Consider the following 72,089-nt stretch of genomic DNA (forward strand, 5'->3'; position numbering starts at 1 on the left):
GCAAATAGGGCAACTTGTACCATGAAGTTCACCCAACGATGCAGGTTCTTGGGCATGGCTTTTGCATTGTGTTCCAAGGTGATTATTTTACAGTTGACCAGCAGGAAATGGAGAAAAAGCAAGCTAGTTGTACTATGTTTTTAAAAACATGAATAGAAGCTTCATACCTGAATTCTGTTCACATCCCTTAGCTGAAACCTAGTTACATGAGCACACATAGCTACAAAGAAAGCTAAGAAATCTTTAGCTCTGTGGCCATGTTCCTACCTGAAACTTCTATTACTACAGAAGAAGCAAAGAACAGATATCAAGGACACGAATGTCAGCCTCTGCCAAAGTCTGGCACTTTGATGGCCCCAAAATCAGAGTGTACTACTAATTTTTTTATACACAGAACACTTTCACCCCTATTCTAGAAAGAGAATCTCTAAGTATTATTTGTTTACTGCATTAGCTCAAAGTCCAGGATTGCTAAGTGATGCAAAATCCAATCTCTGGGTGATATGTGTGCTTTCAATTAGGACTGAATGTGGATCTTTTGATCCAGTGATCTAAAAACTAAAAAAGAAAAAAAAAAGTTTTCTCCTCTTCCAGGACCAGTATACCAAGATGGGATAGGAATCAAATAACTGCAATACAAACCCCTATTCAGAAAATGAAAGAATTGGAAATGCATGAGGATTGCTGATCTCTAGCAATTTTCAGATTCCACTGGAAGACATTAGAAAAACTCCCTACCCTGACAGTAAAAAAGTAAGTTTAGTTACTCTGTCTTTCAATCCCTGAATCTGCTGTCAGGGAGGGATTCCCCCCACCCTCTGTTTTCTGTGGTCATATTGCAAGTGGGTAGTAGGGCTATGTCCTCATTAGGAGGTTAAGCATCTTTCACACCTGCTTCCTGAGGGTACAGGTTTAGGGATCCAGATTTTGCTTTAGAGATTAAAAAAAAAATGTTATAGGCTTTTGTTAGCCAGGTTTGCAAGTTATTTTTAGCAATAAATTTCCCTCAAAAAGTCGGTATGCATCTTGTGTTTCCAGGTAACCACAGCAAAGCATATCATCTGGGCTTAGGGTGATTGAAATCTCTGGTCTGCCCTTCATGCTCTGTCCATACCTGCCACTCACCCCCAAATTAAAGTTGTCTGAAAGAAAACCTTCAGTTGGAAGACAGCTCTCTCAGTCTGAATTTTGTCGGTGAAAATTTTTACCAGGAGCAAGTTCCCATTATCTGTCTGGTAAATCTTAAAGGGCATGCTTGAGAAAGGCTAGGCTACAGCTTGTTTTTCTCTTTGCCACCTCTTTAGAGCCAGAATCACCTCTTATAATTAGCACGCATTCATGACTGACTGCCTTACAACTTTGGTAAGAGGTGAGAAGCAGCTGGTTCACACTGACAGGAGTTTTTCCAGTTATTTCCACTTGAATTGTAGGCTCTGTCAGCATATGGTTGGTGTGCAAGTGTTGCAAGTGACAGTTTTACTGAAACTTTTTGCACCATAAAACAAGTATGCCTAAGTTTTCACTCTGTGATGTCTATTCTTTTGTCACCAACCACCCAGCCACCAAACTAATACCACATATTTTCATTTTTGTTGCAATAATGCCCAGATTCTAGGATTCAAATTCTCTATCAATAAAGCTTTAATGCAAGAAGCAGAAACCATTTTAGTTGTTTTAGAAAAAAGGGGATTGAATCCACTTAGTTAGCTGAGACTCAAGGAAATTAACAAATTAACAAATTGTTAGATTGACTAGCAAAATAGATTTGGAGCAGAACTGACCTTTTGGAGAAGTTCTTCACTCTGATAAAATCAGGAAGAAATTTTAAGGTTGTCCCTGGAGATAGTGAGTCCAAGAACACACCCCTGTATCTGTAATCCAAAAATCAGAAAAACAAAACCAAGACGTTACCACTGGTACTGTCAACTGCTCTTCATCCATGGAGGTGGAATGATGATGTGGAAAAACCATGCTTCCACAGTGTTGCTTTGCCAGAAGAAACTGTCAAACCTGCAGAAAGTTGGTCTTCACTCACTTCTGCCTTCCAAATCTCCTGCTAATGCATTTATTTGGTGAAATTTAATTCACATATAGAACTCAAGAAGCAAGGGAGTCTAGAAAATTATTTACCCTTCAGCCTCTGTGGTTCACTGATACTCCCTGGAAAACTGGAGGGATAGATGCTGACTGAAAATTAATTACAATATTGAAAGTCTGATTGTAACTGCAGCCAAGGAGAGGATATAATCAAGGGAAAGAGGGCAGGATAAAAAAAAGTGTGGAGGACAGAAACAATCCAGATTTAAGGGATGAACAGAGGAAGAAAAACTCCCAGAGGAGGCTGGAACAGAGAGGTAGAAAGAAAACCAGGCGAGTGTGCTGTTGGTATCTATGAGAAGGGAGCATTAAAAGAAAAAGGTGACAACAGAGTTGAAGACTGCTAAAAATTGAATAAGAAAGGATCAGGAATGGTAGCTGGATTAAGTAAAAAGGCATAAACTCGGTGATGGTATTTCATTGAGTGACAGGAGCAGAAGACAGATTCAGTGAGCTGAAGAATCAGGAGTCAGGGAGTATAGACAACTGTAGCAGGAACTTTGGACATAAGACTATAGGATAGATGTAGATATTAGCTCGAAGTAGATTTGGGGGAAAGAAGAGAAATACTGTTTTTCTTGCTCTTTTTAAAGTAAGAGAGATTGAGAATATTTAAATATTCAGTAGAAAGGGTAAGAGGGAATTGAGAAGTTGAAATATAGAAGGAAAGGCAAAAACTAACAGAAGATGGTTCTTGAAGGCAGGAAGAGATGGAATCCAGGGCAGATATGGACAGAATGCTATGGGTGAGAAATAGGACATCTTTTCCATTGTAGCAGAAGAGATAGCAAAGGATGGGTCTAGATGCAGGTAAAATTGGATGGTGAGACATGAGACTGAAAGAAGCCCACTGATATTTTCTATTTTTTCATACGTACAAGTAGAAAAGTTTGTTAAATTGAGGAGACACCTAGTGAGTTAAAATATTCATGAAGAGTTGAGAATATTTGATTCTATCTGTATATCACAGATCAATAACCTTCTGGTGAAATTGATTAAAGTTTTTCAGTTGCTAGTAGACTGAGAGAGAAGAGGTACTGAGAGTGTGAGTTAATTTCCTAGGGCTGCTGTAATAAAGTTCCACAAACTGGGTGGTTTTGAACAATAGAAACATTGTCTCATAGTTCTGGAAGCCAGAAGTCTAAAACTTTAGTGTTGGCAGATCTATGCTCCCTCTGAAGGGATAGATCTGTTCTAGATGTCTCCTAGTTCCTGGTAAGTTCTTGGTTTATAGCAGTGTAATTCCAAGCCTTATGTGGCATTCTCCCTGAGTGTATGTCTCTATCCAAATTTCCCCTTTTTATGAGGACACCAGATTAGGAGCTCACCTACTCTAGTATGACCTCATCTCAACTAATTATATCTGCATGACCTTATTTCAAAGTAAGATCACATCCTGAAGTACTGGGGGATTAGAACTTCAGCATATGAATGGGGCAGCACAATTCAACCCATAACAGAGTCACACTCCTAGAAACCAAGGGATAGAAAGTTGCTAATAGCAAACCCTCTAAATCAGGAAGGGATAAATACTGTTACATGCAGCTGAAAATAGAGTGGCAGAGATGGACAGTGGAGTCATCCCTTAAGAATAATAATGCTGCGGCATGTGGGTGACTCAGTCTATTAAGCATCCGACTCTTGATTTTGGCTCAGGTCATGATCTCACAGTTTATGAGTTCTAGCCCTGCTTCAGGCTCTGCGCTGACAGCGTGTGGCCTGCTTGGGATTCTCCCTCTCCCTCTCTCTCTGCTCCTCTCCCACTCATGCTCTCTCTCTCTTTCTCTTTCAAAAATAAATAAACTTAAAAAAAAAGAATAATAATGTCTATACCCTAGGGTTATTCTGAGGATTAAAGGAGATAATACATATAAAACATTTAGCACAAAACCCAGATTATGTGAAAAGCATTCAATAAACGGTTATAGATCCTGCCTTCCTTTCAATAAATAACAGTTACTACTATAAAAATAACACTAATAATAGTAACTGTATTCTTCCATTTATTTATTTATTTATTTATAATATACAAACTCCCATCTGTGCTAGGCCCTGTTTTAAGAATAGGAATATAAAGTAGATTAAAATTAAATATTTGTTGAATGAAAGAGTGAGTGAGTGATCTTACAGTGTAATGGGGCAGAAAGGTATTACAAACAGTTATGGGCCAGTGAAGCAAATGCTAAAGGCATACAGAGTTAAATTGGAGAGCTAGGGATAGCTTCAGCATGAGATGATAGTTGAATATTTACCTAAGCCTGAACACCTCTAGAGTGATAGAAAGTAGGACCACAACAATGATAATTTTTACATCATTGACTCAATGACTTCATTGAAATTTACAGTAAGTAAGTACAGTAAGTATAGTACAGTAAGTGTGCTGTTGCTCCCCAGACTATGTTAGCCTGTTTTTATAGTGGCAGTTCCATAAAGCTAAGGGATTGATTTTCCAATTTTGGAAGTTTTGAGTCAGAATATAGCTTCAAAGAATAATTGAAAGTATTAGAAGTAGAAATCATGCATAATTATAAATAATATTTGATGAGAATCTTTGAAACATATCAAGTTTTATTTATTTATTTTTAAATGTTTATTTATTTTGAGAGAGAGAGAGAGAGAGGGAGAGAGAGGGAGAGAGTTTGTGAGTGAGGAAGAGGGAGAGAATTCCAAGCAGGCTCTCTGTTCTGTCAGCACTGAGCCCAATGCAGGACTCAATCTCATGAACCATGATCATCATGACTTGAGTCAAAATCAAGAGTCAGATGCTTTACTGACCGAGCCACCCAGGCACCCCAAAACATACCGAGTTTTAAAAGTTTAAGGTCTTTGATTACAAAGAAACATGAGATGATCATGTTTATAAAAGCTAAAAAATAGTGAATAACACCTAGAACTAACTCTTAAAACAAAGATAATAGGAGTACTCATTATTTCTCATTTTCCTCTTTCCCTTCCCCACCTCTTAAAGTCAGACGTGGAGTATCCCTTACTTGACTGATGAAATCTGAGCAGAAAGGATACTTGTCAGTTCCACACTGATAAGTCAGTGTGTGATAAACTACACTGGCTTTACCTATCTCAATGATCAGAAAACATTGCCTAGATAGTGGTGCCCCATCAGCCTGTGTGTCTGAGTGACAGTAATCACCAGGCATGTACAAACCTACATGGCACAGGTGAATGAAAAACTTCTGTTAGGCCAAACCACTGAGATTTGGGTAGTGTTTGTTAATACAGCATAACCTAGCACTTTCTACTAATACAATAATTGAAATTTAAACCAGCATTTAATGCATCAGCATCTTTGAAGGCACAATTAGAAGCTGTTTTCTTTTCTTCCCTCTCACCATGAAATCTTTGTCAATTAATAGACAAATATCCCTTACAATAGAAAGGACCTCTCAATATCTTGCAAAGTGTTTCAGAAGGTTTGTCACCTCCTTAAACTATAAACTTTTTTTTTGAGTTTTTGTGGCCATACAATTTTTTTTTTATGGAGAGAACTCTTCATACTTTTTATCTAGTTCTTCACGAAGTTCATAACCCATACATGATTGAGATCAACCACTATAGAAGCCTATATTATTAAGTTCCTGCATCAGTGAATATAGGTGCATGACAACTTCATATTAACCAGTTAATGGTAGCTATAGTCAGGATGTGAGTTGGAGAGAACACTGTTTGGGAGAGTTTAATAAATAGTAACTAAGTACAGATCTCTAAATCAATTCATACATCTGGTATTTTGACCTTTAAATTTGTTGTTTTTCCATCATTAATAGCTCTCCAATTTATCACAGCATTTTTTTAAGGGTGACATTGGATGGAGTATTGTTTTATCAAAGGATTCTGTTTACCAGTTTCTGAATTGGATTTATGGAAAACACATGTGAACACACATATATACACACACACACACATGCACATACACACATGCACATACATACACATGTACCTTGTAGAAATTCAATCAAAAGAATAAGCTGAAAGACTCTTAGCTTTTACTGTGGAGTTCATAGTGTATTCTGTGGAGCCCTAGGTGCATCATGGATAAGAGAGAGGAGGGTCTGGGGGCTCTCTGTGCTCCCATTCCTACTCCTACTTCAACTAGAGCAACTCCTCTTGTGTGTTTTATATGATGTTTTCTATCTCCCTCTTTCCCATCCTCAACAGAGCTCCTGCTTTAAAAATGTTCAAGAACCACTAATGGAAATTGTACATTTGAGCATAGTGAGCTGTCTCCAAGAACCTGAAAATGAGGTTGACCTCTGAGAGCTAAACTGTGAAATCCAAACTAAGAAAAGAGATAAAAAAAAATAGGCAAAATCATTTTGAAGAAAGAGGATAGTTCTCAGGTCTGAATATTATTTGAATCAGAAAATAATATTTATATTTCTAAAGAAATAATGTACCCCTCAGAAAAGACTGAAGCAAGGGCGGGGTGATCAATAATAGAGCATGGAGCAATGAAAGACAGAAAACTTCTCCATTTCCACTCCCAAACAGAAAAACTTAAACACATGGATCCATCAGATTATGTTTGTTGAGCTCAGAATGCTCTCCTTATCTCTTGACATTCTACCTCAACCCAAAGAGAAGAAATTTTCTACCAAGGGAAGAAGGAATTGATAATCAGATTAGTTAAAGACATCTTTCACTGCACCCCATGCAGTGACCTGGGAATGCACCTTGGAGACAATTAGTGCTCACTGGCTCTGTACACATTTGTGACAAATGGAAATTAAGTTCTGAGAGATTAACTTGATTTACTAGTAAGTCCTGACTCACAAAGTTATGAGGTTAAACCATATGAAACTGTCGATATCCAGCCATTTTTAGCCTACAAAACTGGAGGATGCATATGGTTCCATATAGTGCTATTCACATGAACTGAGTTTAGATTGAATCTAGCTCCAGTTCTAGGCTCTTTTCATTGTGTAGCATTGCCCTCTTTGCAAAATGTTTGAAATTTATTGATTGGCCATTTTTGAGAAGTGTATTTTCTTATTTTCTGTGATTAAATAAGGAAAATCTTGGATTAGCCCTTTGATATTTTGCCTTGCAGTCTACAGGACCATTGGAAAAGATGAAGAGGTGTTTATAAAGACTCATTTGGAAACAATGTGTTGGATGGATTGGAGAACAGGCTTATGTAAAAAGACAAGGTATGAGAGGAGCCAGTAGACCAGGTAGAAGCATTGAACCCAACAGGATAGAAAGGATGAGACGAATCCAAAGGGGAAAAAAAATGACCAGGAAACTTAACTTTTCCACCCTTGCCAGAGGGGCACTAAAAAAGATCACACCTTACCTTTTGGGACAATCCAGCCCTGCCCAGGTCTTTTTAAAGTACAATCAGTAAGTAATCAGGCCTGATATCCCATGTGATGACTCAGTTATTATGCAATGAGAGTGAGTCACTTCTCTTCTGTCTACATTTTCTCTCTGGGCTGTCTTTTCCAATTCCATACCCTAGACTGCCAACTGAGTGGCAATGATTTGCAAATTGTTATCTCTTGCCCAAACCTCTCTCTTGGCTACAGACTCTACTTAAAGGACAATGGAATATCTTTACCTGGTTGTCCCAGAAACATATGAACTCAGCATATGAAAAGTTGAGCTAATAGATTTCCCCACTAATTGAATCTTTCTTATATTTCTATAATTTGTTAATATCAAACTAGGACTTTATCTTAGATTATTCCTTCTCCTCCATCCTCAACATCTAATCTGTTCTTCTAACCTGTCTTTTTTAAAATCTCCTAAACATCTCCTCTCTATTTCCATAGCCAAAGTTCAGTTGCACATTAATTTTTACAATGGCCTCTTTACTAATCTTTCTTCCCTATTTTAAAATACAAAAATGCTGTTTTAGGGTTGGCTTAGGGGGTTAGTTGGTTAAGCATCCAACTCTTGATCTTGGCTCAGGTTAGTTTCTCATAGTTTGTGAGTTCAACCCCCAACATTGGGCTCTGCACATGTGGAGCCTGCCTGGGATTCTGTATCCTCTCTCTCTGTCTCTACCCTGCTCACGTGCTCTCTCTCAAAATAAATAAATACACTTAAAAAATGTTTAAAAATGATGATTTAAAGGGGCACATGCACCCGGATGTTTATAGCAGCACTGTCAACAATAGCCAAATTATGGAAAGAGTCCAAATGTTCATCTACTGATGAATGAATAAAGAAGATGTGGTATATATCTATAATGGAATACTACTCAACGATGAAAAAGAATGAAATCTTGCCATTTGCAACAACGTGGATGGAACAAGAGTGTGTTATGCTAAGAGAAATAAGTCAGAGAAAGACAAATATCAATCAGATGATTTCACTCATGTGAAATTTAAGAAACACAACAGATAAACATAGGGGAAGGAGAGGAAAAATAAGATAAAAACAGAGAGGGAGACAAACCATAAGAGACTCTTAAATACAGACAACAAACTGAGGGTTGCTGGAGGGAGGTGGGGGGCGGATGGGCTAAATGGGTGATTGTCATTAAGGAGGGCATATGTTGGGATGAGTACTGGGTGTTAAATGTAAGTGATGAATCACTGAGTTCTACTCCTGAAACCAATACTATGTTGTACATTAACTAACTTGAGTTTCATATAAAACCATGCACACAAAAATAAAAACATGCACTAATATTTGTATTCCAATTTTTAATTGGAATCATAGAAAATAATAAAACATAAGGGTGTAGGTGAGTATATTGAAAGAAATAGACATTGTACCAGCTGCAATCCGGTCAAATGAATCATAGTCTTGATCAAAATAAATGGTCAATGATGCTTGAGTTCATCACTGTCCTTCTGGGTGTTGTCTAAGGAGACTTGTCTCTGGAACTGAGGTCATAACCATGTAGGTCATGGCAGGCTTGTTTTTCATGGGCCAAACAGCATCAAGTTGTCTACTGAAAGTTTAGTTGGAATAAATGATAACATTACTAACAAAGTGGAAGAGGCAATTCATTGGGCTTCTTTGTTGTTTATTGATGTTTGCCTTGTGGATTGGTACTATGTTTTATATGTGTTTCCATCTTATTTTAATTACAGAGTTATGGGAAATTAATATTTTTTTCAATAAACATATGAAAGGCTGTGGAAAAATAAACTAAAATACACTCTTCAAATAAACCACCACTAATCCCCCTTCAGAAATCGTCAGGGAATCAGTTTCAAACTCCTTATGTGCTTTATATTCACCACTTGTTTACTGTTTAATTTTCTAGCTTCACCTACCTGCATTCTTGCCCTTGCATTTTTTCCATTTCTTTTGTGATTTCTGGGCAAAAAAGATTGTATGTTCCCCAAACATTCTATATTTTGCAATGCCTCCAAGCATGTATACAGATTTTCCCTCCACCTAGAATGTCCTTTCCTCCACCTCTGCCACACCTCGTACCCTGCCTTGTCCACCTGGTTCTCTTAGTCATACTGAAAAACAGCTTTTCCATCTTCTCCTTGAATCCTTTCCACACCTCCTTCCCCTTCCCCCAGGCAGAGTGACTTGCTCCCTCTTCTCTACTCCTAAATACCTTCTTTTACATCTATATTGCACTAATTACCTCACTATATGATAACTCTCTGCCCCACAGATTGTATCTTCTTGAGAGTTATATTTTGAGTGGTTGAATGAATGAGGGAGTCAGAGCCAATTTTATTTTCTTTTTAAGATATAAAAATAACTTAAAACTGAACTGTTGCAATGTAACTGATATTTTCAGGAATCTGTGAGACATTCACAAACTTGTGATTCAACCCTAAAAAGGACCAACTCAAAAATGGGCAGCAAGTTTCTTATTTTTTTCTTCTTACTTTTTGTGATTAAATAAAGAAAATCTTTTTGGTATTTTGTCTTGTAGTCTGTAGGACTTTTGAAAATGTATTCAGTGTTCAAACAAAAAAAATTAGAATAAAATTACCAATTATGGGTATGTTTAAGAATCATTTGTGATATGGTATGATAGTAAGGTAGTTGATTGATCAGAAGATTGCAAGAACACAAGTGTCTTGGAGGATATTTTTCCACTTGGTTGTTTTCTGCATAGTCTTGTAGTTACTGTCAGGTATGATTTTATTTTAAAAAATTTGATTTTTGTCCTTTCTTTTGTATTTCATGCTGTCCTAGGGGAAGTCTTCCATCTCTTTATATATGTAAATATTCATTGATGATTAATTACTGTATTTCATTGATTAGTTGAGAGCTAAACCAATAAACAATGTCTTTAAACAAAAATCTATTCACTTCTATTATCCCAAGTTCTTGTGTCCTGGAAGAGATCTAGCTTCAGAAATGTTGGGCCTTTCTAACTTTTTTAGCGTGCTTAAAGGCAAGAACTCAAAATCTCATTATTATTTTTCAGACATTTTTGAGCAATTATTAATTCTTGACATGTTGTAGAGCTATATTCCATTTATTTTTATTTATAGGCTAGAAAGATTCTTGAACTACTATGGGGAAATAGAATAGAGAAGGATAATTTCTTCCTTTGTCTAGGAAAATACTAACCTTCCTTAATCTGATTGGAGCCAAATCTTAAACATTGTTGGATCACATTTAACTGTAGATGAGCATATGGTATATAAAAGATCCTGAACTTAACTGCGAATATCCCTTCTTCCTCTTGCCCCATGAAGCTAGAGCCAGAGAATTTCGTAAGGGTCTTCTCCAAAAGTAATCCCTGTCATCCTTCTTTCTTTCTTTGCACTTCTTAGTATCTGCATTCTCATCTCTTTAGCCTTTTGTACCAAGTGGTCAACCTGAAGTTAGTAATACCCTGAAATATGGATTTATACTTAAACTAGTGAGAAAAGCACTTAAAGTAAAGTAAAGCACTTAAAGTAACTAGGTTACATTTATTAACACAGCTAACCAGAGATCTCTGCATTGGAATTTAAGTAGAGGACCAGCTAATAATAAACTAATAACTTTTTTGCCATATTCCCTGGATCCTTGTGCATATTTCTTCTTTGTGGAAATCACATAAGAAGAAACAACCGGACAAAGGCTACATTGAAGCATTCCTGGATTTCTTGTCTATAATACCATATGAAAATCCCCCAAACTCACATTATCATTCATAACAAGCTGATCATCATCATCATCATCATCATTTGGATATTACTTAGAGTCACCCTGGCTGAAATTACAGAATAATTAAGAAAATATTGGAAGAAACTGGGATCTGAGATGGTGTTAAGTGTAAGGCTACCAGTTGAGGATAGTGACAGAATATGATGGTAAAGATTATTATCATAATAACATTAGCGGCTAACGTTTGTTGGACATTTAGTGTATGCCAGACCCTGTGGTCATTGTCTTATACCTGTAATTTTACTAAATTCTCAAAACAACTCTATGAAGTAGGTACTATTACCGTTTGTATTACATAGATTAGAAAACTAAGGGCTTGGGGCACCTGGGTTGCTCAGTTGGTTGAGCATCCAACTCTTGATTTCAGCTCAAATCTTGATCTCATGATCGTAGGATCAAGACTGGCGTCAGGCTCTGTGCTGAGTGTGGAGCTTGCTTGGGATTCTCTCTCTCCCTCTCTCTCCACTCCTGCCCATGCATGGGTGTGTACTCTCTCCCTCTCTCTCTTTCAAAATAAATAAATAAATAAACTTAAAAAAAAAAAAAGAAAGAAAACTGAGAGCTAGAAAAATTATGTAATTTTCCCAAGGTCCAAAATGACACTAGGTTTTAGTATTATGTTAATTTGAGCATTTGAAAGGAAAATAATGACTTAATAAATCTTGTTTCTAGATTTATATTCTCATCAGTAGTACAAGGAAAATTTGAAAAGGGGTTAAATGGAATTACAATTTTATGGAATTTTTTTAGGCAAGATATATTTATTAAAATAAAATACTTAGAGGGGTTCTTGGGTGGTTCAGTCTGTTGAGCTTCTGACTTCAGCTCAGGCCATGATCTCACATTTCATGGGTTCGAGCCCCACGTCAGGCTCTGTGCTGACAGCTCAGAGCCTGGAGCCTCTTCAGATTCTCTGTCTCCCTCTCTCTCTGCCCCTCCCCCACTCACATTCTGTGTCTCTCTGTCTCTCAAAAATGAATAAACATTAAAAAATTTTTTTCAAAAAAATATAATAAAATACTGACTCAGGCCTCTACCTTTGTATTCTTTTATTTAAACTTATATCCTAATCAAAATTATAAGTTGTTGAATTTCAATTTTGCTTCTAGCTCTGCTTACCATTAAAGCCTATGGGTCTCTTTCAACACACAGTATTAACAATCCGAACTCCAAGCATTTATTAATAGGCAAAAGCTTCATACTCTTTGCTATTCTAAACTTAGAAGTTTGGTAGAAAAATTTAGATTTCTGGACTATTTTCTTAAGAATATGTGGTCTGTACGTTTTTATAGACTGTTTTTACTTTGGGCAACACTATCCAGATTTACTGAGTTGATATTTGGAATTATACATTAGCCTACATTGAAATATATTAACAAAGTGTCCCTTTTTTATTGCACTACATAGGGTTCATTTATGACCTTAAAACCAGAAATAGTTGGGCCTTTCTTGATTCGAGTTTTATTGCTGTTAGGCAGATTTATAGTGTCCCAGTGTTACTGTGTACTAGTAACAGGAGAAATGGAGTCATGGAATATGTTAGTACTCTGGAGTATGGTAGAACAGTTTCCTACAATTATTTCTTTCATTTTATCAAGATCTTGATCAGTAATGCTACCTACAATAAATTGGTAAAAAGGAGAGATTTTTCGAAGGTGGAATATAGTAGAACACAATTATAGAGATTATTTTTAAAGAAACTTCCAGTTATGGGTTTCAAATTCTTCATCTTAGTAGCTTCCTACATACTCCAATGGCTCCATTGCTGTATATCATCCCATATTAACTGTTTTCATTCAGTAATGCACAGATCAACTGAATATTGCTAAGGTTCATTAAATATACTTTTTAAGAAATATAATAAATGAAAATGTGGAAGAAATAACTGAGAATTAAATATGAAAACCTATGCTTAACTGCAGTCTACTGGAGGATTTCATCAACATTTTTCTTGTTAGCATGGTCATAAATATGAATAACATAAAACAGCCAGGGAAGTGTTTTTATGGTTACATTTTGTATTTCAACTTCCCTAATACCACTAATAGAAATTTTTATCTTGTTTCTTTCCAAAAGGATTTATCTGCATAAAAGACATGCAAAGTAAGGTTAATAATATAGAAAATAGGAACAAAGGGAGAAAAGAAAATGAAAATATCCTAACTCTATAACAATTTATGTAGTTGAACTTCACATTTGTCTCAGAGCTTCCTGACATACAAGGAAAAAAAAAGAAAAGAAAAATATAGTCAGTTACAACAGGGCTTTTTACTTATTATATAATAACTGACATTGTATTACAAACCAAACATTATAATTATTTTAAGGAACATGGTAAAAAGCAGAGGAGCCTGAATTATCTATCCTGGGATCCAGATAACCTGAGGGCTGAGAAGATCAATATTTGGGCACACCTATAAACACTCCAGGATATACTTGTGAGCCAAGGCATCATGGTTGGAAAATCTGTTACATAGTTTACATTATTAGAGAAGAGGGTGTCTCCCAGTTTCCGGTGGGAGGGTGGGGAGAAGGGGGATGCACTTTCCCTACATCTAAATTCTAAAATACTATATTTATCCCATTGAGAATAAATAAGAGTAGAATTTCTTAGAGTTACAGTTGATATCTGCATACTCATTTACTTTTGGTATTACTTAATGTAATGATTTGCCATTAATAAAGAGGATTTTGTTTACACGTTTGTTTGGCTTTCACTGTTTCTAGGCATGGTCTCATCCTATGTGGCAGGTAACAGCACCATCCAGTTCCCCAAAGGAATTTCTTAGAGTAGGAGATGTAGGGCTTCCCTCCCTGCTTTCTAATAGAAGACACATAATTTCCCTTGAAGAGTGTGAAGACCAGCCTGTTCTTCAGCTATGGCAATGATGTATGAGTATGTGTTCTGCCATTGCCCTACCCTCCCAAACCCTATGAATGGCGTGAAAGGGCAGGGCGCTGCAACTTGATGCCTGCAGGAAAAGGGAGACAGATTTTCGTGTAAGTGTAGACTTTTGCATAATGAACCGATATGCAAGCTTCCAGGTTGTGCAAGTTATAACGGGTAGTATTTTGGAAACCAACATACAAGTATAATCAGCTACTAAGATACATAAGCAGAATATGCGGAAAATGTTTTTCTCCCAGGGGGCCTTGTGAGGGGCGTGGAAAGGAGCTTTTAAAATGAGGGAGACACTAAATCCTGTTGCCATGCAGGGTTGTAAAAAGTAAACAGTATACACACTCCCAAGGGCTTTTCTTTAAAGAATCTGGATTGGAATGAGAACAGCAGTTATCACATCCAACTATTGCCATGAAAAGCAGAGAAACTAACCCAAGCCCAGAAGCTTCACGTCAGCAGGTAGTTTGGCCAAAAGTTAAGGGAACACCGTTATAAGTGCTAATATTTATTAGGTAGATGATGTTTCTTTCCAGATATTTTTTAATAGTTTGAAGTGATGTGAATTTAAAAAAAAAAGTTTTTTACCGGATTAGAAAAACTATCTTCATCCATGTGGAATATCCCTGCTCTTATGGATCATCTTAACTTGACTGTACAAATCACCACATTGTGTAGAGTTGGTGGTGTTCAGGGTGTTATGGCCTAAAATTGTGTTGTCCCCAGATTCATATGTTGAAATCCTAACTTCCAGTAACTCCAAATGTGAGTGTATTTAGAACTAGGACGTTATAGAGGTAATTAAGGTAAGATTAGGTCATAGCGGTGTGCCCTAATCCAATATGACTGGAGTTCTTATAAGAAAAGTAGATTAGGACACAGATGTGTACAGAGGAAAGATCAGATAAGGACTCAGAGAGAAGGCACACATCCGCAAGCCAAGGAGACAGGCCTCAGGAGAAACCAAATCTGCTGGCATCTTGATCTTGGAATTCTAATCTCCAGAACTGTAAAAAAATAAATTTGTTTTGTTTAAGCTACCTGGCATGTGGCATTATGTTATGGTAGCCCTAAAAATGAGTGCACAGAGTATGAAATAAAAAAAGACCTAGCAAGTATCTTATGATTTTTAACAGAATAATTTCTACTATGTATGCCTTAGAGAATAAGACTCACAACTCTCTTCTAAAATTGGCTGAAGATTCAGAGCTCCTTAATTTACATAAGGGTCACCCTGGCTAGCCTGTAAGTTCCTTCAGAAAAGGAGCTGAGCCATGTTCTTGTTTTCTGTGCATTCTCTGAGTGATAGCATATATTAAGGTACTCACTCTTTAACTTAATTCTTTGATTTTCCATAAAGGAGAAGAAAGTGAATTCTGCAAACTATAAACAAAGAATCTTACCCTCAGTTTGAATCAGGAATCTGGAAAGAAATTATACTAAGATCATTAAAAGTAGGAACAAGGAGTATTAACCTAATTAATCCCTCATTGGGTAATTTATTCAATGACATTGGGCATTACTGTCCAGCTCTTGAAACGCTCTCCATCTTTGATTTCTACAACATTGTTTTGATCTTTTTTACTTCCTTGATAAGAGCTTCTCTGTCTCCTTCCTTTGCTTTTCCTTCTCCAGTCCCCCCTTCAAAGCTTTTGGAGTAACTATTACATTGAACAAGCATACTTCTTGACATAACCAAAATACAACTTTTGTTATTAAAAGAACCTCTAAAATTTATTTATAGGGCAAACTTCCCCTCCCCTGGATGGAAATTGATGGTTCTTCCATCCCTTTTCTGCTACATCTTAGAATTTTAGGGACTTAGAAGCTGGGCAGTCCTAGTGCTGGGACTCACCCGTTCCTACTTGATTCGTTCCACTATTATCTTTGGTCAGGCTTTTCCATGTGTTGCCTGCACTCTGAGATCAATCCTATGGCCCTAGAAGTTGAAAGGAAAAAGAAGTTCCTATTGATCTGGATTTACAAGCCAATTCCAGCTTAGGTCGTATGCCAGGTTTTTACCAACTCTAAACTTACATTCTGCTTTGTGGTACTTGGGCTAGGACTCAGCAGACGACGTTTCTCAGATTCTTTTGTCAGCTAGTTTCTTATCAGGGTCTATGAATGGGAGGCAGTAGAGGAGAATTATAAGGCAATAGGAAGGAAGAAAAGAATTTCTTCCCCTTTTCCCAGTTTCCATCTCACACTCCAGCAGCAGGGGAAAGTAGCTCCAGCTTCCAATATCTTTCTGAACTCCCAGCACTCCCTTCAATATATTCCTTAGAGGAACCAGCAGCTACCAGGATGTATTCCTTTAGTAGTTGGAGTTAACCATTGTTCTGCTTCATGTCACCTACTGGGCTGTACTGCCCAGGCTGTCCAAGGATCTGGCCAGCCAAATCTCAAAATTGGAGATCTTTCCCCTATAGCTTGGAGCACCCAGTCTACAGGGCTTCCTCCTGTGAACTCCTATGTCTCTACTCCTCACCTCTTTTTCTTCTGCAAACTTAACAGTTATTAATATCCTTTTTGCTCTTTCAACCTTTCTATGCTTATGGGAAGAGTTCTCTGGGTTAATTCATCTCTCTTTGAAATACTCAGTGTGGTTTCTGTTTTCTTTATTGGCTCCTGAGTTACACAGGTCATGGGATCAATCACCAATTGTTGAGGCCAGAGAGTGACCACAATTGATCAAGCCTGGGACCTCTGTAGCTGAGAACATGGTCTTTTGCTAGAAAAAGAATAGGTAGGGAGGCTAGCACTAGTGAACAGCTATGGGGTGCAAACTATAATTATCATATTAAAAAATAGCTTTGTATTTTTTATGGTAAACTGGGTAGAAGAGGAAGGACAATATTAACTGAGAAATTGGAAGTGAGATTAAGGGAGGAGTTTTGTTCTGAGATGGACATGCATGTTCGGATGCTGATGGGAAAGACTAATATATATGCAGAGGTAAAAGGACCAGAAAAAGAAGAGATAATGGATGTGTTGGGACATTTTCTAGATATAATAGGAGGAACTTGTTGGAGCTTACCTATACTGACCTCTATATTCTCTGTTAGGATGAAGGCAGGTCATTTTCAGGGAGGAAGAGGAAGAATGGGCTTATGGCAGAAGTTTGAGGAGAGAGAAGATGTGGAAAAGCCCTCTTGTAAAAGAGAGAGAAAGATGGTCAGAGAAACACAGTGGTGTTACCAGAAATACTGAGGGCACCTTTGAATTTAGTAATCATAAATGTGTAAGAGTACCAGCTTTCTCTCCTGTGTGGCTTTTTCACTTAAATTCTGGTGCATGAATATGGAGTAAGTGTAGAGAAAACATGAAAAGAGTGTGGAGTTAGTGTGGAGAAAATGTGAAGAAAGTGTGCAGAAAGTGGACAGTAAGTTTCTTTCAAAAAAGGGGATGGAGAGGGCAAGAGAGCTTAAGGTTTTGGCGAAAGAACTATTGAGGTGGTTAACCATTATATTTATTCTGGAAAAGGGCAGAACAAAAGGCAGAAGGGAGCTGAAGAAAAGGATACACCAAAGATACAAAAGACTGAGAGCCTAAAGAGATCCAGGAGTGATCCCATAGCAAGTACTCAGATAAGCAGTCTGGAAGGATAGAAGGGATATGGTCGCAGAGCACAAGGACTATATCTAAGGACTGCTAAGGGAGAGGAAAATTTATTTGAAGAAGAAAATGTCAAGGAACATTTCTTTTTTAAAAATATTTATTTATTTACTTTGAGAGAGAGAGAGAGAGAGAGAGAGAGAGAGATGCAGAGAGACAGGGAGAAAGAGAATCAATGTTGGGCTTGATCTCACGAACTGTGAGGTCATGGCCTGAGCCAAAATCAAGTGTCAGACATGTAACTAACTGATCCACCCTGGTGACCCAAGAGATATTTATTTCTAATTGCTGGGTTAAGGCATTTGTATATACTCAATGCTTTATACATTCAACATTGTTTTCCTACATTAAATTGTGAGCCTATTGAGAGCAGGGACTGTGTCTAAAATATGTTTTTGCTTACCTAGAGCCTCACAAAACCTCTCTCCCAAAGAATATTTTGAAAGAACAATATATTTTTTTTAATTTTTAAACTTTAATTTAAGTATAGTTAACATACAAATATATTAGCTTCAGATGTACAATATAGTGATTCAACAACTCTATACGTTACTCGGCGCTCATCATGATAAGTGTACTCTTAATCCCCATCACCTGTTCTACCCATCCCTCTACCCACCTCCCCTGTGGTAACCATCTGTTTGTTCTCTAGAGTTAGGAGTCTGTTTCTTTGTTTTTCTCTCTCTCTCTCTCTCTTTTTTCTCCTTTGTTCATTTGTTTCTGAAATTCCACATATGAGTGAAATCATATGGTATTTGTCTTTCTTTGACTGGCTTATTTTGTTTACCATTATACTATTTAGATCCAGGCATGTTGTTGCAAATGGCAACATTTCATTCTTATTTATGGCTGAATAATATATATATATATGTGTGTATATATATATGTGTGTATATATATGTGTGTATATGTATATATATATATATATATAGAGAGAGAGAGAGAGAGAGAGAGAGACTTGGGCTGATTCCATATCTTGGCTATTGTAAATAATGCTGCAATAAACATAGGGGTTCATACATCCCTTCAAATTGCTGTGTTTTTTTTGTTCTTTGAGTAAATACCTGGCACTGGATACTGGTTACTGGATCATAGTTCTATTTTTAGTTTTTTGAGGAACCTCCACAATGGCTGTACCAGTTTTCATTCCCATCAACAGTGCAAGAAGGTGGCTTTTTCTCCACATGCTTGCCAATACTTATTGTTTCTTGTGTTTTTTGCTTTAGTCATTCTGACAGGTGTGAGATGATATCTCATTGTAGTTTTGACTTACATTTCCCTGGTGATTAGTGAGGTTGAGCATCTTTTTATGTGTTTATTGACCATCTGTATGTCTTCTTTAGAGAAATTTCTGTTCATCTCTTCTGCCCAGTTTTAATTAGATTATTAGGGGTTTTTTGGTGTTGAGGTGTATGAGTTCTTTATATATTTTGGATATTAACTTTATCAGATGTTCCATTTGTAAATATCTTCTGTCATTTAGTAGGTTGTTCTTTTAGTCTTGTTGATTATTTCCTTCACTGTGCAGAAGGTTTTTATTTTGGTGTAGTTCTAATAGTTTATTTTTGCTTTTACTTCCCTTGCCTCAGGAGGCATATCTAGAAAAATGTGGCTACAGCTAATGTCAGATAAATTACTGCCTGTTCTCCCTTCTAGGATTTTTATTGCTTCAGATCTCACATTTAGATCTTTAATTTATTTTGAGTTTATTTTTGTGTATGGTGTAAGAGAGTGGTCCAGTTTTATTCTTGTGCATGTAACTATCCAGTTTTCCCAACACCAATTGTTGAAGAGAGTGTCCTTTTCCCATTGCATATTCTTGCCTCTTTTGTTGAAGATTAATTGACCATGTAATCGTGGGTTTGTTTCTGGCCTTTGTGTTCTGTTCTGTTGATCTATGTGTCCATTTTTGTGCAAGCACCATGCTGTTTTGATTACTACAGCTTTGTAATACAAGTTGAAATTTAAAATGATGATACCTCCAACTTTGTTTTTCTTTTCAAGATTGTTTTAGCTATTTGGGGTCTTTAGTGGTTCCATAGAAACTTCAGTTTCTATGTTCTGTGTTCTGTGAAAAATGCTGCTGGTATTTTGGTAGGGATTGCATTGAATCTGTAGATTGCTTTGGGTTGTATGAACATTTAAACAATATTTGTTCTTCCCATAAGCATGGAATATCTTCCCATTTATGCCATCTTCAATTTTTTTCATCAATGTCTTATAGTTTTCAGAACAGGGCTCTTTCACCTATTTGGTCAAGTTTATTCCTAGGTATTTTATTGTTTTTGGTGCAATTGAAAATAGGATTGCTTTCTTAATTGCTCATTATGTTGCTTCATTATTAGTGTATAGCAATGCAATGGATTTCTATATATTGATTTTGTATCCTGTGACTTTACTGAATTCATTTATCAGTTCTCATAGTTTTTTCATGGAATCTTTAGGTTTTCTATATTTGGTATCATGTCATCTGCAAATAATGTAAATTTTACTTCTTCTTTACCAATTTGGGTGCATTTTATTTCTTTTTGTTGTCTGATTGCTGTGGCTAGAGCTTCTAGTACTATGTTGAATGAAAGTGTCAACAGTGGACATCCCTGTCTTGTTCCTGACCCTAGGGGGAAAGTCTCAGTTTTTCCCCATTGAGGATGATGTTAGCTGTGGGTTTTTCATATATGGCCTTTATTATGTTGAGGTATGTTCCCTCTAAACCTACTTTGTTGAGGGTTTTTTTTTTATCGTGAATGGATGTTGTACTTTGTCAAATACTTTTTTTGTAACTATGGAGCGATCATAGGGTTTTTATCCTTTCTCTTATTGATGTGATATATCACATTAATTGATTTGCAAATATTGAACCATGCTTGCATCCTGGGAATAAATTTCACTTGATTGTGGTGAATGATTTTTTAATGTATTGTCGGATTCTGTTTGCTAATATTTTGTTGGGGATTTTTGCATCTATTTTCATCAGAGACATTGTCCTGTAGCTTCAAGAACAATATTTTAATAAAATAATGAAAATGTCAGTTCAAGGAATTTTCATTGCCTTCAGGATGATAAGATGTGAATATTCTCTGCAGATTTAGCAACTGAAGGTCTAGATGGGATAAATTATTTACCGAAGGTGAGCTGAAGTTAACTTCAAATGTATAGAAAATTCATTGAGTTAAAAGAGAGCACATTCTTCTGAAACACATGACATTTCCTTTTTTCATTTGTTTGTTTTCTTTCCATATAAGGCTTTGTAAAATCAGTAATGAAATGGCTATTGCTGGGCATAAATTGCAGGCTCAAAGGGGTGTGGCACTGAGGGGCAGTGACAGTCTATCCGCTGGTAACTTGAGGGAAATGAGAAGTATAAATGACTCCCATGTTGTCATATTTCCTGTTTCAGAACTACAGGAAAGGTAATGCTTTGCTCATGTGTACACATTTCCCCGTCATCCCTCCTCCTTACTCCTATGTAACATTTCAATTGGAGCAGCCCTCTTGGCCTCATGCCCACCATCCCTGGTCCACTCCCTGGACAGCCTCCTGAGACCTGACACCATTTAGGATTAGGCTATCAACTAGTGCTCACCCATGTAAGGTCATATTTATTCAGAGTGACACCCCATGTGATGCTCCCACTTCTGAGTGCATTCATCTTGCTCAGAAACTCTTAATCAATGAACCTATCACTTCTGAGGTGGATTGAAAGTTCTTTACAAAAGCAAAAGACCCAAGGTTTGCAAATGACTTGCTTTTTAAAAAATAAATTCGAAAGGAAACAACCAAGATGTCTTTCAGGGGGTGAATGGTTAAGCAAATCCTGGTATGTCCACGCAGTGGGACACTGCTCAGCAATACAAACGAATGCAACAACATGCAATACATGCAACAATTTGGATAGATCTCAAGGGCATCACACTTAATGGGAAAAGATAGTCTCAAAAGGCTATAGGGTTCCATTTATATAACATTCCCAAATAACAAAACTATGAAAATGGAGAATAATTAAAGGGCAGGGATAGGGTTGGGGAAGTATGACTATAACAGAGGAGCACAAAGAATTCCTACATGCCGTGGAACAGTTCTGTATCTTGTTATTTTTTGTTTTCATCACCACACATAGTTATCAATTTTTTTCTTGTTATGAGAACTTTTAAGAGCTACTCTCTTAACAACTTTCAAATATACAATACAATAGTATTAACTACAGTCACTATGTTGTACGTTATATCCCCAGGACTTACTTTATAATTGGTAGTCTATACCTTTTGACTCTCTTAACCCATTTTGCCCATACTCTCTGGGCTGCCTCTGGCAGCCACCTATCTGGTCTCTGTATCTGTGAGGTCTGTGGTGGTTTTCAGATTCCACATGTAAGTCAGATTATATGGTACTTGTCTTTCTCTGACTTACCTCACTTAGCACAATGCTCTCAAGGGCCATCAACGTTGTTGCAAATGGCAGGATTTTTTTTCTGTTTTTGGGTGAATAATATCCCTGTATGTGTGTGTGTGTGTGTGTCCCACATTTTCTTTATCTATTTATCCATCAGTAGATACTTAGGTTGTTTCCATGTCTTGGCCATTGTAAATACTGCTGCAATGAACATGGGGCTACAAATACCCTTTCAAGTTAGTATCTTTGTTTCCTTTGGATAAATATCCAGAAATGGAATTGCTGGATCATATGGTTAGTTCTATTTTTAATTTTTTAAGGAACCTCTATACTTTTTTTCCATTATGCTGCACCAATTATATTCCCACCAGCAGTGCACAAGACTTCTTTTTCCTCCATTCTCACCAACATTTGTTATTTCTTATCTTTTTGATAATAGCCATTCTAACAGGTGTGAGGTGGTCTCTCATTGTGCTTTTGATTTGCATTTCCCTGATAAATAGTGATGTTGAGCTGTGATGTTAGGTATTGAGTTGTATGAGTAGTTCTGTATGTTGATTTCAACATTAGCTACATGATTCTGTTTATGGTATCAAAATTACATAGAAGTAAACAAACATACAAATATACACATATAAGCAAATGAGTACATAGAAAAACTAATGAAAACTAAATAAGGTATGTAATCTAATTAGCATTTGTATTAGGATTCTCCAGAGAAACAGGGCCAGACTGTACATACACATATACACATGTACATACACATATACACATACATGTCTGGAAGTTGGAGACCCAGGAAAGCCAGTTGTGTAGTTTGAAAGCCTGAGAACCAAGGGAACCAATGCTGTCAATTCTAGTCCAAGTATGAAGGCCTGAGAACCAGGAACACAGGGAACAGGAGGACATCCTTGTCTCCATTCAACAGTCAAGAGGAGAAAGGGTAAATTCAACTTTCCACCTTTTTGTTTTATCCAGGTCTTCAAGGAATTAGATAATGCCCACTTACATTAGGGATGGCCATGTGTTTTACTCAGTCTGCTGATTCAAATGCTAATCTCCTCCAGAAATACTAACACAGATACAAGCAGCTATCTGGGCATCCTGTGCCCCAGTCAAGTTGATGCACAAAATTCACCATCACAGCAGTATTGTATCAATGTTCATTTCTGGTTTTGATATCGTGTATGTAAGATGTTAAAAGAAGACGTCACCATTAGGGGGTGTTAGGCAAAGCTTACACAGGACTGTCTGTACTATTTATGCAACTTCCTGTTTCTAGAATTACTGAAAAAAATTATAAGTCAATTCGAAAAGAGTTAAGATTACTTCTAAAATGATATCATCTTTACTTATTTGCATTCTGATTGAAAAGTACAGAAAGAGCCCCACTTTATTCTAAGAACAATTCTCTCTAAGATTTTAAGAAAACCCAGGGAAGAGCTCTCAGTAGAGCATCGAATGAATTGTGCTCTTGGTTAGACTCTGATCCTATTAGATTGATTCCCTTTGAATTGGATTCCTTCATATACTGAATTTTCTGCTCCTGAATTTCCATCTGCCAGAGACTGGGTATGACTGAACATTCCAGATCCTGACCACTTGTCTACCTGGCTCTCAGGTGATACTTCATTATTGTTCCATCTCTACTAAGCTGGATAATGGTCTTAGACAAAGTCTGTACTTTCTGATTATGTGATTTGCATACCATTGCCAGGTTAAATGACCTTTCCTTAGTTTACCATTCTAAATGTGACAATTCTGCCCCATTATTCTCTTAGAGTATGAGTACAGGTATTTTTCTATCATAATACCACCCTTTGTACTCATTTAGTATTTGTTTGTTTATGCATTTAATGCTCATCTCCCCACTAGACTATAAGCCCAATGAGGACAGAGACTATGTCTATTTCCTTCCTTAAGTGGGGGAGGAAGCCATGTGCAAGCATGGGCTTCGTGGTCTTGGCCAAAAGTGGGAAAAGCAAGGATAAAGAATCTGAGGAGAGATTTCTTGAAAGTTTGAAGAAGAGTAAAGAAGCCAGTGTGGCTGTGTAAAGTGAGCACAGGGGAAACTATAGAAATGAGGGCAGAGAGGTAACAGATATTGGGGAGTGCAGAAGATGAATTCAGGGCCACATAGGTGATAGCCCTGAATCACCTAGGGCTATCACCCTAGGTGAGATGAGAAATCTCTTAAGGGTTTTATTTATTTATTTATTTATTTATTTATCTTTATTTATTTTTGAGAGAGACAGAGAGAGAGACAGAGTGTAAGTGGGGAGGAACAGAGAGAGAGAGGGAGACACAGAATCCAAAGCAGACTCCAGGCCCTGAGCTGTCAGCACAGAGCTCAACACGGGGCTCGAACTCACGAACCACAAGATCATGGCCTCAGCCAAAGTCGGACGCTTAACCCACTGAGCTACCCAGGTGCCCCTGAAGGGTTTTAAACATAAAAAATTATTTGACATGTTTTAAAGGTATTTCCATTTTCTGATTCTCTAGTATCTCTTTGAACCAGCTTTTAAAGAGAGAGAGTGGGGGAGGGACAGAGAGAGAAGGGGACAGAGAATCCAAAGTGGGCTCCTCACTGGCAGCAGCAAGCCCAATGTGGGGCTTGAACTCGTGAACTGTGAGATCATGACCTGAGCTGAAGTCTGATGCTCAACTGACTGGGCCGGCCAGGCACCCCTAAATTGAACAAACTTAAAAGAGGAAAAGAGGGATGCTATTTATCAATTCCCTAAAATCTCACACCTGCTACCTAGGAGACCCTTGCCAAGTGTTTTTCTTGCATCATTTCCTTTTGTCCAATTATTTACCACATTAAGCAAATTAAGAAACCAAGGCTTGAGGCACCTGGATGGCTCAGTTGGTTAAGCGTCTGACTTTGGCTCAGGTCATGATCTCACAGTCAGTGGGTTTGAGCCCCACGTCAGGCTCTGCTCTGGCAGCCTGCAGCCTGCTTCAGATTCTGTGTCTCCCTCTATCTCTGCCCCTCCCCTGCTCACACTCTGTCTCTAAAAAATAAATAAACATTAAAAAAATTTTTAAAGAAATTAAGGCTTAGGGAGATTATAAAAATTACCCAAAGTCATATATAGTAAATTGCAAATTTCTGATGCAAACCTGGATCTGCTCATTTTAAAGCTCATTCCAGCTATTCTGCTGTACTTCCGGAGTATAATCTGATTTAAGGAGTGGAAGAAGATAAGGCCGTAGAGGTAAGCAGTCTTCAGATTGTCAAAGATTTTGTATACCATATATAGTAGATGCTTATATATTTTATCTGTCTGGTTTTCCCTCCCCTTCCTGCTCAACTATCCATCGTAGTATCTTCTCCCCAGGGCTGGGTTGGGTATCTGATTTGTACCTAGCCTGTCAGAGTGACTCATTCATTCCTCTAGATACGTGATTGAGCCAAAAATGAACATGTGATCCCAGCCAGGCCAACCAGAGGCTTTCATTTTGGAGTTTTTTATTGAAATTAGAGAAGAGGATTTCTCTTCTGGGTCTTGGAGATGGAAGTATATAATTAGGAAATACCCATCAACCATCTTTCTTGCCACATGGAAAAACTAGTCCACAATGGGAAAAAAATAATTTGTGCATAATACTCTTCATTGTCAGTCAACTCAGGAATGCTTTGTGATGTACCCCAGAGCAGGGGTGGGAAGACAGAATGCATGTTATTTTTGTATATTTACATTAGGCATATTAATATTATGTATCTTAATATAAAGTCAAAGACTTGTAAATTGGTAGAATCTCTCAATCAACAATAGGTTTCCTAAAAAATTCAATATCTCTATTCTAGGCTGTTTGTACATTAAGACAGTCCTCCATCTGGACTGAAGACTTGCATCCACTATTCTTCCTCTCCTCCCAAACTCATACCATTAAATCAACAAACAGAGAGATCCTTCTCTTTACTAAGTCAGCAGAAACAGGACAGAAGAGATGTCGGATGCTGTGATTTATAAGAATTAAAAGAGTAGAAAGATCCACAATGTGTAATCAGTACGTGTCACACCTCTGTTCAAAGCTCCCAGAGACTCTCTATCACATTTAGGATAAATCCAAAGTCATCACCATGGCCTATGAGGTCCTAGATGACCAAGCCTATGTCTTCCTTTCTGACCTCATCTTCTATCAGTTTCCTTCTTGCCCAACTCCACTCCAACTGGGCTCTTGCTGTTCCTCAAATACTCCAAGCACCCTTACTTCAGAATGTACATTCTGTTTCCTCTTTTTGAAACACCTTTTTCTCAAATACCCACATGGCACTCTCAACTTCTTTCAAGTCTCTGTTCAGATGTCACCAAATCATTGAGCCTTTACTGCCCTCCCTAACTAAAATAACCTACCCAAACTTGTGTGCTTTCTTTATAGTACTCGTCACTACCTATTTGTTTCTTTGTTAATTATGTGTCCACCCTCACTGAAATGTATGCTCCATAAAAGCAAGGAGTCAAATGCTTTGGCCATTGCAGTATCCCCCACACCCTCTGGCACATAGTAGTGAGTGCTTGGTTACTAATCTTTGATTGGATAAATGAATGTAATTTGACATTTGTTGTGACAGTGTGCTAATAATTGATTTGTAATGATTACCGAAGTATTCAGAGTTCCTTGAGTCTTTCTATTCTTTTTTTTTTTTCCAACGTTTTTTATTTATTTTTGGGACAGAGAGAGACAGAGCATGAACGGGGGAGGGGCAGAGAGAGGGAGACACAGAATCGGAAACAGGCTCCAGGCTCTGAGCCATCAGCCCAGAGCCTGACGCGGGGCTCGAACTCACGGACTACGAGATCGTGACCTGGCTGAAGTCGGACGCTTAACCGACTGCGCCACCCAGGCGCCCCTCTATTCTTTTTTTTTAAAAAATATTTATTTTGAGAGAGACAGAGAGGGAATGTGCACGCACATGTGCATGCACGCAAATGGGGGAGGCCAGAGAGAGAGGGAGAAAGAGAATCCCTAGCAGGATCCACACTATCAGTGCAGAGCCAGATACGGGGCTTGATATACATATACATACACATATGCACATACATCTATGGAAGTTGGAGACCCAGGAAAGCCAGTTGTGTAGTTTGAAAGACTGAGAACCAAGGGAACCAATGCTGAGCCGAAATCAAGGGTCAGACACTCAATGGACTGAGCCACCCAGGCACCTTGAGTCTTTTTGTTCTTAAATTAATATCACTAAACATTTTCCTTTTCTAAAATTGGTCATGCACATACACATATAACAGGTTTAAGAACCACTGGTTTTGTAGAAGTGTAAACATAGTTAAGATCACTGGTGATTAAATGAAGGATAAAATTGAGGGAGATAACATTATGAACAGAGTGTTGTAACTCAGGCTTTGAATGAAGAAATACTGAATTAGACAAGTGAAAATGGGTAAAAGTACATATTAAAAAATTTTAGGTAGTAATATTAGCAGAACTTGGAAAATGTCTTTCACGAGTGAGTTAAAGGGAGTAGTTAAAGGTGACTCCATATTTCTAGGTTGGGTGAATGGTTGATGATAATGCTACCAAATGAGAGAGAGAATACAAGAGTGGTGATGTGGAGATAGTGATGATCATCAAGTTAGTTTTGATAAGGCTGACTTGAGATAATGGTGAAGAAGACATCTAAGGAAATATGGTCAGCAGACCATCAGACATATGAGGCTGAAGGTCAAAGGCATGGTCTGCAGATTTAGATTTTGGTGTCATGTCCAACAATTCCAGCCTGTGAACATGCCCCCAAATGAAACCATCATCATTCCTCCCAAATTACCCTTGCTTCTCCTTCTGTGTTACCTCTAGAAGATTATATTCAGTTTCCACCCTCTTATAAATGAAAAATATGTGAAGTAACTTTTTTAAATGCATTTTTAAAAGTAATCTCTACACCCGATGTGAGACTCAAACTCATGACCCTGAGGTCAAGAGTCAGGTGCTGTACTGACTGAGCCAGACAGGTGCCCCTAAAGTAGCTTATTTTTAAATTAACTATAATTTTACTGATATTGCAAATGCACAAAACTTGCTTATCAAATAAGTCACAAAGAGAAGAACTGTCTCTATCTGAACCATTACTACTCCCCTGAAACAACCTGTTTTAGTTCTTAGTTTTTAATTTTAGGATTAATCTTTAAATTTCTAGATATACTGGGGTGCCTGGGTGGCTCAGTCATTTAAGCGGCTGACTCTTGATTTTGGCTCAGGTCACCATCTCACGGTTCATGAGTTCAAGCCCCACACCAGGCTGTGTGCAACAGTGAGGAACCTACTTGGGAGTCTCTCTCTCTCCCTCCCTCTTTGCCCCTACCCTGCTTGCATTCTCTCTTAAAATACATAAGTATTTTAAAAAATAAAAATAAATTTCTAGATATGATACCATTTCTTGGTTTATCAATTTTATACATTTTCTATTAATTTCTTATAGTGCAGATAAGTGTTTTGCTCTCTTATTTTCTGTTTATCTCTTCTCCCATCATCCTAATCTAACTTTATCACAATTTGTGGTCACATCAACAGAATGTTCACATTATTGTGACTATATAAAAACTCAGAACCAAGCAGTGTACTTACAGCTTAATCAGCTTTTCTTGTCTGGCCCAAATTTAGTTTTTCTTTCAAATTTACTTAGCTTTTTCAGTTGCTTAGTTTTTAGTTTTCTTGTTTTTAACATCTGTGCTCCGTTTTGGCAAATATTCTGTTTATCAAATTGCTGTCTCAAACATAACAGATAATCTCTCAATTCCATAGGTTTTCTGGAGACAACCCCCAAGCCCTTTGTCATCTTGTTCCAATTTAAGCAGTTGCTTCTAGACCTGCTGAATGTCTCATCCTGGCTCTTTAAGATTTATCATCAAAAGTGGAACTGAATTTTGTCACTTTTCTATTTAGGCTACCTAGTTTAACAAGACCTACTATATTCCTCTTTCTTGTTTTATGCCCTTATTTTAACTGTAGCAATCATCCAATAGTTCCTTATAACGGACTACTTAAGAGGTACATTTTTTTTTTTCACTTTATTTTTTTGGTACTTGCATGTCTGAAAAAAAACCTCATTTAGCCTCACACTTAACTGGAATTTGGCGAGCTACAGAATTTCATCATGAAAATAGCCTTCCCTCAGGATTTAACACGTATGTTTCCACTGATTCCTGGTGTCTACTGCTGCTGTTTCTGAGAAGTCCAATGCCATCTCTTTTTTTCTTTCAATTGTAACTTAACTTTCCCTTTTTCTCTGGATACTTTTAGGTTCTCTTCTTTCTCACTAGTGTTCCAAAATTTTGTAACACTATAGTTTGAGATTGTTTTCAGGCTGGTACTCTTTAACCTCTTTTTCACTATAAGACATTTTATTTATAATTTAAAATTTATAAAGTAAAATTCTCCTATATTTTAAAATTTCTTTTATTTATTTATTTTAAGAGAGAGACAGAGGCAGGGAGGGGTAGAGAGAGACAGAAAGAGAGAGAAGGAGAATCTCAAGCAGGCTCCATGCTGCCAGCACAGAGTCTAATATGGGGCTCGAACTCATGAACTCTGAGACCATAACCTGAGCTGAAATCAAGAGTTGGACGCTCAGCTGACTGAGCCACCTAGGCACCTTCCTATATTTTTCTTTTCTCTTTGCATACCTCCCACGTACTAGAAGTTGGATCTCTTGGACTTCTCTAATTCTTTTATCTTTTATTTCCCATTTCCCTCACATATCTTTTATTATCTTGAGTTTAGCTTTCTACATATAGTGAATTATTTACTATTAGCATCATGTGTTTAATTTCTACAAACTTTTTTATTTGATGATTGGTTCATTTTAGAGCATTATTTTTTAAGAAAGTCAGAGTTTCTTATCTGAACATATTAATTAAAGTAGGGGTTTTGCTAAGGGAGGGTTGGGGAGTGAGCCAATTGATGTCCTGTTTATCTGTCTACCCTATGCCACCTGCCTTCCCTGCTGCATCTTAGCTATTAGTTTGTAAAGAGTTTTCTGTCACTGAACTGCTGAGGCATTGAAGGCCCAGATGGGAAGTGCAAAGCTCTCCAATTAGTGGAATAGAATGTAGACCCTCACAGTGAGGGAGTTTTCATCGAAATTTAAAATTATAAGCAATAAAGGATTCATGGTTTTGAATTCATACAAAAAGAAACAAAATTTCTGTTCAAGTTACAATAATATTGCAATGTCCCTATATACCAAAGTATTAGGAATAGTTATCTCTGGGTGGTGAGAATGTATGATCAGAAAGAAAGGAAATTCAAAAGAAGATTGACTGACTGAAATAAAATCGAGGAATAAGGGTCTACATGAAGTAGGAATGTAATGAGGTATGAGTTAAGGTGGGAGAGAAGTACAGAAGTCAGTGGAAATATCATGGGTTAAATTTTCTGAGCTACTACAGAGCTAGATGATAATGGTTGCTTTGGAAAGTGGTGGATGGTGGCTGAAATGGAGTAATACTGAAAATCATAGATCACTGAATGGGTTAGCTGCACAGTCCTTATAATCTTCAAGAGCTTTGATGGGGGAGAGGTGCAGATGTGCAAGACTCTGAGCCGTGTATCAAAATCCTTAAGGTCTAATTAAGGATTGTCCAAAGATAATGTGGATGAAGGAGTTGGCAGACCATACCTGTAGGATTTGCTACTTTATTCAAAGAAATAGCCCATCATACTTACCTGTGACTAAAACAGGCTATTTATAAATGGCAACTCTTAGGATCAAGCTAGGAAGAATCATATTTTAAACAAAGCATTATATTTCTCCTCTGTTTAGCTTCATGGTAGATGTATTTTGCAGTGCTGAAAATCTCTACTTTCTTACTAAACTGCTCTTTAGTATTTCAAACTCTTGATTTGTGTGCATACCTAATTGTACCAATGAATTCAGGGTAAAGGAAGATGAAAAGGTGGGGAGGGACTTGGAGTCTAAGAAATATTATAAGTCCCCTATTGATTTACAGAAGTCTTTCAGTTGTTTACATACCAACTGATTGTCTTGTCTGCCCCAGGTCTGGCTGACCCACTTCCTGGTTTGATAAAGATTGCGTGGAAGCCAGGAAAACATTGGCAAGATTAGTCAGATTCATTCAGAGGAAGTTACTTAAGAACTCATTTTATTTATGTTCCTTTATAAATATTTCCACACCCACCCTTTACCTAAAGTGTTCACACTGCAACCCCTCAAAACAAAACAAAACAAAAACAAAAACAAAAAACAAAAAAACCCTAGAGTTATAATGAAAACAAATTTATATTCTGGTTCTCCATGGGTGGTCCTGTGTTTGTGATCAGTGCCTACAATTAGTGCAGATTTTAGGACTGGCTTTTTTCCTCTCATAACATGCAGTAAAAGTAATCCTGCTAGTATACCCCTCCCTTTAATCCTGAAGTTCAATTCTTCTTCTGATTCCATAGTCTTTTAATATTCCTTCAATGTTTTTATAATGCTTATTTATTTATTTTTGAGAGAGAGAACGAGTGTGTGCATGCACAAGCGGGGGATGGGCAGAGAGAGAGGGAGACACAGAATCTGAAATGGGCTCCAGGCTCTGAGCTATCAGCCCAGAGCCTGACATAGGGCTTGAATCCACCAACTGTGAGAACATAACCTGAGCTGAAGTCAGAGACCTAACTGACTGAGCCACCCAGGCGTCCCTTCCCTCAATATTTTGTAAACACTAGGATTCGGCCTAATGGGATTCAGGAGTCCATATGGTTTGAATAGGGTGATTAATTGCTTTAAGTTACGAAAACATCCAGGGAGATCATTTGCTACCAGAATTCTTTCAATTCCACTGGCTTGTAGTCCCCTAAATTCATGGAAATACAGACTGATTTTCCTATGTAATACACACACATACATACATGTATATGTACATACTTTTTTAAAAAGCAATTTTTAACTCTGCAAATTAGAAACTTAATAGTCTGCTGATATCCCCTCAATATTACAACTATATTTTTCTCCTTGATAAAATAAAAGTTTGAGTTTCGTAATAGAATTGCAGATTCAGGGGATTTATATTCATACGGTGCCCTGGGGATGTGATTTCCCAGTGGGTCAGAGTTCTGTTTTACCTTAAAACTGTATCAGTAATGCTGCAGACACATTTTTGCTTGTCAAGTCACCCCTTTCTGAACTACACAGAGCACATCCCTTTGGTTGATATATTCTCTTTGGTAATTTAGAAGCATCAAATAGGACACAAGTGTCTTTCACATTTCATCACATTTAATGATATTTCTAGGCCCTGGCTTTCTTGTTTCTGAAAGTGATTTGTACAGGTAGCAAATTTCAAACAGTAAGCATGAATTTTGTAGCAATATTTCATAGATTCTTAGATGCACACTTATGTTTGCATTTTACATGCCAGAAACTAGTATGTATTTTATTATTGACAGCATCTTACAATTAACTGGCACATTTTTCATTTTCTTGGTTATACATAAAATAATGGTTCATCATTGACTGCATAGCATCTTAGGTTCTATGAAATATGGTAGGTATTAGAAGGTAGTCTTTATTTCCAATACTTGCATCTCTTTTCAGTATCTCTGGTTCTTCAAAAATTTTGGATGTTACAGAGTGTGATAGTTAACATCTTATGTCAACTTGACTGGCGCTGATTAAATATTATTTCTGAGTGTGTATATGAAGGTGTTCCCAGCTGAAATTAGCATTTGAATTGGTGGACTCAGTAGATTGCCCTCCCTCATGGGGGTGGAATCATCCAATCTGTTGAGGGCTTAAATAGAACAAAAAACCGAGGAAGGAGGTATTTGCCCCTTTATATTTCTGTCTGCCTGCTTGAGTTGAGTAATCTCATCTCATCCTCTCTGGCCTTTAGACTGGAATTTACACCATCAGCTTCCCTGGTCCTCAGACCTTTGGAATCAGATTGAATTACACCATGGGCTTTCCTGGGTCTCTCCAGGAAATATATATATATTATATATTATATTATATATAAATATAATTAATATAAATATATTATATTATATATATAAATATATATGTATATAATTTCCTATTAGTCTCTGTCTCTGGCAAACCCTGACTAAAACAGAGAGGACATAAATTTGATTCACAAAAACTTGGATACATTATTATTGTTATAAGACTTGCTGTTTTGGGAGAGTAAAGCCATTGGTATCATGTCTTGCCAAGCATCATCAGCATATGTACTTCTTAAAGATTTATATGTTACAGAATGTCCATATCTCATTACAACAATGCAGAATTCCTTTCTAGTTTTACTCCTTTCTCATATAATTGAGAAATAGGGCATCAACCTGTTCCTACTTTAGAAATGTTTATTCTCAGAAGATCTATCTATGTACTGAGACTGTACAACTTCAGCTCTGGATAGAATTACTTTAACAGAAATAAATTATAATATTATATGGATAACTTTTGCTCAGAAGTTTTCTAAGCAACAATCATTTTTGGACAATCTCTGTCTTTTGTCAAACTGTTCCCTAGCCCATCACAAATTACGCTGTTCAAAACCACTAACTTAATGAAAAATATCCTGAAAAACTGCTGTCAAAGAATAAAGTTAGCTTAATTTTTTTTCTTTCCTTTTTCTTTTTTGTTTTTTGCTTTAGTCTCCGTTATTAGTTTTCATCTGTTTATTATTAACTTTTTTCTATCATTTCTTTTTTTTAAATTTTTTTTTTAACGTTTATTTATTTTTGAGACAGAGAGAGAGCATGAACAGGGGAGAGTCAGAGAAAGAGGGAGACACAGAATCTGAAACAGGCTCCAGGCTCTGAGCTGTCAGCACAGAGCCTGACGTGGGGCTCGAACCCACAGACTGTGAGATCATGACCTGAGCCAAAGTCAGACGCTCAACGACTGAGCCACAGGCGCTCCTATCGTTTCTAATTGTTGTAAGCAGCATCAGATTATCCTTGGGAGAGGCACCTGGGTGGCTCAGCCGGTTAAGCGTCCGACTTCAGCTCAGGTCATGAGCTCACAGTTTGTGGGTTCAAGCCCCACGTGGGGCTCTGTGCTGACAGCTCAGAGCGGAGCCCAGAGCCTGTTTCAGATTCTGCATCTCCCTCTCTGTATGCCCCTCCCCCACTCGTGCTCTGTCTCCCTCTGTGTCAAAAATAAATAAACATTTAAAAAAAATTATCTTTGGGAACATGTTGAGTTTAAATCAATTAATATGACTACAAAAAATTTTACATAAAGCATATGTAAATTTATATATCACCCAATTTATAATGAAACTTTTATAATAGGACAAAACAAAGTCAAATTATTTTTCTAACAAATTAAATTATATAAATATTGAATAAAATTGTACACTTGGACACAGTTAACATTTTGTTAATTTTTTTCAACAAACTTAAGAGGTGCTTTTTGCCTTTAGAACAGAGCAGTGTGCCTTCTTTTACCTCTTTTACTTTTCCTTCTATTATTTTTGTACGTAGTTATAATTCGAGTCAGGAACATTTGACACAATTTTTCTATTGATTCTTATGAATATGATTTTATAACTAGTGGTTTTATAATTTCCGTATGAAATTATGTTCTTTTTCTATTTTATGTGAGAAAATAGACACTATAAAATTATCAGTATCTTGCCCTATGAAGATAATGGCAACCAAATGTTTTATTTATTTATTAAATTATTTTTTGGGAGAGCATAAGCAGGGGAGAGGCAGAGAAAAGGGGACAGAGGTTCCAAAGCAGGCTCTGCCTGATAGGCTGACAGCAGTGAACCCGATATGGTGCTTGAACCCACAAACCACAAGATCATGACCTGAGCCAAAGTTGGACATTCAACTGACTGAGCCACCCAGGTGCCCACCCCCATATGTTTTATTTTGAGTGATATAGTGAATGTCCATGATAGATATTCTACAGGCTTACTACTTTATTCACGAAGTTGAACAATTTTTGTCATTGGATTGGAAATGTTTTTTTTAATAAAATTAAAGTTTATTTCTTTTTAAGAGAAAGAGAGTGTGAGCAAGGGAGGGACAGAGAAAGAGGGAGACAGAGAATCCCAAGCAGGCTCCACACTGTCAGCCCAGAGCCTGATACAAGGTTCGATGTATGTGAGATCATAACCTGAGCTGAGATCCACAGTCAGATGCTTACCCAACTGAGCCACCCAGGCGCCCCTAGATTGGAAAATTTTTAATGAAAGTTTTCTACCTAAAATTAAAAAAAAAAATTTAGAGAGGTGAACATGTAATTGTTGAAACCATTTTACAACACAAAAGTTGTGGCATGGTTCAAGGATGTGTTTTCAGTGATTTAAAAATCTTTTGTTTTTAGATTTATTGTCTCATAATGCAAAGGAAAAAAAGGATTTTAAGATAACTATCAAGTAACTGAAAGAGGAGGCACCTGATAGAATATTTGTTAAATGTGTTCATTTTATTGGTACATTTTCCGTAAAAATAATCTTTTTTTTCAAGTTATCGTATTTTCCTTCATTTAAGACATTAGAATGTCCTAACCTAGCCATGACTGTGGATGCAAGAACAATCCTGTTCTTCAACTTTTTGATTACAAATGACAAGGAATAGAGGTGCCTGGGTGGCTCAGTTGGTTAAGTGACCAACTTCAGCTCAGGTCATGATCTCGCTGTTCCTGAGTTTGGGCCTCCTGACTGGCCCTCTGCTGACAGCTCTGTGTCTTCCTCTCTCTCTACCCCTCTCCCACTTGTGCTCTGTCTCTCTCTGTCTCTCTCTCAAAAATAAACATTAAAAAAATTTTTTTTAATTAAAAAAAAGGCCAAGGAAAGATAGTGATTCACATTGCTATATTCAGACCACTGTGTTAAAGTGATACATTCAAAGGCATTTTAAATGATGCATCCTTCTTTCTAAATAATTAATCAATATGGCACAATTTTTTTTCTCATTGGTAAAGGTATATTCAGAGACAGTAAAGTCTACCAAATATAGGAAACCTAATATGGGACACCCCAAGGAATAATTTTGCAAAAGATGCAAGGTATGCCCATCTATAGTTGCTTCTTGGGCCTAGATTTGACTAAGTAGAGATTCATTCCATTATGGAAATAGGAACTATACTAAAATCTTGGGGTTTTTCCAACTGTATTAGTCAGCTTGGGCTGCCATAACAAAATACTACAGACTGAGTCTTTTAAACAACAGAAATTTATTTCTCACTGTTCAAGGTCAAAGTGCCAGCCAAGTCGGTTACTTATAAAGGTTCTCTTCCTGGTTTATAGAAGGCCACCTTCTCACTTAGCAATACGCATTTAAGGTTTGTCCATGTCTTTTCATGGCTTCATATCTCCTTTCTTTTTAGCACTGAATAATATTCCACTTCTGGATGTACCAACTAGAGATAATCCTATTAGATCAGGACCCCAACTTCATGACTTTGTTTAACTTTAATGACTCACTTAGAGGCACCATCTTCAACTATAGCCACACTTGGGGTTAGAACTTCAACATACGGATTTGGGGAAGATACATTCAGTGCATAACAGCACCCCCCTCACTTTATAAACCAGAAAAAGATCCATAGAGAATGATGGGAAACTCAAGATTAAAAGAGACCTAAAAATTATGAAGATAAAGCTTTCCTTTGGTGTTTTCTACCAAAAACCTTTTAAATAACTTGTTAAGTAAATTCATGGGAAAACTTGATTCTCAGTTGAAAGCATTTTCTGGGACATTACTACCTTCTCTCCTTGTATATGTCTCTTCAGTCTTTTCTAAGTTGTTACAGATTCCCTTCTACTACAGAAGAATCCACTGCCCTAAGATTCTTAACTTGGGTCATGTTCAAGAGCTTAAAGAACTATTTGAAACTGTATGACAATTTTTGTGTTGTTCCTATTTTTTTATTTTAGGTGCATAGCTTTTATCAGATTTAAAAACGGTCTATGACAGCACTATGACAGACTATGGTAAGACTCTATCTTACCAGAGTGATGTAGTTTTCTGGTTTGAAAGTCTCTTTTGAGGGTAGATGTGGCATATCCACTCAAAAAAAAGCTAGTAAGAGGTATTTTGGATGTTCAAAGTACTGAGCTTCATGCTAAGAATAGAAAAATGAATACCATAATTCTGTAATAAAGACTCAGTAAAATACAGAATAATAAGGAAGAGTTGAAGAGAGGTAAATTTATTGAACACACAATTTTTTTCTGACTCTAAAAACTTTTTTTTTTTAATTTCACTATGCCCAGTTTGACTTGCCTCCTTCTGAACCTTATTAAAGCTGCAGGATATTGGGCATGAAGTATCTAATCAGTTTTTTCTCATTATGAGTTGACATTATGTTGGGGAAAGGATGAAATTTAGCAGCGTTGCACTTATTTTGCAAGTGGACAAGTGGAGGCTTTCATTTTCAATTTTTTTTTAAATTGAAGTATAGTTGACACATAATGTTACATTAGTTTCAGATATATAATAGTGATTCAACAACTCTGTACTATGCTATGCTCACCACAAGTATAGCTACCATCTGCTACCATGCAATACTATTGACTATATTCCCTGTGCTGTGCCTTTTATCCCATGACTTATTCATTACATAACTGGAAGGCTGTATCTCCTACTGCCCTCACTCCCCTTCACCCACATTGCCCATCCTCCCCTCTGGCAACCATCAGTTTGTTCTCTGTATTTATGGGTCTATTTCTGCTTTTGGTTGCTTTGTTTATTCGTTTTGGTTTTTAGATTCCACATACAAGTAACATTGTATGATATTGTTCTTTGTCTGACTTATTTCACTTAGCACAATACCCTCTAGGTCCATCCATGTTGACACAAATGGCAAGATCTCTTTTTTATGGCTGAGTAATATTCCACCATGTATATATACACATCTTCTTTATCCATTCATCTATCGTTGGACACCTGAGTTGCTTCCATACCTTGGCTATTATAAATAATGCTACAATAAACATAGAAGCTTTCATCTTCAATTTTAATTTCAAGAAAGAAATTCTACATTGTTCTTTAAAATCTCCTCCAATTCATACACATAGACTGGGATTGATCTGAAAGAGAAATAGCAGAGAGTGAGCCTAAAGGTAAGAAAGATGATCAACTCTACAGCCAGTTTTTGCAGCAAGAATCCAAAAAAAGGGGAAATCTCTGAAGAAATTCAATTCACTGATGATTATATGAGCTTAAAGATTATACTTAAAGCAAATGTGTAAGATAAGACCTAAGACAAATAACAAGGGCTTTGAAGCAAGAAGCACATACCCTCCCAGTCTATGTGGGATACAAGAAGCAGGTCCAAAAGGGACCATAACATTAACATGTACTAGAAAGAGACTGAGTTCGACATGCAATATACAATTTGTTGTACAAATCCTTCTTGACTTATAATGTGATTACATCCGAGAGCTGTAGCTCACTGCTGCTGCCTAGCATCACAAGAGAGCATCGCTCAGGAAAATATCAAAATTCATAACTTGAAGTACAATTCCTCGTGAATGCACATCACTGTTGCACTATCATAAGGTTGAAAAATCATTAAGTTGAATCATTGTAGGTGGGGGACCATCTGTATGTATCTATGTTGAGTAATTTATATACATACTTCCCAGTATAGGAGGTGGGTCCCATTACTCCCCATCTATTCTTCTCTGTCCTCAGCAACTACTATGTTAGTTTCCTACAGCTGCTGTAACAATTCGAATTTATTATCTCACAGAGCTATAGTTTGGAAGTCCTAAATGGGTCACACTGAGCTAAAATTGAGGTGTGCCTTCCTTTCTGGAGGCTCTAGGGGAGAAGAGGTTTTCTTGCCCTTTCCAGCTATACAGGCTTCCCAAGTTCCTGCATCCTTGGTTCTCTTCCATCTTCAGTAATAGCTGGTCAAGTCTTATATTGCATCACTCTGACACTGACTCTTCTGCCTCCTTCTTTCACATAAAAGGTCTCTTATGATTACATTAGGTAATCCAGGATGATCTCTATTTTAAGGTCAGATGATTAGCAACCTTCATTCCATCCACAGCCTTTGTTATGTAATATATGACAGATTCCGGTAATTAGTACTTGGACAACTTTGGGGAGGTGGGGGGCATGATTCTGTCTACCACAACTACCAAGGTAAAAAACACTTTAAGTAATGTTTCTTATAATAGTATGACAGGATAGACATTTCCTGAGCTGTAAACCTTCTTATACCCAGTCTCTTATACCCATTAAACTGACTGAGAAAGCAAGAAGTATATTGTTACTACAGGATGTGTAGTTATTAAGTTAACTTAGGAGTCAGATGTGAGATGATGTAGCCTTCTCTAAACTGAAGAAAATGAAACTCAGAGAGATTTCTGATTCTTCATGTCACAGAAAGTCAATGTTAAAACCTCAAATTACTTCCACTGTTTCTGATTTATTTTCTCAGTGCAATGCTATCATTAACATTATTTATTATATAAATGGAGAAATTAAAAAAAAAAAAAGAGGGGGCGCCTGTGTGGCTTAGTCAGTTGAGTGTCCGACTCGTGATTTTGGCTCAGGTCATGAGGGGTTGTGGGATCGAGCCCCAGGTGCGGCTCCATGCTGAACGTGGAGCCTGCTTGGGACTATTTCTCTTTCTCTCTTTCTCTCTCTCTTTCAAAAGAAAAAAAAAAGAAAAGAAAGAAAAAAGTAAATAAAAATAAAAAACAAATAACCAAAAACCAAAAAAAAAAAAAAGTCATTTGCCTAGAGTTACAGTAGGCATAACTGTCTCCATTTTACCTTTTTAAAGGTGAGGAACATGGGACTCTTAGTAACCACACTGCTGACATTGGAAGAGCCCAGGTTCGCCTGACTGCAAAGTCCATGCCCTGGCGGTAAGCATCTAGCCAGTCCACCACCATGTTATTATCATCAGGAATGTGAAAAGTCATGTTCTTGACTTGTAAGATCTCAGTAATTTAGTCTAGAAATTCACAATTGTTTTATAATTCCCATGAATATCTCTGGCTATTTCAAGTGATGCCATAAATTTTTAAACATAAAATAGAAGTCACGTTCTGAGTTAATCTATTTATGCTAATTCACTTTATTAAGAATATTTTTGATACATATCACCTTTTAAATAATTAAAGAGAATTAATACGAGATAAGGGGCAGCCACAGCAATCTATTTGATGTTCAATTCCCCAAAGTTGGAGCTTTAATACAATTACACTGTTTCTGAGATTCAAAGGCTCTCATTCTCTGTCTTTGAAGCAGGCTTCTTCCAACTTAAACAGCGTTTCAGTAGCCTGATGTTTAGCACATTACTCAATAGTGTTGTCAAGTCTATATAAAATACACCATGAGAATGTTACAGAAAATTTACATTTTAAGTGGTAGGTTTCAGGGTGTGGGTGAGAGAAACATTCTTCCCCTTTGCATCATCTCCAACTGTTTTTTGCTTACAGAGAAAGATTGTTTACCCAATTGGCCTTTCTTCTGGCTTCTTTCTGAGTACTGTGTAAGTGGAAAACACTCCTTCAAGAGCATGTAAAATATACCCCACCCTGTGTTTTGTGAATGTTGTCATCATGCGCAGGTATTGAGTAATAGCCAGGGAAAGTCACGCTATGATGCTTCTACATCACCTATTAGGAACAATCAGGAACATGAAAGAGCAAGTGAGTCTCTCTGGACAGGGTTCACTTGCAGGAAGACACAGAGGCAGGGGAAGTGGAAGCATTAGAGGCTGAGGCACAAGACCAACTCGAATCTTAAACTTCTTTCGTTTGGTTTCAGTGATGAGACATCTAGGAAACAAATTGGGAAGTAAACTGAAGATAACTGTTCCTGTGATCTTTATTTTATCAAATAACGATCTTTTCTCTGAAGTTTTTCCATGGCTTCAGCTCAAAGGCAATTTGACCGTTTAGTTTTCTGAGTGAATTTACGTAGAATGCTGAAATAAATTTCGCTTAATTTAGGCATTTAAATTAATTATTATTATTATTTTTTAAACATGTATTTTTCTTAATGTTTATTTATTTTGAGAGACGGAGAGTGTGTGTACAAGTGGAGGAGGGGGAGAGAGAGAAGGAGACAGAGAATTCCAAGCAGGCTCCGTGCTGTCAGCACGGAGTCCCAGGAGGGGTTTGAACTCACCAACTGTGAAACCCAGGGTTGGAGGCTCAACCAGTGGTGGAGCCACACAGGCGCCCTGCATTTAAATTAGTTATTACAGTGAAAGCAATCCGATCACTTTTGAATGCCAATTATTGAGAGTCCTTGAAGTAATGACTTATGTCTGAATTAAAAAGCAGTAAGTGATTTATCAAACTGTTTACTGTTTATCTTAAACAACTCCCCTCTACTTCATAGCCAGACTGTGGCTAAGCTCTGTAAAAGTTTGAGTCCTTAATAGTACATTGGAATTGGAGATGGAATTGGGGAACAATTGTTATTTCTAATCTTTCTTTTTTTTAACCTCAGCTTTGTTGATAACTATAGGAAATAAAGCAGCTCTGGGTTTCCTAAGTCTGTGATATTAAGTTTTTGAAATACAATTATTAAATAAGTTCTAACACATGTCGAAGATATCTATGTCTATATACAGTAAAACTTTGGATTGTGAGTAACTTGTTCTGAGAGTGTTCCGCAAGAGAAGCAAACATTTCTAATAAATTTTAACTTGATAAACAAACGATGTCTTGCAATACAAGTACTATGTGAGAGAGAATTTTACTTTCCCAGCTTGGTTGGGTGTCCACTCTAGGATAATCTATTGTCCTAGGATAGGGCAATCCTATTGTCTAGGATAAGGGTTAGGAAAACTAAATGATATAAAAATGGCCTATAACCCTATTCTTGCCACCAAGAATAGCATCACATCTCTTCCTTTTTTCTTTTAACTTTTTATTTTGAGATAACTATAGATTCATACGATGTTTCAAAGAAATGTACAGGGAGGTACCATGCAACCTTCATATCACCTCCTCTAATTTTGACATCTTACATAATTATAGTCCAATATCAAAATCGGGAAATTTACCTTGGTACAACCCATGGATCTTATTCAGATTTCCCCATTCATACATGTATTTGTGTGAGTGTGTGTGCATAGTTCTATGCCATTATGGCACATATGTAGCTTTGTGTAACTACCACCTCAATCAAGTTGCAAAAATATTCAATCAGCACAAGTCTCCCTCATGCTACCCTTTTATAACTATAGCTACCTTGAAATTTCTAATCTAGTAACCACAGATCTGTTTTCTTTCCTTATAGTTTTGTTATTTCAAGAATGTTATATATAGAGAGAATCATAGAATAGGTAACTTGAAAGACTGGCTTTGTTTTTTTTCATTCACATAACTCCTTTGAGTTCCATCCAACTTGTTTTATGTATCAGTAGTTGTATTTGTTTTGCTGCATAGTACTCTATGATATGGATATACCACCGTTTGCCCCGGTTTGTTTAACCATTAACCTTTTGAAAGATATCTGAATTATTTTGCCTGGGGCTATTATGGATAAAGTTGCTATGAACCTTCATGTAGAGACTTTTGCATGATTTTTTTCTGGGATAAATGCTCAAGAGCACAATTACTGGATTGTATAATGTGGTAGGTAAAATAATCGTCCTTCAAAGAGTTCCATGCACCAATCCCTAGAACTTGTGAATATGTTACTTTACATGACACAAAGGACTTTGTATATGTGGAAAAAAATTATGGATCTTGAGGAAGAGAGATTTTCCTGGGTTACCTTCATGCGCCCAAAGTGATAAAAAGTGTTCTTATGGGAGGGAGGCAAGAGGATCAGGGTCAGAGATATTAAAAGATGATGCCCTTCTGGCTTTGAAGATAGAGAAAGGGAGCATGAGCCAAGTAATGTGGGTGGTTTCTGGAAGCTAGAAAAGGTGAGAGACAGATTCTCCCCTAACGATTCTAGAAGAAACACAGCCCTGATGACACCTTGATCTTAACTCATACAATCTATTTCTTACTTCTGACCTCCAGCACTATAGATAATAAATTTTTGTTGTTTTAATCCATGAAGTTTGTAGTAATTTGTCATAGCATGAATAGAATACTAATATACGTGGTAAGAGAATTTTTAGTTTTAGAAGAAACTGCCAAACTATTTTTATAGAGTGGATATTTTGCTTTCTAAGATCTTACTCTTCCTTCAAGAATCAACACATATTCTGCTTCTTTCATGAAGCCTACTCTTAAGCACTTATTGAGTATTTTGTGATGTCTTTTAAGTATCAGACACTGTTCTGAGAGCAGTGAATGATGCAAACCAGGTTGTTACTTTCTTGGACATGAAATTCTAGTGATGGGACACAGATAATAAGTAAACATACAAATCAAGGTAATAACAGAAATAAATGCCAGAAAGAAGATGAAAGAGCTTTAGTAGTTGCTTTAATTTAGGTGTTTGGAGGAGGCCTTTCTAAGAGGGGAAATTTGAGCCAAGATTTGGGTGTTGAGAAGGATCCAACCATGTGGAAATATGAAGAAGGAATTTTCTAAACAGGGGCAACAGCTTGAGAACCCTTGGTGGTAAGCTAATCAGAAAAAAGTTGTGGTGGGAACACAGTGAACAAGGGTAGGAAATTATGGTAGATGAGATTGGGTAGTTAGGCAGGGGACTGATCACTGAGATTTTCTAGGATATAGTTAAGAGTTTGGATTTGTCCACTGTGTAATAGGAAGTCACTCTTTTTCAAATAGGAGAGGAACACGATCTGATGTATGTTTGAAAATGACCAGTCTCATTGCTATAAGGTAAATGGTTTGGAATGAGGCAAAGAATAAAAGAAGGGAAACCAATTGAGAGATAATTGCATCAACTAGGTTGGTAGTATTGGAGTTAGAGAAAGGGTGACAGGTGTAGGATTTGTTTGTGGGTTAGAGTCAACAAGATTGCTGCTGGATTGGCTAAGGGCATTATGAAAAGAGAGGTTTTTGCTTGAGAACAAGAAGATGGTGGTATACCTAACTTTTGAAGATTATTATTTTGGGTATATGGTGCCAAGAGGGCAGAGATTATAAAATAAGCTATTAAATTTATGTAGTTGAGTGGATAGGTTGTCATTGACAGTTGGGAGATGGGTTCTACAGCCATAAATTTGGGAGTTATAATTAATGTCTCAATTTATGAGTGTGTATGGGATTAACCCAGATAAGGGCAGATAAAGAGGGGGATCAAGACATTTCAATTTATACAATGGAGGATGAAGAGATTTTTTTTAAAAAATCTGAGTAATAGCACTCCATGAAGGTGGAGAAAGACCAGGAGAGTATCAGACCATGAAACCAAGGAAAAAAAAATCTTTCACTAAGGAAACTGTAGGCATTTGCATTGAATGCTAGTAAGAAGTCAAATAAACCGATTAGGAGGATGGCTGAAATGACGTTGCACCAGTAAAGTACAATAGAGGGAGAGAATGAAGGAGGGAATATAATGATGGGCAATGGAAACTGAGCTCGATGCCTACGGAAGGAAATGAGATAAGTGGGGTAATGAATAGTGATGAGGTCAATGGATCAGTAGGCTCAGTGAAGTTAGAGTTATATGTTAAAGTGTGAGTGTTGAAATAGGTGAGCTAGAAGGTGAGTCAAGGAAGATGCTTGAAACCAAGATTTTGGAAATGGTACAGCAATTGATGATAAGATCAACGTATGGATAATCATAGGAAATGGTGGAAGAAGGTATCACAGGAATGAAGAAGGTTAAGGAAGAGAAAAGCCAGGCAGGATTAAGTAGGTGGTCCATGTAGATATTACCAAAATATCAACATTAGGAGTACAACAGAAGTCCATCAGCCAGGTATTAATGATTTGCCCAACTGAACATAACATCCCCCTCTTTGAACTTCCTTTTAATTTTGTACCTCCTTAGCAATTTTGTCTTCTTTTTGCTTTTGGTGTACTTGGTTTTCTTCCCTTCTTCTAGATTAGGCAATGAAAACAAGTTTGGTGCTATCTCCTATAGCACAAAGCACACATTTTCCAATTCAGTGTTGCAATGAACAAGAATAATAAATAGTGACCCTAGAAAGTCTCTCTCTGAGGGCAGAACCATTTCGTTAAGGTTCAGTCTAGTTTGGAATAGATAGGAGAATGCAAGACAATGGTTTAAGTGCGGCGCTTTAGAGAAATCATATGTCTTATGACAAAGATATATGGAAACAGTCAAAGTTTATTGTAGAAGAGATTTTTCCATTCTTAAATAGTATAAAAATAAACAGGCATTTGTTTCAACAGTTACATTTGACATTAAGTTAATTTAAATACACATTTGTCTTAGGCACCAGAACCTTTGTATATTATATTCCAAATTCCTAGGTTTGGTCAGCAGGTTGATGTCAATAAAAAAAAATTTTTTTTTAATCAATGAAGTTAACAGTTTTTAATACAAGCCCTTCTAATATTGACCATTTCTTTATTAACTATAAAATTTTTAAACATAAAATCTTAAAAAATCCCCTGAGTTATTTCCTTTAATGAAATCTCAATTTCTCTACCTAAAAGACATGCTTTTGCAATTATTTACAAATACTGATGTCATCTGTAATCAGTGCTTGATTTAAAAATATTAAAACTCACAGTGCTTTGCACACATCTCCTCAGTAAGTTATAGCTGAATGAATTAATGAAGGATCCACAGGTCCTTCAAAAAATGTATAAAAGGTCAGTCTTGTGGTGTATCCAGGCTAATGAGACACAGTGTTCTCTGTGGGCTGGTGTGTGGGTAAACCTTCCATATTTCATTATACCAGAGTTGGGTTGCTGAAAATTTATTCAGAAATTTTAATCTAATAATTTTTCTTGTAGTTTACATAGTAATTCAGAGAGTTAATCTCAAAGAAGATATACTGATTCTCACATAATGAAAAAAAAAATCAATGATTGCAGCCTAAACCTAGTTTATAATAACGTCCTAACAAGACATAAATAATAATCCTCAATAAATTAAGTAGTATACAGTACCAGCAAATGTCAGCTGACAATGAGATGTGGAAAAGAAGAAACATGTTCTTCCTGGGAACTATTCAGGAATTGTTTGGCTTTGTTTTTCAAGAAGAAAGGACATTCATTAGAATAGAAATACAACTTTCCTCTATCAAGAACCCCCTGCAGTTCTCTGTAATGCGTTCAAAGCCTACATGTAAGCCTACAAAGAGGCTTCTTCCATTACACTTAGTTAAAATTAACTATAAATAAAGTTCTCTGCTTTTCACTTAAAATAAGTGTATGTCCTTTTGTAGAGGCTTTTATAAGGGCTGTTTTTTTTTTCTCTTTCATTTTTGTTAAGAGGAGCTAAGTTACTAGTAGTCCTGAGTTGAGGTTTTCCTGAAAACTTGCAAAAGTTCAGATACGAAAATATAGACAGAGGGAAAAGATAAGAAAGAAAATAGAGTCCACCGAAAGATGAACTCAGATCTTAAAATCAAGAAAACAAAATAGAAGGAGTAAACTGATCAGAAGAGAGTTTCTCCCAGTACAATGGCTAACAGAAGAAAAGAAAAGGAACAGGTGCAGGTAGTTGCTTCTAATGCATCATGGAGGATACACTGGAAATCCCAGGGTATACACTGGAAAAAAAACTTGCAGCATTTTGCCATCTTGGACCAGCATTTAAATGTCCAAACAGCTTTGCTTTTGTTATTATAAATAATTTAAACTGAAATTCAAGTAAAAGGATGTCAAACTCATTTCCCATCAGTTTATAAAAAAGAATGAAAACTGTTTTCCCCTTTAACCTGAAGGAATGACATCTTTAAAGCAGTGACATGAAAATCTTCACAAGTATGACCCCTTTCTCCTTAACAGAAGATGTTAAGTAACATAAGGAGTTTAACATAAATATTAAATAATTAAGTTAAAAGAAATAGTCCATATAAATAAATAAATAGGATTAATACCCTTCTACAGTTCAGTTGAACGTTCTTTTAGCAGTACTGTGGGATTGATATCATCCAGTCCAGAGTGCGAAGAGCTTGCATTAATGGTGACTGTTTTGGTGAGCTGTGGATCTTGAACACTGAATGCAGTAAAAGGACAGCCCTTCACGTTATTGCAGATGAGAGACTGAATCGAGGCAGTGTTGATGATTTTAAAACCTACTTCTCCACCAAAAGTGCTAGGCTTCCAGTAGTCAGGAGAACATATAGGATTACCCATAAGTCCTTTCAAGGAGAATGGTGCTCCCATTTCTACCATGGTCTCACCAAAGATGGCATCAGGGCGAGGCTTTTCTACCAGAAGGGCAGGATACAGCTCCATGGCATCAATATCACCATAAAGTGCTTCTAACCCCGCAGCCATTTCCTTCTCTCCTGTGAAGGTGACAAAGACAGATATACAACCAATGTAAAACTTTACCAAAAAAAAGTTTTAATCCTTTTAATCCTTTGCTCAATTTGCTTTCAACTTCTCTATTGTTTCCATTTGACCCTTGATTCTTTTAAGAAGTTTCTCACCTGTGAGTTCTTCAAACGATGTATAGGGCTTCAGCCGAAAGCGTTTGCGATACTCATTAAGAGACTGGTACTTCATCTGTCTGCTCTGGTCGATGGAGGCCTTTGCTACTTGCTGCACTGCAGCTGGAACATTCCTACCACCAGCAACCTATGGAAAATGAATTAAGTTACAGGACAAAACTTTTAGGCATATTTATGGTGATTTCTGTCTTAAAAACATTCATTCCTTGGGTACAAAGTAGATAAGACTGATGTTCCCAGCTGAGACCTACACTATCCAATTTAGAAATTTTATTTCTAGGGGTGCCTGAGTGGCTCAGTGGGTTGAGTATACAGCTCCATCTCAGGTCGTGATCTCACAGTTCATGACTTCAAGCCCCACGTCGGGCTCTCTGCTTTGGATTCTCATACTCTGCCTTTCTCTTTCTCAAAACTAAATACACATTAAAAAAATTAAGGAATATTTATTTCTATGATCTATAGATTGTATAATTATAGAAAGTTTTTGAAAATATATTTAAGGGATGACTGCATATTTCTATTTGATAACTGTAGACTACAAGTTCAGACTTTTCAAAAAAAAGGTAGGCTTCTTTTTCAAGAAAAGAATTGACTAACAAAATAATTACTCTTTCAGTAAATTTAAGAAAAATCATTTCAGTGGCAGAAATTCTAGTTACTAATCCTTTGTTTCATTTTTCAATAATAAGGCTTACCCTGCCAGCAATTTGCCTGCTGAATGATTCCACGAACTGGGTAAGCCCATGTTCCAGTAATATAGAGTTGTTGTAGACAAACTGCTGGAAATTGTACTCCTGGTCATCTATTTGCAAGGTGTCAGGCAGAAGGGGATGCCAGTGGTAGAGTGTGTTAAACTCAGCAGCAATACGGTTTTGGTATTGGAATTGTTGGTTGAAAAGCAGCTCTGGGTCAAACTTCAGTTTGAAGTGATAGCCACTCAAGTGTTGTACATAGTCTTCAATCACAATCTTAATGGTTTCTCCTATTTACACAAAACAAAAAAATTAGAGCATTAATCCTCTGGTTACCAACTTTCAAGCAGCTGAAATGCAATTCTGTTAATCCAGTATTCACTTGTATTTTTTCCTTTATACCATCCAAACAAAAGGTATTTCTATTACCAATCATGCTCAAGGATTGAATTCATCTGGAGCATGTGATTTTACATTGACTACAGTCTCCCAGAACTACTTAAAACATATCAAAGGTAACTAGTTGTCTCTGGGGAAGAGGGTTTTATTTAAATTCACTTCTCTTCTTGTTTACCTATCAGTATTAGCCTGCTCGTCTGGAACAACCGCTCATCATCCCATTCTGGATGCTCCTGTTTAAGCACATCACACACTCTGTTGTGTTCCCGCAGCCAAATTGTGGCGTACATCATCAGACCAGGCACCAGACCAAAGACCTCCTGGCCCACAGCAAACCGCAGGTGTTCAGGAACATGAGGTGGGTAGATCATCTCGACCTGAGTATCTTTGACTGTGGGAGGATACACCTCCCCATCGATTATCTAAAAAAATAACAGTAATAAAAATGTCAAATTTTAACCACTACAGATTCTAAAATATGGGTAAGTGGTGACTCATCATTAATTCTTAATACTCAAATGGCACACACCTGGTATTTCATTTTTCCATCCTTGAAAAGGCGCAGTTTATGCTGTCTATCCAAAGTTTCACCATAAACATGACTTAAGTCCACCTGGAAGATTATGGAAAAATTTTATTTGTTACCGTTGAAGTTCTACAAAGTGTCTGTAATATCATTTATCATTAAATAGTTTGATAAAATACCTATTTTTCTCACAGCCACAAAATACTAAATTAATTCGTTTATCCACTGACACCACAAACCTATATATGTCTCTTGTGTTTAAAGATATTTGTATCTCATATGGAGGCTATAAGTATATAATATGCTTTACTATAAGTGTATGGTATTTCTTTTAATAAGCATCAGAAAATGTATTATTAATATAAAATTCTTACTGATAAATTGAAACTGTGTCATTGAATTCCAAGGAATAATAATGCAGCAAAAATCTCATAATAGCAGCATAATCAGGGTACCAACAAAAGTTTGAAGAGACAAGTTTTTACAGTGCTAATATTTTAAACTAAAAATATAAGAGCCAAATTACAAATAATAATAACATCTGTATGTATGTATGTGTGTGTGCATGTGTGTATTTTTACTAAGCCAGTGAATTAAAATGGAAATTCCATTAATACACATTTCTGGAATAGAAATTCCATTTATAGACAGGGGATTTTTTAAAAAGAGGGGTAATTATTTGGTGTAGCATATATATATATATATATATATATATATATGTATATGGCCTTTAATATTAGCACTCAGTATGATTTTTGCTATAATTCCAATTTAATTCTGTCTTACCCCATGGCCCAGTCCTTTGGTGAAAGCTGGTCCTCGCTTATGATCTGTCTTGAAAAATTGATGGGTGAAGTGTTGGGCAAAAAATGCAAACATCATATTTGTGCCTTGGGGGTCAGGAATGAACTTTCTTCTTAGAAGAAATTTTTCCACAATCTCTTTTGAATCAGGAAGCTCTTTCTTGCCTGAAAAGTGAGAAAGCTAAGATAAGAATTCATCTACATATTAAGGAAGCAGATAGTAAATGGGGACTTGTGGGAGAAATACAATTGTGAACAGGGTTATAATGCAAATGGAAATTCTAAGATACAGGGAACACCTTATTGAATGATGTTATCTATTTTAACTAGTATTTTAACTAGTATTAATGAAAGAATTTGAAAACATGAAGACATTACACCAAAATGCCCATTCACTTTCATAGGATAGTTTACAGAAAGTCACACTCTCAAAAAAAAAACAAAACAAACCAATCAAACAACAACAATAAACAAAACAAAAACCCTCCACAGATACCCAATAAGAAAGCAAAAAAAAAAAAAAAAAAAAAAAAAAAAGTGCTTTTATTAACAAATTACAGTTCAGTGTTGAATTTTTTAGGTAGCAATCTAGTCCCTATTGCAATGAACACCTCTCTACCCCCCCTACACACTCACCTTTCACACCCATGGGTGTTGGGCAGTCATCAGCCACAGGGGGAAGAGCTCTGGTATAATAGGAGAGATTGGAAAAGGCTTCCCAGCTTTTATAGCCATAGTCCACATTGTAAGTTGGTGGGCTCTCGATCAAATGTGACCTGGCTGAAATTTTCAAGAAAACAAAAATTTTGTTTTAATTTTTCCCATACTCAAGACACACCAACGTTCATTTTTACTTAAAATGGGCAAAGTGGCACTAAAGACTGAACTGAATTCCAACAACCAAAGATAACCCATTGTAAAACAGTTACACTTTAAAGTCTCACTGCTGCTTGTACTAAAAAAATCAGAAAGAATGATTCATTAAAATGCACTTTGGGACACCTGGGTGGCTCAGTGGGTTAAGCTTCCACTTTGGCTCAGGTCATGACCTCCGGGTTAGTGAGTTTGAGCCCTACATCAGGCTCAGAGCCTGGAGCCTGCTTCGGATTCTGTGTCTCCCTCTCTCTCTATCCCTTCCCTGCTCATGCTCTGTCTCTCTCAAAAATAAACATTAAAAAAATAAAATAAAATGCATCTTTAATAAAGTATATATACTTTACCCAAACATGATCTAGCCATCTTGAGTTTTCAAATAATCATCTACTTACTGCATAAGAGGCCTACGAAGGAATACCTGGGCATGAAACCCACTTTAGAAATAAAGTTATTTTCTTGCTCACCCAAATCCAGATTAACCATTTATTTTAATGGATGCAATGCTATGGCCCATGGACATTTAGTAAACAAGTGGACCACACTTCCTTCATAAACTGGCAAGAGTAGTGAATTTAGAAGAGGTGTACAGGATTGTACGTAGAATTCGAAGTGAGACAGAACTTTCTAAACCAGATGAAACTGAGATGTCAATATTTTTGGCCATTAAGATAGAAGGAAAACTAAAGTCATTTTATAACAAGAATGAAAATATATTTCAGGATTAGGTTTAATAACTTAAAGTTCTATAAAGTGCATTTTTCTTTGAGGAAGCTAAAAACCTTAGAAAGGGACTTGTACTTACATGTCAACACATATTTCATAATTATATTTTGCAGGAAGGGAATGTTATTGACAATGTTCCAGACTCCCTTGAAGTGGGTAAGTATGTAGTGCACTGTATTTGGAGTGGGTTTCAGGAATAACTTTATTCTTGTCAGAAATTCAGCTGCAAAAAAGAAGGAAAAAAAAAAGGAGAGATTAACAGGACCCATTATAAGGTACTAGTTTGTAAAGTGATAACTGGATACATTCCCAGTCCCAATGAGGGCACCCAAGGGCAAACTTACGTGTTGAACAGTTTTCACCATAGAATCCTGTTCGGGTACAGTCACACTTATACTGGTCAAATCCTATGCTCAGGCATACACCTTGGTTTTGGCATGGGTTGGAACAGCAAGGATTTGCTACAATAAAAGTAAGGACAGTATATAAGTCATTCTTTAGTTTCTTAATTTTGACTTAAACATTTAGTTGTTTTACATACTATAGGTCAACTTTATATTAATAAATTCAAGAAACATACATGTAGTCATGGGAAAAGTTTTTTTAACCTGTCACATACAATGATCATAATGAAAATACCAACTCCCATTCAACAATAAGGGTAACAATATTCAACCACATTAGTCATGTTGCTAAGCTTTTTCTTAGTAACATTTTAGATGTTCAGCATTTTTAAGGAGCTCAAAAAAGTAGCACTTTCAAAATTAAAGGGTAAATTTAGGGTAAATTTCAATGTAAAAACAGCTTGTTTTTAAAATATTGATTCCTATTCTCTAATAGTAGGCACCACACACAAACATTTCACATACATTGATTGTTCCTGTCTTACCGTAATAACAATCTGCAAATTAGTATCACTATTCCTATTTAGCAAGATGAGAAACGTGAGACCCACACCGGTTAAGTAACTGGCTCATGATGATCAGAGCTTGTAGCAAAAGGTGGGATATACACCCAGTTCCCTTGGACTCCAATGGTGCAACCTCTTTACCAAGTCAAACATCGTCTCCATTCCGGGACTGTTCACAGTACCGGGAGGACCCGGGAGGTCAGAGCGGAACCTCGTCCGGGGTTACGGTACCGAGGGTTCCCCGGTGCAGGGAGCCAGACCCACCTGCACGGCAGAGCGCCAGGGCGGCGCAGAACAGCAAGGCGCGGGCAAGCATCTCGGCGGCGGGCGGAGCGCGGGAGGGCGGAGGCGTTGCCGTATTTGGGCTCCCGCGGCGGAGCTGAAGGTGGCGCTGTGCGAAGTTCCCGTGCGTTTCCTGACGCTCGCTGCAAGTCGTTTGACAACTGGAAGCTAACGGAGAGAACCTTCCTTTTATGAGTGAAAACTAAGCCCACGTGACGACATGACTGTTTCTTTCCGCTTTTTTTTTTTTACCCCCCCAACTCTCCCCCTCCCCCTGTCTACTTAATTGCGTAAGACCCGAGTGGGGGCAGGAGTTTTACCCACGCAAATGAGAAAATCGGAAACCTGGGAAGCTGCCCTCGGCTTCCCCAAGGCGGGTGCAAAGCGAATTGACCCCCTCCTTGCTCCGATCTCACGCTTCACCTTCCTCAGTCCCTCAGGTCCAGAATGCAATTTGCGCCAGATTCCCTTTCTCCCAGTCTTTGACCCGGAGCTTTCCGGACCCGGTGCCTCGGCGGATTCCCTTGGGGGGAGGGGAGACACTCGGCTTCCTCTCCCGGAATCCAAGCGGCTGGAGGTCCCAGAGCGCAGGGAATCCCCCGGCGCGGCCGCCCCCATGTCTCATCCTCAGGTCTTTGGGGGGCCGGAGGAGTCACAGTCTGGGCAGACGGGGCCAAGAAAGGCTGACATGTTTTACACGTCATGTACTTCAAACATGTCACCACTTTAGTGACGACCCTTAACCTGGAGTATATGCAGCACATACATACATATATACATTGTTTTTTGTTTTTGTTTTTTAATTTGGCAGGATGAAATGTAATAGCTATAGTCAGAGTACATATCTGTAACTTCAAAGCTAAGCTGTTCTTCACATAAATGTTGTTCTCCACACCCCCACCCCTTCCTTGCTTCTTGGAGACAGAAAAAAATGTTAATTCCTCTCCACAATACTGCTCCTAAGCAGTTATCCTGTAAATAGTCCATCTGAGCTTGAGGGATCACCACGATAACGTTTCCTCTCCTCTGATGAAAACAGGAAGGCAAGGCGCCCAGGGTCTGCGGGGATGCTAAATGTCCACATCTGCTTTAAAGCATTTCTTTCTTGGCCCCGCGGTTCACTTTGCTTAGCAACCCTTCGCAGGAGGTACACATAAAAGGAAAAAGATCCTTAAAATTTGGTTTTTTGTCTTTTCTGCCCACTTTTCCAAGATGATGAATGTGGCAATGGATCAAAGTACAACACTGCATTTATGTTTCAGTTGTTTGGGCTTATTAGTGCAAATTTTCTATTCTCATTTTTGGAACATGGTTTGATGAGGAATTGAGTGGAAAAGATGGATGATTTTGACAATTTTGAATTTCTTTGTCCTTTGTTTTTATTTAATATCTTTTGGTGGTAGGAGGGTGAAATCCAAGCAAGAAGGAAGGAGGGAAGGATGGAAGGAAGGAGAGAGAAAAAGAGAAAGATAGCAAAGTGGAGAATAAAAAGTTCAATTAAGCCATACATTCTTAGCACTAATGGAAAAAACAACATAAAACCTGAAGTAAATCTACACCAGATACCTCAATTTGTAGAAGTCTTGAAGAAAAAAAAAAGAGACTCACTTGGAATTTTTTTTCTTGCCATTTACTTAATGTACACAGTATCTAATTTTACATGAGACACAAATGACTAAAATTCCATCTCATCCAGGAAGCTTTTCTCCTCCTCTAGTCATATTTAATCATTCCATTTGTGACACTCCCACTTATTGTACTAAGTCTTATATAAAATTTTAACTAAGAGCATAATTTTTTGAAATAATTCCACTTTTCTGTTTCACTTTAAATAAGTAGGTTGTGTCTACTCAAATTTTAAACTGATATTTAGGACCACTAATTTGAGCTAGTTTAGGTGTCACTTAAGAATCCATACCCTGGCTCTGCTGGTGTATTGAAATTTTACATTGTAGTCCAGAATTTATGTTGAAGTCATCCTCGTTATCAGCACAGAGCCTGACACAGGGCCCGAACTCACGAACAGTGAGGTCATGACCTAAGCCAAAGTCAAACGCTTAACTGATTGAGCCACAAGGCGCCCCAAGAAAGGGCACAGTTTAGAAAGGAAGTCCAAATATGGGCCTGAGGAAAAACCATCATGATATGATTTATTAAATAATTTTGACAAGTGTGAGAACGTGAAATCGAATGGATAGTACATATTGGGATGCTAGTCACGAGGGGATGTTAAATGTCCCAAACCAACTCCAGATGGCTACACATATTTTAGGTGGAAAAGTACTATGATTACTGTGCCATGATGTATCACACCATAAAAAATAAGGTTTTGATTATGCAAAACCATAGGTCTCACTTTTGTATATATTTAGTGTTTCTGTGTGTATTTTATTTATTTTTTTTATTTTATTTTATTTTTTAACGTTTATTTATTTTTGAGACAGAGAGAGACAGAGCATGAACGGGGGAGGGTCAGAGAGAGGGAGACACAGAATCTGAAACAGGCTCCAGGCTCTGAGCTGTCAGCCCAGAGCCCGACGCGGGGCTCGAACTCACGGACCGTGAGATCATGACATGAGCTGAAGTCGGCCGCTCAACCGACTGAGCCACCCAGGCGCCCCTCTGTGTGTATTTTAGACACACACACACACACACACATAAACATATATATAAATATATACTATATATTACATATATATAAATATATACTATATATAAATTTATACTATATATATTTATATATAGTATAAACTTTCTTAGTCTCTAAAATGTGTTGGGAAATTCTCTGCATGAAGGAAAATAAGAAAGCATATTAAAAATCTTCCAGAGCATTCTGTTGAGTTTTACTGCCCCCTTCTGCTGCTTGAATTTTTATCAACTTCTTTTTCTTTATGATCCTGTGAAGATTGCTAGATAGGTTTTGTGTCTGATGTTACAATGTTCATAAAAGTCTACATGTACAGTGCTCATTTTAAATTTAACTCATGAATATACTGAAAAAGAATGAAATATTTGTTCATTGAAGTGATAAGCCATTTATATGAGTTAAAAGAAAATGAAAAATGAAGCTCTTAATACCCCAAATTCCAAATGAGCTAACATTTTTGAGAGAGACATTTCTTATCATTGAGTAGGGTTCTAGCACTCAGACATGCAAGAATGCTCTGATCCCACTCTCTCCGGCAAGGAGCTTCTTTCCATTTCCCTCCCTTCTACCTTAGTTGATTTAGTGATTCATTCAGAGGGAGTGGAGATTGCCCCATGTCTTTTCATTCATGGCCTGCTGGCTGGAAGAAGAGTTTTGCCATCTTGCCTCAGGGTTATTTATTTTTTTTAATTTTTAAGTTTATTTATTCACTCTGAGAGAGAGAGAGAGAGAGAGAGAGAGCATAAGCAGGGGAGGTGCAGAGAGAGAGGGAGAGAGAATCCCAAGCAGGCTCTGCACTGTCAGTGCAAAGCCCAATGTGGGGCTTTAGCTCACAAACCTTGAGATCATGACCTGAGCTGAAGTCAGACGCTTAACTGACTAAGCCACCCAGGCACCCATCATCAGGGTTATTTTTAAGAGATCTTTTAGCAAAGTTATACCACAGAGTATACAGAAATGCTACTTACAAAGGGCCTCTAGTTTAGTCCTTCAGTAAATCCTGGTTATGCACCCATTCCTGCCTATATAAGAGAAATTTCAAGGCTATAAAGCAGATTTTTTTAATTAAAAAAATTCTTATCAAATAAACCAATGAAGAAATACCAAATAATATCCATTTCTGAGTTTTATAAAAAGTTGATCTCCTTTCTTTTCTTTTTAAAAAACAATTTTATTAACAATTTATTCATTTTTTGAGAGACAGAGAGTGAGTGGGGGAGGAGCAGAGAGAGAGAGAGAGACAGACAGAGAGAGACAAAGACAGAATCCAAAGCAGGCTCCAGGCAGGCTCTGAGCTGTCAGCACAGAGCCTGATGCGGGGCTCCAACCCACGGGCGGGAGATCATGACCTGAGCTGAAGTCGGAAGCTTAACCGACTGAGCCACCCAGGTGACCCTCCTTTCTTTCAAACAACTCAAGTCTCTGATAGATTTGTCTTTTTCTTCACTGTTCATGGTTGCATGTCATAACTGCTCAGACGAGCCAAGGTAGATTGAACACAGTCCTGTTAGAGTTAGGAATCTCAAATGGGAATAAGGAAGTCCAGTAGAGTGTGAACAGGGTGAACAGGGGTGTGCATGGTGAGAACACACTCACCAATTAAATATCAGATTTAGGACTTTCAGTTTCTGTTCCAGCATGTAAGCAGCTTGAAAGTTGCCACTTCATCCTAACAACAAATAAAAACCTGAACAAACTGGAAGTTCAATACTCTTATTAGATCTCTTAGGGTTGTGAGATGACAGGATAAAATCCTGTCCCCAAAATTTGAGAGACAGGCCATCCAGGGAAGCACAACTTAGCAGAACAGAAACCAATGAGCAGAAACCTCCATGGAAACCAGTACTGGACTGGAAAACGCAAAGTGTAATTGACGAATTCTGGATGCTCCATGTGGATAAGTCTCAGTTAAAAACTCCAGGAGAAGAGGCACATGCTTTTGTGAGTTTCACTTCCTAAAGGTCTACCAGGTTCTCACAATGAATACCAGAAGAAGAAGAAAAAAAAAACAACCAAAAACAAAAAACCCTTGAGAACTCTTGAGAGATTGACAGGGAAAAGGGAAAAGTAACCATTTTGAAATATGCCAGAGCATTCTGTTCTTTTCAATAAGGCCTGCATTCAAGAGAAACTATTTTAATAGAGCCTAAACTATTGGAATTTTTATCAGAGCAAAACTAACCTGGGGGGAACGAAAATACCCAACTCCATCCCCCTCTTCCACACGTGACAGGGAATTACTCAACTCCAGCCCCTGTAGCCATCTGTCCCACCTAAAGTGTGGGACTGGGGTACTAAAAGGCACTTGTGGCATTCACAGTTCAAGGGCATAGGCTCACTAAAAGACCAAGCCCTCCTCATAGGACTATAGAACCCTTCTCCTCACTTCATACCTCACCACCACATTACTAAGGTCCTATATACTGTTAGGATGTCCTTGGAACCACAGTAGACGGGACGGCCATCTTGCCAGCGAAACCCAACGAAAAGCCCCTAGTAGCTGCCAGAACGAATTGGAGGTCAACCAATCACCAAGCGACAGCACCACCTGATGTGAAAAAGGCCCACCCGGACCTAAACCCGGAACCGCTGCAGCTTAAAAACCCCACCCCACCACACCTGGGCACGACTTCCCTGACTCCTCTCTCTCTCTTTCTCCCTGAGTCACGGAACCTCGCCCGAGACCTTAGTTCCTGATAAAGCCTTTGACTGCTAAAATTTTTTAGCCTCTGACTCCTATCTTTACCCTGCCTTACGCCTGACCCTAACATTTGGTGCCGAAACCCAGGGGGAGGTAGTAGCTCACCTCCCTTGGCTGAGCTCCCTCCTCGCCAAGCCAGATGCCAACCACCCTACTCTCAAGCGCCTACAGGAGCCGGTAGGTATGACAGACCCCTCCTTCCCTCCTCCAACTATGGCTGACACCCATGAGAGACGTCTCGCAAGTCAATCTTCTTTCCTCCGAACGCCGAAAGGTCCACATGCCGAAAGGCCTGCACGCCAATAGGCCCCTTGTTGCAGCTCGAGGGACGCCTCACCCTGCCACACCAATGGGGAGTAACGAGTCTAAACCACCTTGATCTCTTACCCGCCTCCAATGTCTGTTAAAAAACTTCTGGCTCCTGGGCTTACAAGGCGAACTTCGTAAGTTCGAACCCAACTCATCCACCTTTGCACTGTAGTCTGGCCTCAGTACAAATTAGATAATGATTCTCAGTGGCTACCCAAGGGGTCTTTACAATACCAAATCTTAACCGATCTGTACAATTTCTGCCATCGGCTGGGAAAATCGGGAGAAATACCCTATGTCATGGCCTTTTGGGACCTCAGGTCTCGCCCCAACCTATGTTCCTCCTGCCCCCCTGCATGCATGCTCCTTGCCCGCCCACAACCCCCCAATGACCCCACCTCACCAACTTCCCCCATCTCCAACCGTTAGAGGATCTAGCCATGCCGCCCAATGGCCCTTGCCCCCCTCCGTACTCCCAACCCCCAGCCACCCGCCCTGGCCTCCCATATCATCCCGAACTCGTGCTCAGGCCCCTCCCAGCGAACAGACCCCAGCGGCCATCTTACCTCTCCATGGTGGCAGGACCTGAAGGTCTGGTTCGAGTTCACGTCCCCTTCTCCCTCCAAGACTTATCCGCCATTGAAAAGCGGCTAGGGTCATTCTCGGCTGACTCTACCCAATACATTAAAGAATTCCAATACCTTGCCCAAGCCTACAGTCTCACATGGCATGACATCCATGTAATCCTCACCTCTACCCTCACCCCTGAGGAGAGGGAGTGCATCCAGGCCGCAGCCAGAGAACATGCAGACCAAACCCACATGACCGACCCCACTATGCCTGTAGGGGCCGATGCTGTCCCAGCAGCTGACCCCAATTGGAACTACCAACATGCAGGCAATGGTCACCGGCGCTGGGACCAGATGATCCTGGGCCTACTAGTAGGCATGAGGGCAACCTCAAACAAATCAGTAAATTTTAACAAACTTCAAGAAATAATACAGGACCCCAATGAAAACCCCGCAGCCTTCCTTAGCCGGCTCACAGAGGCACTTACCCAGTATACCAGACTAGAGCCTACCACCCCTGCCAGGGCCACAGTATTGGCCACCTATTTTATTTCCCAATCAGCCCCTGATATTCAAAAAAAACTAAAAAAGGCCAAAGATGGTCCTCAAACCCCTATGGCCGACCTGGTAAAGATGGCTTTTAAAGTTTTTAATGGCTAAGAGGAAGCTCAAGAAAAACGGCGACAGGCCCATCTCCAACAAAAGGTACAATTACAGACCCAAGCCTTGGTAGCTGCCCTGAGGCCAGTCACAATAAAGCCCTCTGGACCATGGCCCCCTCCGGGGCCTTGCTTTAAATGTGGCCAAGAAGGCCATTGGTCTCATCAGTGTCCCCATCCCAAAAGCCTACCAGTCCATGACCATTGTGCCAACAAATGGGCCATTGGAAATCCGATTGTCCTAACCCAAGGGACGACAGACTCGTGATGCATCCATGTGGAGAGGCTTCACCCCATTTGGACTCTGCCTTGCAACTGCTGGAGATGGAGGATGATGACTGACGAGGCCTAGACTCAGTAACTCCAGTGACCCACGTTGAGCCCAGGGTAAAACTCCAGGTAGCGGGTAAGTCCATCTCCTTTCTGTTGGACATGGGGGCTACCTATTCCATCCTGCCAAGCTATTCCGGCCCCACCACGCCGTCCTCCATTTCGGTCATGGGTATAAACGGCACCCCCTCCATTCCCCCATGCACACCGGTACTCACCTGCTGCCTGGATGGCTTCCACTTCTCCCACTCCTTCCTAGTCATCCCCACCTGCCCCGTCCCCCTGTTGGGCCAAGACATCCTCAATAAATTAGGAGCCTCTATACACCCACCAGCTATCTGCCCCTCTCCCTCCCCCACTCATCTCCTACTGACTGTTATCACAGACAACACAGACCACAACCTTAACCCACACCCAGACCTCCCAGTAAACCCAATTGTGTGGGATACGTCCACCCCGATGATTGCCACCCACCGCCAACCTGTTCTCATTAAACTCAAAAATCCATCGCAATTCCCATCTAGACCCCAATACCCAATCTCCCACACCCACTGACTAGGCCTAAAGCCCATCATCAATCGCCTACTCAAGGAAGGCCTCCTAATCCCATGTCACTCCCCCAGCAGCACCCTGACCTTGCCTGTAAAAAAGCCTAATGGCTCATATAGACTAGTACAAGACCTCCAAATAATCAATGAAGTGGTAATCCCTATCCACCCAGTAGTGCCCAACCCATACACCCTCCTCTCCCAAATTCCCCCATCCACAACCCATCTCAAAGATGCCTTGATCTCAAAGATGCCTTTTTCACTATTCCCCTACATCCTGAATCCCAATTCCTCTTCGCCTTCACATGGCAAGATCCAGTCACCTCTTTGGCCTGCCAACTCACATGGACGGTACTTCCCCAGGGGTTCCGTGATAGTCCCCATCTCTTTGGGCAAGCCTTGGCCAGGGATCTCCTCAAATCCCCACTCTCTAGTCACTGGACTCTACTACAATACCTTCTAGTATGTGGAACCTCTTTCAACCACACCAAACAAGATACAATCCATATCCTAAACTTCCTGGCTAACCTGGGGTATCGAGTCTCCCCACACAAAGCCCAAATCTGTACTAGCACAGTCACATTCCTGGGAGTCTCACTCACACCTACCACCAAGGCCCTAACCCAAGACTGTCTCCAAGCCCTCCAGACCCTGTCCCCACCTACTAATGCAGACGAAATCCTCTCCTTCCTGGGTTTAGTGGGCTTCTTCCGGCACTGGATCCCTAACTTTGCTGTACACACAGCCCCCCTATACAAAGCAGCTAAAGAAACCCCTCAAGGCCCACTCTCTAGCCTGGGATCGGTAGCAAGGGTCTTCCAATGGCTGGTCACATGTCTAGTCACTCAACCGGTCCTTTCCCTCCCCAGTGTTTCAAAGCCTTTCCTCTTACACACAGATGAAAGGGCTGGAATTACAACAGGGCTCCTAGCCCAACCATGTGGCCCCAAGTTACAAGCTGTCGCCTACCTCTCTAAACAACTGGACCCTACTATCAAGGGGTGGCAACCCTGCCTCAGAGCACTTGCATCAGCTGCCACCCTAACCAAAGAGGCACTCAAACTTACCCTACACTGCCCCCTAAGGGTACTCTCATTGCACCGTCTATCTGATCTCCTTACACATAAGGCCCTGGTGCTCCTCTCCCCATCATGCACACAATTGTCCCACCTGCTCTTTATTGAAAATCCTAAAATATCTCTCCAATTCTCCCCCAGACCTGTATAATACTTATGCTCTTACCTTGTTTTCTCTGTTTCGTACAAAAACGAATTCATGAAGTTTCCCAGGTTGCATTTCACCAGATGATGGTCCGGCCATATTCCCGCATTCCAACCTCAGACCCCACATACCATGACGTCGCCCTTACACCCGCAGGAAGCAACCAGATCAGATTCGTCGCCCATTATCACCAAAAAGAGGTTGGAATGTTAGGATGTCCTTGGAACCACAGTAGAGGGGACAGCCATCTTGCCAGCGCAACCCAACGAAAAGCCCCTAGTAGCTGCCAGAACGAATTGGAGGTCAACCAATCACCGAGCGACAGCACCACCTGATGCGAAAAAGGCCCACCCGGACCTAAACCCGGAACCGCTGCAGCTTAAAAACCCCACCCCACCACACCTGGGCGCGACTTCCCTGACTCGTCTCTCTCTCTCTCTCTCTCTCTCTCTCTCTCTCTCTCTCTCTCTCTCTCCCTCTCCCTCTCCCTGAGTCACGGAACCTCGCCTGAGACCCTAGTTCCCGATAAAGCCTTTGACTGCTAAAATTTTTTTTTAATTTTTTTTTTTAACGTTTATTTATTTTTGCGACAGAGAGAGACAGAGCATGAACGGGGGAGGATCAGAGAGAGGGAGACACAGAATCTGAAACAGGCTCCAGGCTCCAGGCTCCGAGCTGTCAGCACAGAGCCTGACGCGGGGCTCGAGCACGAGATCATGACCTGAGCCGAAGTCGGCCGCTTAACCGACTGAGCCGCTCGGGCGCCCATAAAATTTTTTAGCCTCTAACTCTTATCTTTACCCCGCCTGACCCTGACATATACCAGAGTTCCTTTTACCTGATACACACTATCAAGCCGTTAACAAAAAATTATGAGGTATACTGAAAGGCAAAAAACACAGTTTGAGGAGACAGAATAAGCATCTGAACCAAACTCAGATAACAGAAATTTCAGACTCTTGGAAATATCAGACTCTTAATTTGAGACTCAGACTCAGATAACAGAAATATCAGACTCTTGGAAATATCAGACTCTTAATTTGAACAACTATGATGAATACACTAAGGTTGCTAATAAAAAAAAGGAAAGGCGCCTGGGTGGCTCAGTTAGTTGAGCGTCCGACTTCGGCTCGGGTCGTGATCTCATGGTCTGTGAGTTCAAGCCCCACACTGGACTCTATGCTGACAGCTCAGAGCCTGGAGCCTGCTTCGGATTCTGTGTCTCCCTCTTTCTCTGCCCCTCCCCTGTTCATGCTCTGTCTCTCTTGCTCTCTCAAAAATAAATAAACATTAAAAATTTTTTTCTAAAAAATAGACAATATGCAGAAATGGACAATATAAGCAGAGAGATGGAAATTCCAAGAAAGAATCAAAAAAAATACTAGAGATCAAAAACACTGCAACAAAAATGAAGAATGCCTTTGATGGGCTTATTGGTAGACTGGACATGGCTGAGAAAGAATCTCTGAGCTTGAGGATATGTCATAGATGTTTTCAAAACTGAAAAGCAAAGAGAAAAAAATACTGAAAAAAACCCCAATATCCAAGAAGTGTGAGACAGCTGCAAAAATAAATGTAATATATGCAAAATGGGAATATATGAAGGAGCAGAGAGAAAGAAACAGAAACAATGTTTAAAGCAATATTGACTGAAGTTTTCCCCAAATTAATGTCAGACACTAAGCCACAGATCCAGGAAACTCAAAGAATACCAAGTAGGAATGTGCCAATAAAACCACACCTAGGCATATTATATTCAAACTGCAGAAAATAAAAGAGAAAAAGCCTTGAAAGAAGTCAGAGGAAAAAATACCTTAATTTAGAGGAACAAAGATAAGAATTACTTTCTACTTCTCCTCAGAAACCATGTAAGAAAGAAGAGAGTGAAGTAAAATATTTAAAGTGTTGAAAACAAACAAACAGAAGATCACCAAACTAGAAATCTGTAACCTGGGAAATTATCCTTCAAAAGTGAAGAATGGGGCACCTGAGTCACTCAAATTGGTTAAACGTCTGACTTGGGCTCAGGTCACGATCTCATGGCTCTTGGGTTTGGCTCATGGGTTCAAGCCCCACATTGGGCTGTCTGCTGTCAGTGCAGAGCTGCTTCAGATCATCTGTCTCCCTCTGTCTCTGTCCCTCCCCTCTCTCTGTCTTTCAAAAATAAATATCATAAACATTTTTTAACAAGTGAAGAGGAAAAAATTTCTCAAAAATTGAATGGAATTTGTGGCCAGTAGGTCTGCCCTGCAAGAAATGTTAAAAGATATTCTCCAGAGAAAAGGAAAATAATGTAAGTCAGAAACTCAGATCTACGTAAAGAAAGAGCATTAGAGAAGGAATAAGTGAGGATAAAATAAAAACTTTTATTTTTCTTATTCTTAACTAATCTAACAGATAATAGTTTGTTCAAAATAATAACAAAAATGTATTTGAAGATTATAGCTTATGTATAAGTGAAATGAATGACAGCAATGATACAACGGATGAAAGGGAGAAATTAGGAATGTTTTGATATTATAAAGTACTTGTACTACCCATGATGGTATACTGTTACTTAAAAATGGAGTTGGGGTGCCTGGGTAGCTCAGTCGGTTAAGTATCCAACTTCAGCCCAGGTCATGATCTCATGATTCGTGGGTTCGAGCCCCACATTGGGCTCCATGCTGACAGTGTGGAGCTTGCTTGGGATTCTCTCTCTCTGCCTCTCTCTCTGTCCCTCCCCCACTTGCACTTTCTGTTTCTCAAAAATAACAAAAAAAGAAAATAGAGTTGGGTTAGTTGTAAATGTATATGGCAGATTCTAGGGCAACCACTAAAAAAATTTTTTAAGAGCATAATTGATATATTAAGAGGAAATAGAATCCTATAAAATTGTCACTTAAAATCATAATTAGTAGAAAAAACAGTGAAAGACAAATATAGGAATACAAAACAAAGGCAGCAAATAGAAAACAGTAACAAATATGGTAGATATTAATCCGGATACATCAATAATTAATGTATCTTTAAACAACAAAGATAGAGATTATCAGGGTGGATCATAAAAGGAGACCAAACTATATAATTTTTACAAAACCCACCTTAAATATAAAGATACACATATAGGTTGAAAGTAAAGGAATGGAGAAAACTATACCATACAAACTAATCTAATTAAAAGAAAGCCGTAGTAGGTATATTAATTGCAGACAAAGCAGACTTCAGAGCAAGGAAAATTATCATGGACAAAAAGGCACACTACATAATGTAACGGAATCCGTTCTACAACAAGGTATAGCCATTTTTAACATCTATGTACCTAACTACACAGCATCAAAATATATGAGGCAAAAACTGATAGAACTGCAAGGAGAAATAGATGAATCCACTATTACAGTTGGAAACTTTAACACTCTTCTATCAAAAATAGAAAATCAGTAAGAACATTAACTGAACTCAGAAGTATCATCCATCAATTGGATATAACTGACATCTATAGACCTCTTCATCCAAAAATAGCAGGATACACATTCCTCTCATGGTCGCATGAAAATACACAAAAATAGGCTGCGTTCTGGGCCATAAAGAAACACTTTAACAAATTTAGAATAATAAAAATCATGTAATGGATGCTCTCAGACCACAATGGAATTAAACTAGAAATCAGTAATAGAAAGATAACTGGAAAATCCCCAAATACTTGAGGGTTACACAACATACTTCTAAATAACGCATGAGTCAAATTAGAAATACAAAGAGAAATATAAAAATACTTTGAACTAAATGATGATGAAAATACAATTTAAAATTTGTGAGATTCAGCAAAAGCAGTGCTTAAATGGAAATATATAGCATTGAATGCATATATTACAATAGAAGGAAGATCTAAAATTAATAATCTAAGTTTCTACCTTAGGAAACTAAAAAGAAGAGTAAATTTAATCCAAAGTAAGCAGAAGTAAAGGAATAATGGATATTAGAGCAGAAATCAATGAAATTGAAAATTGGAAATCAACAGAGAAAGTCAATGAAACCAAAAGCTGGTTGTTTTAAAAATCAATAAAATCAATGTTTCTAGCTAGGATGACTTAAGAACAAAGAAAGAAGATACAAATTACTAATTTTAGAAATGAAAAAGGGGACATTACTAGATATCCCATGGAAATTAAAAGGATAATAAAGGAATACTATGAACAACTCTCTGACCACAAATTTTAAAACCTAGATGAAATGGACCAATTCCTTGACAGACACACTACCAAAACTCACTCAAGAAGAGTGAGACAATATGAATAAGTCTATATCTACTAAAGAAATTGAATCAATAATTAATAACCTTCCAAAACAAAAAACACTAAGCCAAGATAGATTTACTCAATTTCTACCAAACATTTAAGAGAGAAATTATACTAATTCTCGACAATCTTTTCCACAAGACAGAAACAGAGGGAATACTTCCTAACTCAATCAATAAGGCCTGCTTTACCCTAATACCGAAACCACACAAGACATTACAACAAAGTAAAACTACAAAGCAATATCTGTCATGAATACCGATGCAGAAATTTGCAGCAAAATATTAGCAAATGAAGTCCAACAATATATAAAATAATTATATACCATGATCCAAGTAGAATTTATTCCAGATATGCAAGGCTAGGATCTAACAAAATATGTATAAAATCAATATGAAGAAAACTATAAAACTTTGATGAAAGAAAATGAAAAACAATAAATGAAGGAATATTCTGTGTTCATGGATAGAAAGACTTACTATTGTCAAGTAGTCAGTTCTTCCCAACTTGATCCATAGATTCAATGCAATCCCAATCAAAATTCCAACAAGTTATTCTGTGGACACAGACAAACTGATTCTAAAAATTACATGGAAAGGGAAAAGATCCAGACTAGCCATCTCAATATAGAAAGAGAACAAAGTCACAAAACTAACACTACTGGACCTCCAAACTTATTATGTAGCAATAGTAATCAAGGCAGTGTGATATTGGGAAAATAATAGATAGATCAATAGACTAGAATACAGAGCCCAGAATAGAGCCCCATAGAGTCAACTACTCATTAACAAGGGAGCGATGGCAATGTCACCAAATGATGGCTAGAACAACTAAACATCCACATGCAAGAAAAACAACAGAGTTTAGACACAGACTTAATTTCTAACAAAAACTAACTCAAAATAGAGGTAAAAAATGCAAAACTATAAAAGAAGACATAGGAGAAAATCTAGATGAGCTCTATTATGTTAATGACTTTTTCTTTTTTTTAAAACCTTTTTTTAAAATTTTTTTAAATGTTTATTTATTTTTGAGACAGAGAGAGACAGAGCATGAATGGGGGAGGGGCAGAGAGAGAGGGAGACACAGAATCGGAAGCAGGCTCTAGGCTCTGAGCCATCAGCCCAGAGCCCGACGCCGGGCTTGAACTCACAGACCGCGGGATCATGACCTGAGCTGAAATCGGACGCTTAACCGACTGAGCCACCCAGGCACCCCTGTTAATGACTTTTTAAATAATGACATGATCCATGAACTCAGAAATAATTGATGATCTGGACTTTACTAAAATTAACACTTCTCTGCAAAAGACACCATGGGGAGAATGAGAAGAACAGCCACAGACTGGGAGAAAATAATTACTAAAAGACACATCTGATAAAGGACTGTTATCCAAAATACACAAAGAGCTCTTAAAAGTCAATAATAAGAAAACAAATAACCAGGTCACAATATGGGTAAAAGACCTGAACAGATTCCTCACCAAAGAAGATATTCAGAGGGCCAATAAGCATGTGAAAAGATGTTCCACATCGTATACCTTCAGAGAAATGCAAATTAAAGCAACGAGATTACCACTGAACACTTAACCAAAATGGCTAGAATCCACACCCCTGACAATACTGAAGAGCTAGCAAGGATCTGGAGATAGAAACTGTTATATTGCTGGTGGGAATGCAAAATGTTACAGACACTCTGGAGGACAGTTGACAGTTTCTATAAAACTAAACATACCCTTACCATATGATCCAGCAATCACACTCCTTGATATTTGCCAAATCGAGCTGAAAACTTATGTCCACCCACAACTACATGCAGATGTTTATGGCAGCTTTATTCATAATTGCCAAAACTTGGGAGGAACTAAGATTTCCTTCAGTAATTGGAAGGTACTTCCCTTCCAGTCAACAGAATATTATTCAGTGCTAAAAAGAAGTAAGCTATCAAGCCATGAAAAGACATGGAGAAAACTTAAGTGCATATTAGTAAGTTAAACTCATCTAAAAAAGTTACATAACTTAGGATTCCAATTATATGATATTCTGAAAAGGCAAAATTTGGCAACAGTGAAAGAGTAGTGGTTGCCAGAGGTTAAGGGAGAGGTAGAGATGAATAGATAGAGCACAGAGGATTTTAAGGGCAGTGAAACTATTCTGTATAATACTACAAAGGTGGATACATGTCATTCATTATATATTTATCAAAGCCCATAGAATGTTCAATCGCCTAAAGTGAACTCTAATGTAAACTATGCACGTGGGTGATAAGGATGTCTTAATGTAGGTTCATCAGTTGTAACAAGGGTACAACATCTGGTGGGGGATGTTGGTGGTGGAGGAGGCTGTACGTGTGTGAGGAGAGGGGGTCTATGAGAACTCTGTGCTTTCTGCTTCAATTTTGCTGTGACCTTAAACTGTTCTCAAAATTAATTTTTTAAAAAATAACCTCAGCCTATAAACAAGGGCTTTTGATTTTAGCTGTCTTCCTTTTTTAATTTGTTAACATATTAATTCTACTCCCTTCACAGATGTTTCACTTCATTTTTAGTGACATAAGAAAACAACCTTCACCACAGGAGCCACAAGATGGGTTTGCTGGAGGCAATGCATATTTGTTTACTGACTATTCATTATCATTGGTAAACATCTTTAAGGTTGAATGTTGCAGGCTGAATAATGTCAGATGCTCATTTCTTAACTAAGATCTCTCTGTACCCTAGGGACAATGATTCTCTTGCAGACATCTGAAGAATTTATCCCTTCTCTCATCCCTTTCCTATCCAGAGATAGTATTCACAGAAGCCCTCTTTCTCCCTTTGTTGAAACTGTATTCTCATGTCTCAGAGTATGCTTCCTTTCCAATTACTTCAAAGAGAGCCTCAGAGTTGCTTGCTTCTAAAGCTCTATCTCTACCTCGTAATCGAACCCAAATCTCAAACCCACTTTTCCAACAGGATCTCTTCATTTGACCATATTAAAAACCAAACTGCTCCTCCACACACACAAAAATTGTTTTCCTTTAATATTCTCCATGAGAGTTAACAGGCTTACAATTCACACAGGTATATTGTTTATTAGCATTAATCGACATCTCATGCGGTACATAGTTTACTTGAATTTTTCTTTTACTCTCTTTTTCCCCCACCACATATGTCAAGTTTACAAAGATAGCTGTGTGTCTCCTTTTTTTCATGGTTATATTCCAAGTGACTAGAACAGTGCTACTAGTGATCAATAAATCTTGTATTGAATAAATGGGTGAATCTATCTTTTGTGAAATCAACCTTAAAAATTAGATGATCTTTACTTCGTCTTGTAGTCATTTCCTAAAGGTGGAATCTCCAAATAGAAGGTACCTACATTTTTAAGGCTCTTTTAAAAATGCAATGGTTATGGCAGACACTGCAGGAGTCACTAGCTGTGTGGTGCCTGGAACTGCTTGGGCCGTCTTGTACAGATCAATTTATCCATGATATAAGCAAGGAACATTAAGAAGAACCTGGGTCCTTGGGGAGCCTGCTTGGCTCAGTCAGTTAAGTGTCCGACTTCTGCCCTGGTCACGATCTCACAGCTCTCGTGAGTTTAAGCCCCACGCAGGGCTCTGTGCTGACAGCTCAGAGCCTGGGGCTGGATTGTGTATCTCTTTCTCATTCTCTCTCTCTCTCTCTCTCTCTCAAAAATAAGAAAACTTTAAAAAAAAAAAAAAAAGGAGAAGAAGAACCTGGATTCTTGATGGCATGATTGGGATAGTGTCCTGATCAGTTTCCCCTACAGTTTGCCCTACCTATGGAATTCTTGCTAAATGACTTCCAGTAGCTACATATACGCAGTTGGGCTGAACACACATCAATTTTACTATTCTTAGTTTTTAAACATATAGTCTTAAAAGCAGTGATAACCATCATGTCCCATCTGTCAAGTCTGAACAGCTTCTCATTGCTCTTGAAATAAAATCTAAACTCTTTACAATGGCCTATAAATTCTTTCTCACTATGATCAAGTCACACTGGTTTTGTGTGTCTTAACTGCATCTAACATTTTGCTGCCCAAAGGCCTTTGCATTTGCTGTTATTTACCCTGAGTGGCTTTCCTCTGTATGACTGAGTTTATTTTTTTATTCTCAGCTATCAACTCAAAAATTGTACCCCAGTTACTTTCTCCATTATATAGTCATGTTTTTTTCACTGTATTTTTTATAACCTAATTTTTAAAATTTACTTAGTTTCTTATTGTCTCTTCTTTCTCAAATATATTTGTCATGAGAGTACCATCTTTGTTCCGTTCACTGCTGTATCTCTAACACCAATTGGGTACATGTACCCAATTCATGGTCTGTGCTTAAAATATTTTTTGAGGGGCGCCTGGGTGGCTCAGTCGGTTAAGCATCCGACTTCGGCTCAGGTCATGATCTCACAGTTCGTGAGTTGGAGCCCCGCATCGGGCTCTGTGCTGACAGCTCAGAGCCTGGAGCCTGCGTTGGATTCTGTGTCTCCCTCTCTCTCTGCTCCTCCCCTGTTCACACGCTGTCTCTGTCTCAAGAATAAGTAAACATTAAAAAAAATAAAAAATAAAATAATTAAAAAAATATTTTTTGAACAAATGAATAAGAATATGTGATGACGAAGACAAAGGTTACATGAAAAAAATGTTTAACTAGATAAAATCATTTTGAATACATATTTTTAAATGCCCACAACAAAAATATTAAAAGAAAAATTATGCTGAGGAAATTTATTTGTCAAATAATTACAGTATTTATTAAGTAAAGAACATGTACAAATGAATAAAAAAATCTAAACATACCAAAAGGCAAATGGGTAAAAGTATGATCAACTAATTCAATAAAGAATTGCTTAGTAATCATAAGAAAATATAGTTTGCACTAAGAAGCAAAAATAATGCAAATAAAATCAAGGAATCATTTTGTCTGAAAAATTAATAATAATTTAGTAATAAAATAAATACTATTGGTAGTGTTCATGTATTGAGTTGCCACTATATTCTAAGAGCTGTTAACCTTTTTATATTTTTACATACATATGTGTAATGAAGAGAAAATGGTCACTGTTAGAAATGTTCAAGTAACAGCAAGAAGGCCAGGATGCCTGGTAGGCAGGGAGTCAAGGAGACCTTGGGAGATGAGGCTTGAGAGACAGTGTTATATACCTTGTAAATAGTGGGCACTTAATGTTTGTTTGAAGAGTAACTATCTTAGTCATGCTACTGAGGGTAATTTTAATTTTTATCTTTTTGCTAATCTACCTTTATATATTTTTGAAACAAAGGCATATTAATTTTATGGTAAGAAATAAGTAATTTAATAAAAATGTATTTAAAAATGGAGTATCATCAAAAGTAAGACACAGTAGATTGTGTTGTGTTAGATACTAAGAATGCCTAGTTTCTTCATAGATACGAAGCAATTCCTTTTCTTTTTCGAGTGGGGGCGAGAGGTGGCAATTGCATCTTTGTTGGGATGCAAGGATAATTTTTCAAGATAATGGACTTGAATAGTGCCACTCATTCGACATACATATATACACTGGAGTTTTAAAAAATTCCTGTATAATTAACATACAGTGTTATATTCATTTCAGGTGTACAATATAATGATTCAACAATTCTATACATTACTCAGTGCTCATTGCAATAGTGTTCTCTTTATCCCTCTCACCTGTTTTACCCATCTCCCTACCCACCTCCCCTCTGGTAACGATTTATTCTCTATGGTTAAGAGTCTTTTTTTTTTGGTTTGTCTATTTTTTTCTTACTTTGTTTTGTTTCTTAAATTCCACACATGGGTAAAGTCATATGGTGTTTGTCTTTCTCTGACTGACTTATTTCACTTAGCATTATACCCTCTAGATCCATCCATGTTGTTGCAAATGGCAAGAGTTTTTATTCTTTTTTTTATGACTGATTAACACACACACACAAACACACACACACACACAACACCTTATTCATCCATTCATCTATTGATGGACACTTGGGTTGCTTCCATATCTTGGATCTTGTAAATAATGCTGCAATAAACATTGGAGTACATCTGTATGTCTTCTTTGGAAAAATACCCAT

The 72,089-nt window shown here is 38.0% G+C and overlaps 1 protein-coding gene and 1 long non-coding RNA gene across 2 annotated transcripts; one reads left to right on the forward strand and one right to left on the reverse strand.

Annotated features, from left to right (window-relative positions):
• Positions 1–25,230: 25,230 nt before the first annotated feature.
• LOC113603810 (uncharacterized) lies at positions 25,231–52,787 on the forward strand. Its single transcript, XR_003425519.2, has 4 exons — positions 25,231–25,326; positions 39,834–39,918; positions 48,814–48,989; positions 51,673–52,787. It is a non-coding gene; the product is annotated as an uncharacterized LOC113603810 (long non-coding RNA).
• On the reverse strand, positions 45,218–52,927 carry PTGS2 (prostaglandin-endoperoxide synthase 2). The gene is made up of 10 exons (XM_015063273.3): positions 52,734–52,927; positions 51,904–52,020; positions 51,639–51,782; positions 50,597–50,740; positions 49,944–50,125; positions 49,161–49,244; positions 48,807–49,053; positions 48,236–48,522; positions 47,520–47,667; positions 45,218–47,375 (listed from the first exon to the last, which is right to left on the reverse strand). Exons 1-10 carry the CDS (start codon positions 52,783–52,785, stop codon positions 46,966–46,968), a joined length of 1,815 nt encoding a protein of 604 aa, XP_014918759.2. The 5' UTR covers positions 52,786–52,927; the 3' UTR covers positions 45,218–46,965.
• Positions 52,928–72,089: the final 19,162 nt, after the last annotated feature.

Source organism: Acinonyx jubatus, chromosome E4, assembly GCF_027475565.1.
Source record: "Acinonyx jubatus isolate Ajub_Pintada_27869175 chromosome E4, VMU_Ajub_asm_v1.0, whole genome shotgun sequence".
Classification (NCBI taxonomy): Eukaryota; Metazoa; Chordata; class Mammalia; order Carnivora; family Felidae; genus Acinonyx; species Acinonyx jubatus.

What these genes read in the sequence shown, in the direction of transcription:
- PTGS2 (XM_015063273.3), bottom strand. Translation starts at nt 52,785, where the DNA reads ATGCTTGCCCGCGCCTTGCTGTTCTGCGCCGCCCTGGCGCTCTGCCGT. An exon ending in TATGAAATATGTGTTGACAT is followed by an intron (nt 50,741 to 51,638) that starts GTAAGTACAAGT and finishes TGAAAATTTCAG; the next exon opens with CCAGGTCACATTTGATCGAG. An exon ending in ATCGTTTGAAGAACTCACAG is followed by an intron (nt 47,376 to 47,519) that starts GTGAGAAACTTC and finishes TCACCTTCACAG; the next exon opens with GAGAGAAGGAAATGGCTGCG.